A 60070-nucleotide genomic window follows, 5' to 3' on the forward strand; every position below is an offset into this window, starting at 1 on the left:
GTATAGAAAATTAAATTTTAAATTGAGTTTCTTGTTCTTTAAACTCGATCCAATATGGCGAACATGGTTAAAAAAAATCGCAAAGTTGAAAAAAACGGTTTTTCTAAAATAACTAAAAAAATATAGCACGGATTGAAAAATTTTAATTGAGAAAGTTGTAGGTTTTAAAAAGATCTATCGACTGATTTTTTGAAAGTATCGATTGCTCTGTTACTTTTCGAGATATATCGAAAAAACCGTTAAAAATCTTCTCATTTCTCTTCTTCTATAACTCGTTTACATTTACGTGCCCATATTTGCTATTTACTGCAAGCATAGCCCGCGGCAAGCTAAAAAAGTACATTTTTGAAAAATTAAAAAATATTAATTATTTTTCGAGATATATCGATTTTTAGAAAAAAAGGCGCTCTCGAAAATTGGCTAGATCTTCTCAGCGGATAGCCCTACAGTAACGATTTTCGGTTTATTTTCTTCGTAAAGAGTTATATTATCATGCTGTAAAAAAATGTTGACGATTTTATTAATTTTAAGGATAAAAAAATTACTGAAAATGTTGCACTTTTTTTGGGTATGTTTTTTCAAATAACTATTTCAATTTTTATTATTTTTTTGTACTTTATCTGGGGTAGCTAAATACGAATATTATAGCATTTTCGCCTTAGAAGCAGAATAGACCCGTAAATGTTTAGTTTTCTTTCTTTAAAAGTCATTTTCATAAAATAAAAATTGAAATAGTAATTTGAAAAAACAACCAAAAAAGTGCAACTTATTCAGGCATTTTTTGATCCTTAAAATTAATAAAATCGTCAACATTTTTTAACAGCATGATAATATAACTCTTAATATAAGAAAATATACCAAAAATCGTTACTGTAGGGCTATCCGCTGAGAAGATATAGCCAATTTTCGAGAGCGCCTTTTTTTCAAAAAATCGATATATCTCGAAAAATAATTAATATTTTTTAATTTTTCAAAAATGTACTTTTTTGGCTTGCCGCGGGCTATTCTTGCAGTAAATAGCAAATATGGGCACGTAAATGTAAACGAGTTATAGAAGAAGAGAAAAGAGAAGATTTTTAACGGTTTTTTCGATATATCCCGAAAAGTAACAAAGCAATCGATACTTTCAAAAAATCAGTCGATAGATCTTTTTAAAACCTACAACTTTCTCATTTAAAATTTTTCAATCCGTGCTATATTTTTTTAGTTATTTTAGAAAAACCGTTTTTTTCAACTTTGCGATTTTTTTTAACCATGTTCGCCATATTGGATCGAGTTTAAAGAACAAGAAACTCAATTTAAAATTTAATTTTCTATACGGTCATATTTTTTTTGTCCAGGTAATAATTTCTGTAAGCATTTCTCTATACTGCTTGGACTATTATTAGGTTGAAATCAACGAATAACCAAGGCTTTAGTTTTTATCAATAGTATATTTATAACATTAGGTATACAAAATTGTATTTATCACAATGTAGTGTGACGGATCTCTGTTGAAATAACTAATATAATACACCTTTTTTTATAAACTATATCTAAAAATCTGAGTAGAGAAATTCTTCAATAATAACTACATAGTAAATAATTTATAAAAAAGTGGATAACAATAATTTAACGTAGAGTATCCTAATTAGTGCCGGAGGAAAATAAGCTGAAAAAGGCAATATGCACCATGCAAATGATCTAGGTGAGTTAATTTCTTAAGAGTTCTTTTTTCTGCACACCTTTTATTCGAAGCACTTGTATCACTTGGATTGAGCTTATACATAAAAAAATGGATATCAACAACACCTGTTCGTTACAAAAAACGTTTTTGAATTCACTACTTTAGGCCGGAACGTTCACTTTGCTTCCCCTCCTTCTGCTCAGCTGCTTCCAGAATCTCCTGTCGAGTTGCTTGTCCTGCAACAGAAGACGACACCACAAATTCACAAAGATGTTACGGATACTACACAACAATTGATTACCTTCAATCGTCGCGGAGAGAGTTGCTTAGGCGAATACGAGGAGTGGATGCTGTCTGTTTCCGAATCCTCAGCGCTGAATACTTTTATTAAATGTCTACCTTCAGGGAACGTTTCGTATATCCTTCGCTCCGGTTTGCGCACATTGAAAAATTCAAATCTGAAACAGACACAGGACATCTTATATTCCTTTATGTTTACTAATTCTTCTATTAATTATGTTTAATAATAATAAAATATATAATATAATAAAATTGGTGCAAATGAACTGTTTTTATATAAAAATCGTGGTGCAAAACACGGACACCGTTGAAGAATTAGCTACTGCGCACGCTCGTTACTCAAAGCTCTTCGTTTGTTGAACTTAGTGCTACCAATTCGTGGGGAAAGTTCCGTGTTGTTTGGAATTTATAGATAGAATTGTGAAAATGGGGTAAAATGTCTGTCACTGTGGTGAAATTCTATATATTCTTCAATACTACAATTTTAAATCAGATGTCTTGTCTATAAAAAAAGGAAAATTTGTTCAACATGGGAATTACCACTTCACGAAGTTGGCGGCACTGGTTGTACTAAATTTGTGTTTACGTGACGAGACGAGCGGTTCGTGATTTTTTTCATGTTTGTGCCTACTATATATCTGCTATTTCTCGTTCGTTTTGTGTATAAGTTAGTGCTTTTGTGATAGATAATCAAGTGAAACGTTTATTGTAAACTGTTCATTGTTAAAGTGTTTTGACAACGGTTTTGGAGTGAAGCTGGTGCAATAAAAACCACCGACTGCAACTTGTTCAAGAAGTACGTGATTTTGTTGGTAAATTTCATTTCCGAAGCGCTGTATCAACATCGTTAGCGACCAAAAGGTATTTATGTAGCTATTATATCCTCTTTCACCCCCTGATTTACCAAGTGGTTCCTAATTAGTAATTAAAACTATTTTTGCTATTTTATTGTTCTCGACAGCCTCGTTGTAAAACTATTTGGTTTCAAATAAGAATTGTCCATAAATTTTGATCTGACAAATTACATATACATTTTTCATTATTACTGAATACATTTCAATCAACAAATTGACTCTTTTTGAGGCACCCTTTCTTAGACCTGACTGACGGAGTCGACCCCGTTGCCTCCTGTCTGGGGATGGTTAACTTTCCCTAAAACTAGGGTTATGTAAATAATTAGACTCTTGTCTTGTATATCTAGTGCTAATAAAAATAATCATAAAACATGACGTACTTAAATTTCAATGAAAAAATCACCAAGTCACTCACATTTTAACGCTTTTGGACCTCGGCACCCTCTCAATATTTACAAACTTGGCTGTCGGCTTGAACCGATTGAAGAAGAATGTGCTTTCGGCGGCGTCGTCGTCTGCGTTTTCGGCAGCCTCTATAATACGGCGATAGCTTTCCGACCGGTGAATCTTCGTCGGTGCTGGCTCCGTCGGTGTCGAAATAGTATCCGCTGGCGGAGAAGGCGTCGTCTCCGGAGCGTCGTACCCGGCGGTAGGACTTGCCGGAGGAGGAGGATCGCTCCCCGCGGGGCTTGCCGCAGCACCCGAACATGTGTCAGCAGCATCTCCAGTTCCGCTGCCCTGCCCGCAATGCAAGAAGAAGATTTATTTTTTTGGAAACAGTTTTGACTTGTCTACTCCACGAAATACAAATATTACCACCGTTTCCTTAGGCGTAGCCCAATTCTTTATACTTTTGCGCGCAAACGTACAAAAACACGTAAAAAAAACTATCCGCTGTAGCAGAGGGATATATGGCCGATCCGGTAAAAAACAAGAATGGAATAACAAAGAAAATCAGTGGCGTTGAAGAACTGACTCAAATTCAATTAAAATGTCATCTACAATCTAATCCCTCATGCTATTTTTACCTACCTGTTCTGGAGATACCGACGGTTCCGTGGGTGGGTCGATCGATGAAGAAGACGACGTTTCGGAACCCTCTTCTATGAGCGGCTCCAAGGTTCTTCTAGGCAACAGCCCCCTCATTACAGCTCCACTGATCGGGGGCGTCATCAGGAGTTCGTCCATCATTATTTCCGTGTCGTCCCCGAAATCCGAAGACAGAGATCCATCGTTTGGCTATGCGAAAGGGAAAATATTGATTTTTGACACTGTCGGGAAGCTGAGAGATGTTGATTTCGTGAAGGAAACAGAAACATGCTGCAGCAAAGTCGTGCAATCACGAATAGCCTCGGAAGAGTGAAAATAGTGAAGCAATAAAGACGTGCGACCCACTATACTTGACTAGTTTTAGCTGTACAGTTTATTCAATTGAATTAAATAAATTAGTTGTAGTATCCAATTAAATTAATAAGTAAAAGCCTCGGTAAGCTGTAAGTATGGAACAATGCTCGGAACAATGTTTTTTTTCGTCCCAACTGACTAAAGCGTATGTTTGGCTTTTAGCAAGCAGAGCTAAATTATTCGAGAAATAACATATTCGCTGACTCTAGAAAAACTATACAAATTTTCATGCAATTTAAGCGTAGTCTTTCCTAACCGACTGTTTGCCTTCATAATTCGGTGAATTAGGTGTGTCATCCAGATCCTCTCCGCTTGTGGGAGTCCCCCATATCTCCTCCCCCGACGTAGCCCCCGACGTTTCGTCCTCTTGCTGGTCTTCACCGTTGACGGCCTTGTCCGCCGACCTCAGATACCTGAACGGAGATTATTTACAAAAACACCTCGAAGACGACGCGTCCTTACCTATCAAAAAATCCTCCACTCCTATAATCTTCGCCTAACTTCTCGAAGAACGCCATTTTTTCCGCGACGAAAGTCCCCGCTCTAACAGTCCAGTGCCTGATGGCGGAAGGATTGAACGCCTCGTTGTCTACTCCTCCGCGGTAGCTCCTTTCGTACATTTCTTCCTCTTCTTCCAATTTTTCTTCGTCTTCCTCCTCATCCTCTTCGCTTTCCGATGAGATGTTGTTCTCCCAAGCGTCCTCGTGACCTTCGGAGCCGAAACGTTCCAGACTAGACACTGTCCCGAACCTTCTAAGGGTGGCTATTGAACTGCTGAGGGAGTGGTAGGGGTGTTCCTCGGTTTGGGGCGAGTCGTCTGGCGAATTGTCCACATCGTTGCAAAGATCGAAATGTTTTAACTGAAATAATACAATTAAAACAATTGAAAACTTTATGAACTCCGTTGGAATTGGTAAGTTCGTTGTGGAGCAACGAAATTATCAAGTTGGTATACAGAGTGATTCATAATGTCATGTACCACGTATTCAGACCAACAAGTAACGTCATTCAAACGTTGAGCAGAAACAGTGGATTGCTCCAGTCGTCTTGAATTTTGCAATTGGTTTCAAAATCAAAATGCACTGGATTCGAATTTTATTAATAAAGTGCCATGACCGATGAGTGAGTGATTTTTTTTAGTCGTACTGTCATTTCAAATAGGTAGGTAAGAAGATATTCTTTGAAAAGTAATAAGTCACGCAGTAAGGTATACGTACTACAAACTGGATAATTAGTTGAACATTGAGTCACCCCGCATAATAGTTTCCAAAAGGGACCAATTTTTGATAGACTCAAAACTGAATTGTAAATCTGTATAAAATATATTTAATATATATTTCTATTTAAAATGTTGTTTTATGGATGTTTAGTTCATTATAACAATCTATGTCCTTCTTACCTCTATCTTATTCCTAATGGGATTGTCGTTTCGATCTTGGTTCACGTTTTGGCACTGAAGGGGATCTTGCCTGTTCCTATTTTCGGTACTGCTGGTTTTAATGGAACTCTCTGGTGTGGCAGGTACTACGGAGATTTTAGGAAGGGGGGTCGAGAAAGGGTCCATTTTCAGCAGGCTGGTTACTGGATTGGCCATCAGTCCTAAAAGAAAATCGTCTTCTAAGATATTGTTTTTAATATACAAATAAATACAACAAGCAAGCACGCAGGGAAAGCACGGACGTCTCTGAATTGACAGATCGTATCGGTTGAAAATCTAAGAAAACGGAAGGAAATTGTGATCAAATGGAAGAAAATTTTAATATCTTTACCTTTACGTCAGCTTCAATCATTTTGGATCGCTCGGTATTTTTTCTAATACATCGAGTTCTGTTTTTATTTAAAAATACGTACCCAAAAGTACAAGAGGCTGCCATTCGTTCCCTTCACTGTCGGTTCTGTTGTCGATTTTTGGTTCGGAGGTCTTCACGTTTTCCCCGCTGTTGTTGCAGTCGCTGTATGTTTTTATGCTGCCATTGGCCGTTGCGTTGCTGCTCAGGCAGTTCTTGTGGCACTGTCGGCAAACCGGCACTGTTTCGGGCATCAGGGGGCTCGATCTGACTGTCACCTAAATGAAAACAGTTTTTTTACAATTTTTCTCTTTTTTCCCAAACGTATAGTTATAGACACGCAGTTTTCCAAAATCCGCGTTGAAAGCTCACCTGGCTCTCCGTCGTGGTACTCTTGGAGGGACTCTGATCCGCGTCGGACAACATCTCCTCGCACCTGCTCTCACTCCTCCTGACATCCATCGCTGAACACGTCACGTTACCCTGAGCGTCGATCAGCATCAGCTCCTCCGACCGTTTCCTGAGCATCTCCTCCGTCCACTCCTCGTACACGGGCTCCATCTCGGGCGTCTCACAGGCCCGGGTCTGGCCGTCCAGCTGGCCCTTCATCCACTGCTCCAGGTGGACGGCGTTGCACTTGCTATTAAAACTAGTTTTGCACAACTGTTTGCACTTATGCTCAATAAGGGCGTCTATTTGTTTTTGTATCTCTTTACTTTCGTTTTGACAGTTTTGGTTTAGGTTTTGCGGGGTCTGAAAAATTTGTATCATTAAAAGTGCACCCGACTGAATCGAGAAGCGAGTCTAAAAGGGCCCACCAACGTACACCATCTCCGCTAAGTCTTTTAAAATGTTTTTTCAATGGCACACATTGTTTATAATACAACATTCTTGAATTTGCTAAATTAAAGCTATGGTCTTAATTGGCGAGGTAGCTTATATTCTTGTTCAAATTAGACATGTCGAAAAAAATTTACAATGCTTCTAAAAAGCGGTATCCTTAAAAATGTCCTTCTATCGATGGTGGATGTTGGTGAGAGCCCGAAAAAATCTAAGGCAAAAAGGTTATTAAAAAGCGAAATGTAATAACTTAAGCTTTATTTGCAAATATATATAAATTACATTTCTTTTTAGTAACAATATAAATAATTTGAATTCTAATAAAAAATGAAAAACTATTTAACTTTAATTTAGATACTAATTCATTTACTTATTTCAATAATGTAAAGGTACTTATATGAAATAGGCAGTCGTTTTGGTACAAGTGCTTTTGCAAAGGAAAACACTGATGGCACAGTTTTGTTATTTTTAGAAAAGTGCATTCGCTGATGGGGCGCCGAGACTAAATTTAGAAAAATTTGGCACGATGAATCACGGCGCGTATGTAGAAAGTTAACATTCGTTTGGCACATTTTTCTTTTCTTGTATCGCGAATGATATACTGCAAAATTGAGACTCACAGTATTTGCAAATGTAACGTCATTTGTGTGACAAACTTATTATTTAAAAATATAGGTCCATTATTTTCTATCCAACCAAATCATTATTGTCTTTACAAATTCATATTTAAATTATATTTAGTCCAGGAAACTACATATTGGCGTAGCTGTTACTTGATGTAGTTTATAGTCCAATTAAATGGGCTTTTAAATAGCAATTTTTGTCAACTTGCCTGAATTTTTAATGTAAGTAAGTTAGTTTGAGGTTTATGTATAATAACAATAAATAACAGTAATTTTTTTCTTGAAATATCCTTTTATTTTATCTATTTTCATCCCTGGCTGGGGAAATTACTGTCACTTATTGTTATTATCACTATACCTCGAACTAACTTATACCAACAATTCAGGCAAGTTGTCAAAATTAAAATTTAAAGGCCCATTTAATTGGACTATTTAGATACTGGTAAAAATCGCTCGAAAATAATATATACAATGAAAATATAAGTTAGCGCCATGGAAAAAAGTTGTGCTATTCGTAGGAAATGTAAATATATGCAAAAATGACTTCCCATAATTTCCAATATAACTTTGTAAATATGCAGTTTAGAGAAAAAACCGTTACTAATGAAATTGTTTGTTATGAAATTTCCTACAAGAGTTGTTTTGATATCGCGCATGTCATATTTTTGTTGCTAGATCTCCAAAACAGCGTAACAAAGTAGGTAATGAAAATCGAGGTAATTTTGACAACTGACAGGTAGGAAATTGTCCAATTCTACAAATGTGGATTCAAGTACTTTTAATTATTACAAAACGAAATCCCAAACCAGATCCAAATTGGTGTGATAGTTTTGGCATGAGACAATTTGTTGTTTAATTTCAACGCGAAATGGCATCATTTTTTTTGCGTCAATGCTGGGGTTAAAGTTAGGCATTTTAATTGGAGATGATTTTTTTTTACATTTACTTGGACCCCTTAACTATCATATAGAATTGTTATAATATCAATTTTTTTATTTTTAGATTTTTGGGGCGATTTTAAAAGTTCGAAAAACTTTGACTTTATAAACAAACAATATCGTGAAGCGGTTTTGCGGGTTGGAAAATATATCTAAGTATTAAAAAAGCACTCGGAAAGACCTTTATCTTGAAAAAATATCGCCAAGACGACGATGAATTACAGAATTTGAAATCGTGCGTTATATGGCTCCGATTTTGATTATTTTTTTTTTAATCCGATATAGCAAAATGAGAGGAAATCAGTTATCAAGATTTCATTAAAATATTATAAAACCTTATCGGCCTATTAGGTACAACTACTTAAAATTTCACATATTTTATTGCTGTTATAAACTACATTCACATAAATCAGCGGCACTGTGTGGAACCCTGGGGTTCCCCATAACCTCTCTGGTGGTTCCGTGACTCAGTCAAAAAGCACATCCCATTGATTATAACGAGCGTTCAAATAAAAACGTGGTCAAGTTGGTTCTGAAAATTTGGACGTAGGGCGTAGCGTATAGCAAATGAACTTAAACGTCATCTGTCAAAGCGCTATATCGCCGCTATCAATTTGAATATTTTCGTTTTAAAAAGCGTTTAAAATGGTGTTTTCTCAAGAACAAAAAGTGTTTATCATAGAGTCCTACTTTAGAAATGGACGCAAGATTGATGGAATATGGAAGTATTCTATTGAGGAATGTTTCATAGAATTTCAAAATCAATTTCCCGGCGTTGTTGAGTACAAAATTTTTCAAAGTGCAGTTCAGCGTTGTGTTAATGTTTTTCGTGAAACGGGCAGTGTAACAAGAAAAGAAGGAAGCGGCCGACCTAAAAAGCGGACTGAAGAATTAAAAGAAAATGTCCAACAAATAATGGAAAATGCGCCAAGAACTTCTGTACGTGTTTTATCACAAATGGTGGGAGTATCAGTCGGTACCTGCCACACAGTGTTAAAAAAAGATTTGCGTTTGTTCTCCTATCGTTTAACTTGTCAGCAAGAACTTCATGAAGTTGATTTTCCGCGACGGGCTGTATTTTGTGAATGGTTTTTAAACAACTACGGTGAACTTCATAATATCACCTTTTTTTCTGATGAAGCCTGGTTTCATTTAAGTGGTTACGTAAACTCACAGAATATGAGAATGTGGTCTTCTGAAAAACCAGATAACTTTTTTGTCGAGGGCCCTCTACACGCTCAAAAAATTGGAGTTTGGTGTGCTCTCAATCGAAGGAGGATTTATGGACCTATTTTTTTTAATGGTACTCTTACTGCGCAAAGGTATAGAGAAGAAATTATCGCTCCTTTTGTTAACCAGCTGGAAGAAAACGAAATTACAAACTTTTACTTTCAACAAGATGGCGCAAGGGCACATACGGCAGGCGAGACGATGAATATGTTGAGGGAAGTTTTCCAAAATCGACTAATAAGTCTCAATGCTGAACATGAATTTCCACCGAGGTCATGTGATATTACGCCGTGTGATTTCTTTTTGTGGCCTTACCTTAAAAACACTATTTTTGAACTGCCTATTCCTGATTTAAACCATCTGCAGGCTCGACTTATAGACAAGATTCGTGAAATTAACAATACCCCGAGCATCTTAGAAAATGTCTTTAATTCTTTGAGGAACAGGTGTGAAAAGTGCTTGGAACAAGGAGGGGGACACTTTCAGCAGCTGCTTTAATTTATTGTTATAACAAGGAGGGGGACACTTTCCGCAGCTCCTTTAATTGTTTGTTATTGTTATCACGATTATTCTTTAAAATAAAGTTATCTAGTCATTAACGTAATTGAAACTGACAGCTGCTATACAGCTCGTTGAGAAATGAGGTTAAGTTGGTCGCTATAAGCTACTCCATACTACCAATGTGTCAGAGCCAACTTTGACCACGTTTTTATTTGAACGCTCGTTATTTACTCTCTTTTTTTAATTATCCCATACATATTTACTATAAACTTTTAAAAGCCTTAGTTTAATTTTTAATAACAATTAGTGGAATATTTATTTTGTTAATCGTAGTAAAAGTTTGAAGACCGCTGACGTAAATAATAATATCGATGGTAGATATACGTTCCTCACTGTTACATAATAGGTATTAGTTTTAATATTTATGTACCTAGTATATGATTTTTTTGTTTTTTTGGATGACTTGTAGGCGATATAAAATTTTAATTTTTTGCAGAGAACATTAGAATTGCAATGTCTTTGATAAGCAAATAAAAAAAAATTCTGAATGGGCCCATCGAGAACGAAATGTTTTCGAAACCAATAGAATATCTTATAAAAATTTGGCATATTACAGGAATAAATATTAATATATAATTTGAAGCGCCAGCGAGCGATTGCACTTTTCCCCACAACGCGATTTTTTCGTTTAATTCTCGCTTTTCTGCGATATCCCGTCGATATTCAGGCAGCTCAGATCGTAATCGAACTGAGTGACGTCCCAGGGCTCGTCCCCGAACGTCAGGAACTCAATGTCGTCGCTGTGTCCATCAGTGTCCGAACAGACCTCGGTACTGGGCGTGAGGATGGCGGAGGGGGAGGGCGGCCCCTCGGGGAGGGTGTTCTGCCGGGGCAGCAAGCTGCTCTCCGAGGTAAAGTGCGACGTGAAAGCCTGACTTACGCCGGATGAGGAGCGGGACGAGATGTTGGCGCTGGGTGTCTCGGGGGTGCGGTCTAGCCGGGCGACGGGATTCAGATCGGGAGCGAGACATGGCATGGAGGTGTCTAGTGTTTCGTGGCCTTGACGCACCTGACGACGCTGCAACGTGAGCGACTCTGCCGACTGCAGGGTGACCACGGAGGAGGTGATGGGGGCGTCGGGGGATTCTAATGGAGAACTAACCGAGCTGCCGTCCATGCCGGAGTTCAGGTGGAAGCTGCGTGCGCAACAACATAGCTAATGTCATCGGGGGGGTGATTGTAGTTCGTTTGTTTTGGTAGAAGCTTGGGGGGCGTGTCGTGCGACGCTTTGGGTGGGTTTTTGACTTTGGTCGGAAGAATTCTCGCAAACACATGGTTTATTTGAATAAAAAAGTTCTAACAATATCGCTTCTATATTTTCGTTTAGAAAATGGGTGTCCCACCACGAACTCCATCAATGGATATCTGGGAAACTGCTAGAAGGATTTTTTTGAAATTGTGATGGTGTGATACGGACCGTGGGGCCTATCAAGCTAAAATATTTTCAAGGTCATCGTATTGTCAGCAAAATTTAGTTTTCCCGGAAACATACGTTTATTTTTTTGTGCAAATTAGACATTTTGTAGAAGAAGACCTAATTTATCAAATTTGACGTGAAAATTTTCCAGTTTTTATACAGGGTGGTCAAAAAAAAAGTATCGAATATGAAGTTCAGAAAATTGGGAAAACTCGAAATTTTTAAATGGAAACCCCTAATTTTTTTTAACGTATTCGCATACTGCAAAATAATTAAGTGCACTTTTGTTAAAGTTTCTCCATACCTAGACCTAGCGGTTTTTATTTTATTTACGAATTTACGTTTTAAATAAATTATTGTGTTCTATTTGTGGTTAAAGTTTGATTCACTCGAACTGAAACACCCTGTATATTGATTATTACTGATATATTTTTGTTTTTAATTAAGTGGGACTCAGCATAGCCCACTAAAAACGAGGCTCAATACCTTAAATGAAATAATTAATAAAAAAAATTTTTTTTCATATTTATTTTCGATTCTAGCGTTACGGAAACAATTTTTCTACCAAGTATTCTACCAAAATAAAAACGTCAAAACCATCAAAATTTCACCGACAACGTTTGACTGCATAATCACGGTGATAAATAAATACGATGTTCGAAAAAAGGTAAATAAAAACTTTTTGGTTTTTGAGTTCAAAATTTGCAAATATAAAACTAATTTAATTAATAATTTCATAACCCATTTACGGATCACGTTAAAATTTGGCTCATTTATTCAAATCAATATACTGGGTGATAGTTTTCTCCGGTTACCTCTCTCTTTTAGCGGTCAAAATTTTTACAGTGGTCGTATTTTTGAAACGGGCAGTAACACTGGAAAGGTCGTTTTAATTTTTTAAATAAGTTTTTGATAATAATAGTCCAAATAAATCTGCCAAATTTTAACGCGATAGGTAAAAGGCTTATGAAGTTATTAATTAAATTAGTTTTATTTTTAACAACTTTGAAGGCTTGTAATTCAAAAACCTAAATTTTTTATTCAGCTTTCTTTTCGTAGATCGTAATTATTTACCGTCGTGAATATGCAGTCAAATGTTGTCGGTGAAATTTTCGGACACCCTGTTATAGAAAATGAGGTACTTTCGCAAAATTAAAAATTTTATTGTTAAATTTGTGACTACAATCACCCAATAGATTCTAAATGATATCCATAAAGACTAACTAATCTACTATTTGTGTATTACTAACCGTAACATGCATAAAAAGTAATCATCACTAGTGTCCAAAAATTTCCCTCATGTTCTCCAAATTATTAAAAAAAAATCTCAGTTTATATCGGAAAAAGTTTTACTTGTTTTTTAATTAATATACAGGGTGTTCCTAAATAAGTGTCGCAACGGAAAACTGTAAATTCCTCTTGAAAAAAGAAACATTATTTTCCTCTTCCATTTCTCTCTCCGGGCTTTCGTTTTCGAGATACACGGTGTCAAAACTTTAATTTTTTTTTAGTTTTTCGCCCATATCTTAGGAATCGTTTGAACTACAGGACTGAGCTTTTGTACACACATTACCACTATTAATAGCTACTTTTTCGCACCCTTCTCGAATTCATTGGACGTGCCAGTGGTGGAGATTTTAAGGTATCGTAAGGGTTTTTCCCCCCCTAAATTTTACGCCACTGGAAAAATTGACTTTTGACAGCAAATTCTAAAGCGCCAATGAATTTTACACAATAAGAGTTCTCTTGGTTCATTGCTCTAAAGTCAACCGTTTTCAAGAAAAATGACTTTTTATGAACAAAAGCAAACATTTTGCTAACGTTTCGAAAATCTTTTGTAATTCAAAAAATAGGTAGTAATAATTAACAATTTTAACGAAATTTAACAACAGATAGGATTTTAACTTTTTTTTATCAATTTGGCGAGTAAAATTTACAGAAACTGTTCAAAATTACGTCCGTTGGCTTGAATGCACGCATTACATCTTCTAATCATGTTTCTTTCTGCCGCTGCGGCTTCACCTCTATCGGTCAACTTTTCGATAGTATTGACATGGATTTCATAAACGATGCATTTCGTTCTCCGGATGTTCTGTTCAGTTACTTGCACTTGCAAAATGTTCAAAATGCAAAATGCAAAATGTAAAAAATTTTCGAAACGTTAGCAAAATGTTTGCTTTTGTTCATAAAAAGTCATTTTTCTTGAAAACGGTTGACTTTAGAGCAATGAACCAAGAGAACTCTTATTGTGTAAAATTCATTGGCGCTTTAGAATTTGCTGTCAAAAGTCAATTTTTCCAGTGGCGTAAAATTTAGGGGGGGAAAACCCTTACGATACCTTAAAATCTCCACCACTGGCACGTCCAATGAATTCGAGAAGGGTGCGAAAAAGTAGCTATTAATAGTGGTAATGTGTGTACAAAAGCTCAGTCCTGTAGTTCAAACGATTCCTAAGATATTGGCGAAAAACTAAAAAAAAATTAAAGTTTTGACACCGTGTATCTAGAAAACGAAAGCCCGGAGAGAAAAATGGAAGAGGAAACAAATGTTTCTTTTTTCAAGAGGAACTTACAGTTTTCCGTTGCGACACTTATTTCGGAACACCCTGTATTTTAAAAATTTTTGTATTCTTAGTGATGTATCAACTTTTATTCTAATTTTTAGGCAGCACAGGATATATTTGCTGTTGCACTTCTTTTATTTTCATATTATCTTTCTCTGACACCCTGTATATCGTTTCACGCGAACAACAAATTCTGTTATAAAAATATTTTCCAAAAACACCCTTTGCTGTCTACAGGTCAACTTATTCAATTTCACCGCTTCCACTATCTAATTCGACTATCTTTATGGATACCCTAGACCTCTATTTCAAACTAAACCTCAACAATAAACTCTTCTAGAAAAAAACGGTTAATGAAAAGTGCGTAGTGCTCATAATGCGAAATTTCAAGCCGTGACTCACATCTGTCGCTGCAGCAAGTTCTGCCACACGGCCTTCAGTTCGAGGGTGGGGGCTCTTAAGATCACAGTTTTCTTGTTGGCGTTCTTCCTAGGCGTCCTGGTCAGGTCGGGGCCACAGTGCACAGTGGGGCTCTGCGCCTTAGCCCCCTCCGGGTTGATTGTTATCCTAAATTCAGTGTCTGAAAAATTCCACACACCTGATTGCGCGTAAAGCGTTTTTATCTTTACGCGCCCCCGAATACAATACGCATTAGAGCGTAGGTAACATTTTACTCTACGCGCCAGCGCGTATTGTACATTTTATTTTACGCACCAGCGCGTATTGTACATAGTACTCTACGCACAAGCGCGTATTGTACATGCTACTCTACGCACCAGCGCGTATTGTACATTCTACACTACGCATCGGCGCGTATTGTACATTTTACTCTACGCACCAGCGCGTATTGTACATTTTACTTTGCGTACCAACGCGTGTTGTGCATTTTACTTACGCAACAGCACGTATATATTATTCTATTTTAGCTGATAGTGCTTAAGTAATTTGTTTATATTTTATTTTGCTGCGCTTACAGTTATCGACAAAGCTTGTATATAACTGTAATCTTGACGAAGAATTTGAATCAAGTAGGATTCTTTCCATCTTTCGCATTGTGTTACGTACCTTTTTTTCTCACGTTAAAAAACATATCGGTTATATGCGCCAAGGGTAGCGGTTCCTCGATGACGAACAAGACGCGGTCCCTAGAAGCCTTCGCGAAAAGTAGCAGGTCGCTGAACAGCAAGGTCCAGTACTGTCGGACGTTTCTACCCTCCACCCTGCCAAGGTCACCACCGAAAATCCACTGTCGCCCTGGTTTATTAAGTACAAAAGGCTGAAATAAAGAACAGTATTAGTTGAGCAAGGAAATTGGACTACAATTGCACAGTTTTAGTTCTTTTAAGTAATGGCATTGTGGGAAAACACTACTCTGCGGACTACAGGCCCCATCCAACATTGAATTACACCTAAAGTATCTAGTAAACTAAAATCATTCGTCGGTAGAATCTCCCCACATTGTGACTTTATCATAATTAGTTAATTGTGAAAAAGGATAACAGCAAAAAACTATAAATTAGCCGTTGCTTGTTAATATTAGGTACTTAACAAATGGGGAATATGTACTTACTTTGCATTTAGTAAAAACTAGCCTATTTTCTAAATCTTGAACAGTTAGTAGGGGTCTACCCTCCCCTACAGGCTCCATGAGTCCTGCTTCCGAAGTTATTTCTCTATAAGTTAACTGCAAAAAAAAATATTTGTTAAATATGTAAACATTGCTATTGTTATTGTCTTAATGATTCAGATAATCCGATATATTGTGTACTCATTAATTTTCTCTACTCTAGAAGAAGAAATTATGATTTAATTTAACTTATTCAGCTCAGGACATCACTGAATTAGGATGATTGCCACGTCATCGGTGGAAACGTCTTTATGTGTCATAAAGATATAGCGCTCTTTTTAGAAGAAACTGGGAAGGTACAGTGGTATTCATATTCACTCAGCCGGTGATATTCGAGGTGTATTGTTGCGGAGCTTGACTGATAACGATGATTGTATAATTTGCACTTTGGAGATTCATTAGCCCTTCGCCTATCGAAATAATCGTCAGCAAGAACTGAGAGATGCGCGACTATGAATGCGCGGGAGCATGACAACTACCAGTACTACCACCAATAATATATTTGGTTCTTATGAAACCTTAAAATGTAAATTATACAAATTTTTCAGTTATAGAATTTCCTTTTTATTCTAACATGTAATTTCTCAGCAAAAGACAAATTATTCCCCATACACTTACTTGTAAGTCGTGCACAACTTGAGTTATCACAGGAAAATCATCATGATTGGGTTTGGTATTGTTCTGCACGGTCATCAGCAACCTCAGCATGTCCCTGTAGTGTTCTAGGGGTTTGTGGATGAACGTGGTGATATCCGGCCGTCGCCTAGGTATCTGAGGCACCTGCAGGAACCTAGTAAAGTCCGAGTTGGAGTTCTTCGTCTTATTGGCCAGGATGCAGTCCGCCTTTTTGATTCCTGAGCAGTACCGCTTGTACGCCGACGTGATCTCGTGCAGTTTTAGGTGGTAGGTCCTCGTCAAGTGGTGGAGCTGGGGTTCCCCGTCTTCCTGCACCAGGTGGTCGAGGATGTCTTCCGTTATGCGGAGGATCTGAAATTTCCAAAAAAGTATAGTTTTGAAAAGTGTCATCAGAGAAAACACGACTTATTTTCTCGCTTCGGCTCTGGAAATAACGATGGAAGTATGTAAACAGACGTAAAAATGCTCGGCAATTTGCTGTTAATAAATTCGCGAGGAAAAACGTCAATAAAACTCATAATACTTATCAGAAACGCAACTCTCCCAACATTAATCTCGATAAATCCGGTGATTTATTACCTCCTCGCAGTTCTGGAATAATATCCTGTGCTCGGAGGGGGTGATGAGGTCCTTTCTCTCGGCTAGAGCGGAGACGAACCTCGCTATGGCGAATTGCAGCCCTGTCGCGTATTGTTGCTCCTTGCTGATTAATTGGTACATCGCCTTCTTGCGGTTCTCGTCAGGGTTACTTGTCGGCTTCTGAAACACGCAGAACGCAATTAATATACGACGTGACTCTCGCTATATCCTTGAAATAAAATGGAGAATGTACCGAGTACCTCAGTCCTGATACACCAAACTGAAACGAGGTAACGTATTCGGACTGGTTTGTAAAGTAAATATCTTGCCTTACGCGCTAGTGCGTAAGTAAATTGTTTATATTTCACTTTGTCCAGGCAACAGTATTCATAGCTGTCGTATTAGCTGTTATCTTGCTATCGGGACCCTCGAAATTCAGAATTATTTAGTAACGATTTAAAAATATTACATTTACTTACGCATTAGTGCGTAAGTAAATTATACATTTTACTATCTCACTATAGCAGTGCTCTCAGCTATCATGTTGGATGTCACTTTATTTAAACGACCTTCGATTTATTCAGAATTCAGAATTATTCAATTATAATTTATTATTAAATTTACTTACGCAATAGTACGTACAGCTGTTGTCTTACATATTACTTCGCTGTTACGACCTCTTAAATTGTCAAACTGCTAAATATTCTGTAATAATTTATTAAAATTAAATTTACTTACGCACTAGTGCGTATTTTACGTTTTAATTTCTCACGATGACAGTACTCTCAGCTATCGTGTTAGATGTCACCTTGTTATTACGACCTTCGATTTATTTAGAACTCAGAATTATTCAATTATAATTTATTATTAAATTTACTTACGCACTAATGCGTAAGTAGATTTTACATTTTAATTTATCACTATAACAGTACTTTCAGCCGTCGTGTTGAATGTCACCTTGCTATTGCGACCTTCAATTGATACAGAATTCAGAATTATCCGATTATATTTTATTGCTATTAAATTTACTTACGCAATAGTACGGACAGCTGTTGTTTTAGATGTTGCCTCACGTCGCGACTTCTCAAATTGTCAGATTAATTACGATTCAGTAACAATTTAAGAGAATTAAATTTATTTACGCAGTAGCGCGTACGTAAATTTTACATTTTAATTTGTTTCGGTGATAGTTTTCTCGTCCATAGTACTGGATATCATTTCACTGTCACGGTCTTTGAAATTGTCAGATTGGTAGAGAATTCATAATTATTCAATAATAGTTTAATATTAAATTTACTGTGTAATAATACGTTAGTTACTGTATTAGATATCATCCCGCCGTGATTAAGGTTACAATTAAAATTATTTACGCATTAGTGCGTAAGTAAATTGTACAATTTACTTACGCACTAGTGCGTAAGTAAAATTCACATTTTAATAAGTAGTATTACGCTATACATAGTAACATTTTCTCCTTAGCTTAACCCTATAAAATTCCATATTTCCTCTTCCAAACGAGCGTTATAAAAGGCAGTAATTTAGTATTATGTGTCTCTTGCCTCTCGTTTATTGATCTGTCATCGTTACGTGGATCACGAAGTGAAATATTAGCTCGGAAGTAGATGCCGCGAGAATCGGGGTGATATGTATAAACGACTACGCAATGTATTTCACTTTTCCACGGAAAATCGTTATCTGTATGTGTACATGTAAACTGAAATAGATTCGTGGATATTATAAATGCATGCGTAAATGTCTACACGTGTATATACCAACCACGTCAAATTGTCAGATGATCCAATTACGCACCGGGGGTTATGCGAAGGGTGCCAACAATTACCTGATACCGTTATTAATTTGAAGTGGGACTAGGTAATGAATAAGGCACGTAATTTTCCATTTATTCTTATCGATTGTGTGTTTATAAATAATTCTTTACGTAATTCCCTCGTCAGGCTTAAATTAGATTTTAATTATACGGCTATTTGGAACAAAGTCGTTATAGCTATAAAAAGCATTAACTAATACGACAGAGTATTAAAAGTAAAACGATTTTTTTCTTAAGAACTATGTGTCTATCATTTTTTGTTTTCTGGGTGTTAAGGCCAACTTATTTTAAATTAATTATGTCAATATTTCCAAAAATGTATACAGGGTGTGCCACGGTGACGAGACATTAGACATATTTCAGAGACTACTTCGATTTTAATTTTAAAAATTTGGACAATAGTGTTTTCCACCTAACGCTTCCGGTTATACCGAAAGTTGACGTCATCTTCGTTATTTAAATGGAAGACCCTGTATATTATTGCAATTTTGGATTCTACGTCAATTTTTAGGTGAACTTTCGTAAAAGTTTCCTATTCTTAAAGTCAACCGTTTTTGATATGCTTATTTAATTTAAAAAAAAAAAAAATTAAAAAAGCACTGCCTAATTCAAAAAGATGTGTATTTTACAGTAATAAAGTTAGAGCTATAAAATTTATAGGGGACATAACTAAAACTCTAAGCTTCCCTGCCATAATATCAAAATGACTTAATTTCATACAGGGTGGTAGAAATTTAATGCCGAATTTAGTCAANAAAAACAAACATTTTTTTTTTTCGTATCTCTTGTGGAAATATGTTAGTTTATCATGTTTTAAGAACACCCACAAAATATCAGATCTAAATCAACTTTTTTAGAGGTCGCTCAAGATTTTTAAAAATTTCCAAAATCGTCAAAAATTGAATTAAAAAAAAATTTTTTTCTCGTTATTTTATCATTTTCTAGGTTGACTGAAAATTTCAAATCGATATTTTAATTTCTAAAGGTCACTCATAATTATTTTAACTTTAAAAGTAGTGTACCTAAAATGTTTTCGAGCGACCACTAAAAATAAATATCAACGAACTAATCATTTTTTTTATTAAATTTGATGAACAAAAGAATAGAAATAAATCACGTGACACTTAAAAAATTTCTCGAGGTAAAATTACTACCTCACTGAGTATCAAATGTTTATAATTTTTAATTTTTTTTAAATTTAAGTGTCTTGTGATTTATTTCTATTCTTTTGTCCATCAAATTCAATAAAAAAAAATTATTAGTTCGTTGATATTTATTTTTAGAGGTCGCTCGAAAACATAGGTACACTGCTTTGAAAGTTAAAATAATTATGAGTGACCTTTAGAAATTAAAATATCGATATGAAATTTAAAGAATCGAGATTTTTTTCAACCTAGAAAATGATAAAATAACGAGAAAAAAAATTAAAACAAAATTCAATTTTTGCCGATTTTGAAAATTTTTAAAAATCTTGAGCGACCTCTAAAAATATTTTTTGAGCTGATTATTTGAGGGGGCTCTTAAAACGTGATAAACTAACATATTTTCACGAGACACGAAAAAAAAATATTGTTGTTTTTTTTGGGCCACCCTACTATCCATGAATAAATAATAATTTAAGAATGCCAGCATTTGACTTTTCCATTCTTTAACAATAAATAATACGCAAATAAGCAATCACTGTATGTGTTAAATTGACAACAATAAACTGGTGGCAGATCTATATGAAATTATGGAAGGGAAGCTTAGAGCTTTAGTTATGTCCCCTATACATTTTCTCGCTAACTTTATTGTTGTAAAATACACATCTTTTTGAGATTAGGCAGTGCTTTATTAACTTTTGATGAAAAAAATTAAATATATCAAAAACGGTTAACTTTAAGAATAGGAAACATTTATGAACGTTCACCTAAAAATTGACGTAGAATGTAAAATTAATATACAGGGTGTTCCATTTAAAATAACGAAGATGACGCCAACTTCCGGTATAACAGGAAGCGTTAGGTGGACGCCATTATTTTAGTTGAGAAGGGCACTCCAGAAAACACTATTGCCCATTTTTTAAATTAAAATCGAAGTAGTCTCGGAAATATGTCTAATGTCTCGTCATCCTGGGACACCCTGTATAAATCTTATCTAATGTCGTTTTGTATATTTGCCTACACTGATTGAATAATAAAAAATTATTTATGAAGTAAAAAAAAAGATTTATCCATTCTAGCCCCACAGCTCCGACCTGTAGATTTGACTCTCATCTTACTTTAAAGTGGGTTTTTCATAATCCCTTTGTACAACTGAAAGAAATAAGGCAGTATAATAGATCTTGCTCCTTACGGATAGGCAATTTTAAATACATCTATACACTTTTCTAGTGAATATAATCGATTTACCGACTAAAATTTGTAAACAGTTTTGTTGCATATTTTTTATTTCACAGCTACAATATAAAATTGTATCAATAATACCTTCTGGATAAAGCGGGGTAGGGGGGATGTGGCAAAAAATAAATAAACTAAAAAAAAACATGTATTTATGCACAACGTAAATCACATTTAACAAAAATGACAAAAAGAAATTATAAATTACAATAATTAATAGAGAAACAAAATGAGAAATTATAATTCCTCAAAAAAAAGGTAATAAAAATAATAAATAAATAAAAAACAACACGTAAATTAAAGACAGTAAACAAAGCTAAACACAATAATGAACATGAGAACCTAAACTTAAAGGGTTTTACTTACAGGTTACAGATATACTGGCCATAATAAAATAAATAATGAATACATACAAAAATGTACAAAATAAAGAATTAAGAAACAAAATCATTCATTCAATTTTTTGCAATGAATATTAAAACACCATATCAACCTGCTAAACATTTCAAAAGTGAAATAAAAATGGCACTGGAAGTCGAGCAATGCAACTAATTATTCCTCGAGTTTGTACCACAAATCGATTATTGAAAAAAAACAAGGTGGTGTCGAAACCGTCGAAGAAAGACGCTCTAAACGATTACCCCGCTACCAACCTCGGCGCTGAAGGTGACCTGGGGCAGATGCAGCTTCCTCCTGCTGTAATCCACGGAAGTCGTGTTGGTGGAGCACACCGTCGACGGCCTGCGTTGCACCAGGTTCGAGGAGGACGTGACGGAGGTCACGGGAAGGATGGAGCTGCTGCCTAGCGTTCCCGAGGTGGCTAGGGGCGTGGACACCCTCTTCACGCTGGGCACGGACCCGTTCCTAGACGGGTTGCGTCTGAATATCTCCAGGGTTAATTGACTTCCGTAAGATCTGCAAGAAAGAAGTCAATTACCGGACTGGATTTCCCCACAAAATATATATCTGCAACTTACCTAATTAAATTCAAAATATCAATCTCCGGCATCATGACCACGTTGTGCTTGTCCACGAAGATGATGTAGTCCCCGGGGAGGATCCCCGCCCTCTCGGCGGGCAACCCCTTCTCCACCCTCTCTATCCTAGGGGGGTGAGTCCACACCACCGAGAACCCGAAGCCGGACTTGGGCGGCCTTATCAGCCTCTTGGTGCACGTGAACGGTGTCCTGCCGTTCCTGTTCCCGGTGGCCTTCCTCTGGGTGGCGGCGGACGTGGCGTCCGGACCTTCCGTGGGGTCGAGCTCCAGGTACCTCAGGAAGAGGTTCTCGTCGGCGTACTTCTGCTGCTCGCTGAGCACGGACTTGCACGTGGACTTCTTCAGGTCGTTCTCCAGGTCCTCCAGGCTCATGAGCTCGTCCACGCTGGACTGGCTCTCGCACATCTTGGCGTCGGTCTGTACGTCTGTCGTCGCGGCGTCCTGTGTTATCGGCACGTGCGTGCACCGGCCAGTCGATTGAGGTAGCAGTCTGTAAGAGCCGCTAAATCCCTGAAAAAAGAAAGGTTTTGAAAATTTGCTTTAACTACAAGGCGAGGTAAAAGTCCTCAAAACTAGTTTCCATCTACTCGAAATTACTTTCTATGGTCAAAAATAACGAGCGTTCAAATAAAAACGTGGTCAAGTTGGTTCTGAAAATTTGGACGTAGGGCGTAGCGTATAGCAAATGAACTTAAACGTCATCTGTCAAAGCGCTATATCGCCGCTATCAATTTGAATATTTTCGTTTTAAAAGGCGTTTAAAATGGTGTTTTCTCAAGAACAAAAAGTGTTTATCATAGAGTCCTACTTTGGAAATGGACGCAAGATTGATGAAATATGAAAGTATTCTATTGAGGAATGTTTCATAGAATTTCAAAATCAATTTCCCGGCGTTGTCGAGTTCAAAATTTTTCAAAGTGCAGTTCAGCGTTGTGTTAATGTTTTTCGTGAAACGGGCAGTGTAACAAGAAAAGAAGGAAGCGGCCGACCTAAAAAGTGGACTGAAGAATTAAAAGAAAATGTCCAACAAATAATGGAAAATGCGCCAAGAACTTCTGTACGTGTTTTATCACAAATGGTGGGAGTATCAGTCGGTACCTGCCACACTGTGTTAAAAAAAGATTTACGTTTGTTCTCCTATCGTTTATCTTGTCAGCAAGAACTTCATGAAGTTGATTTTCCGCGACGGGCTGTATTTTGTGAATGGTTTTTAAACAACTACGGTGAACTTTATAATATCACCTTTTTTTCTGATGAAGCCTGGTTTCATTTAAGTGGTTGCGTAAACTTACAGAATATGAGAATGTGGTCTTCTGAAAAAACAGATAACTTTTTTGTCGAGGGCCCTCTACACGCTCAAAAAATTGAGGTTTGATGTGCTCTCAATCGAAGGAGGATTTATGGACCTATTTTTTTTAATGGTACTCTTACTGCGCAAAGGTATAGAGAAGAAATTATCGCTCCTTTTGTTAACCAGCTGGAAGAAAACGAAATTACAAACTTTTACTTTCAACAAGATGGCGCAAGGGCACATACGGCACGCGAGACGATGAATATGTTGAGGGAAGTTTTCCAAAATCGACTAATAAGTCTCAATGCTGAACATGAATTTCCACCGAGGTCATGTGATATTACGCCGTGTGATTTCTTTTTGTGGCCTTACCTTAAAAACACTATTTTTGAACTGCCTATTCCTGATTCAAACTATCTGCAGGCTCGACTTATAGACAAGATTCGTGAAATTAACAATACCCCGAGCATCTTAGAAAATGTCTTTAATTATTTGAGGAACAGGTGTGAAAAGTGCTTGGAACAAGGAGGGGGACACTTTCAGCAGCTGCTTTAATTTGTTGTTATAACAAGGAGGGGGACACTTTCCGCAGCTCCTTTAATTGTTTGTTATTGTTATCACGATTATTCTTTAAAATAAAGTTATATAGTCATTAACGTTATTGAAACTGACAGCTGCTATACAGCTCGTTGAGAAATGAGGTTAAGTTGGTCGCTATAAGCTACTCCCTACGTCCAATGTGTCAGAGCCAACTTCGACCACGTTTTTATTTGAACGCTCGTTATTATTTTGAAGGATCTCTTTGTGGGCAGCCATAGCCAACACAGTATAATGTGTCTTCTTAAAAAATAACGACTTTATTCAAAACGAAACATTAGCAAAACTCTTACTGTACTTTAGTATACCACTCTGTATAAATATTGATCCTGGCGGACATATGCAATTATTTATTGGTTTATTATCTCGGAAAGGCTTCCGAATTAAAGTTTACAGTGATCAATATCGAACTGACCTATCTAGAATGAAACGGAAGATATTCCTGTATGTGTTGGTTTCCTATGTTGGCAATAATGTCACATTATAGTGGTCATTACGACGATTTAGTAAACTTGGAACCCGGCAATGTAAAGTTGTAAATATTACAATGCGGTCTTCACTATTTTAAAATGAATATAAGATGTAATGGTACAAATAGAACAGGTGGTGTACCTCATTTTTTAAATGAAGGCCACTTGAAAAAGCAACCCTTGAAATGCAGAAATATTTAATTAATGTATCGTGGCTGAATTTCGTTTTGATTTTTATACATACAAAATAAAGGTGTAGCTACTGAAAAGAAGCGTAAGAAGTATTTTTTACGGTTTAGTATTATTTGGATATATTATTTTTTTATTGTTGATAATTATTCACTACTTTTTCTGTGAAATTATTCTTTTAACATATCTAAATATTTGGCAAGAAAGTCACGACCAGAGCGACTATCTTATTGTGAATAACAATTAGACTTTTTTATGAAAAAAATCAACGGATTTATATTGAAAGTGATTTGTAACACAAATATACCAATTGTTACATTGTCAGCAGATTATGATGTGTTTCACTTTGACATAATTAAGGACTTCAAGTATCCAAAACATATTTTTCAAACAATTTTTGAAAGTTTTTGGCACAATTTTTACAGGCTCTTAAAAAAAACTTAAAAAAAGTTTTCGAAATCTGTTTTTTGTTTCATTTCAGCCTTGTTTGAGGTGATATTGAAAAAAGAAGAACACTTTCCCATAGCAACTTTTTGCCCTCTATCGAATGGCATATACAATTTTTATATCTAACGTTTCGTCTTTCCACAGCCATCAACTTAATTTTTTTAAATACTTCTGTGGAAATTTATTACATTATTTGCAAGCTTTCGTGACCGCCAATACTGTATTACCTCAGCCCGAACCAAATTCAGACGTTTTGTCTCGAAAAATTCATCTTCAATGTATTGGTCCAAATTTTTCTAAATTTTTTATTTAGGTTTCTATGTTTATTGAATTATTAAGTGTCGTTAGGCTCTGTGAAATCCACCTAGTTATTTAAACTATTACCATCATTCGTTACAATAAAACATTTTAATCCCGTGCTCATAGTTATTTCTAGGTTTCTCGAGTGCTCAAAATTCAATTTCACAGGGTCTAACGACACTTAGAGTGTACGATAATTCAATAAACATAGAAATCTAAATAAAAATTTTAGATTTTGGAAGGAGTACGTTGAAGATGAATTTTTCGAGACAAAACGTGTGAATTTGGTTCGGACTGAGGCAGTACAGTATTGGGGATCGTATTTAAAAAAATTAAGTTGATGATGGTACTGGGAAAACTAAACGTTACATATAAAAACTGATTATGCCATTCAATAGAGGGCAAAAAGTGGCCATTAGAAAGTGTTCTTCTTTTTTCAATATCACCTCAAACAAGGATTGAAATTAAACAAAAACGGATTGCCAAAATTTCGGTTTATTTCAAAAATTTCGAAAACAAATCATGTTGATTTTTTTAGAAGCATAATGTTGGTACCGTGATTACGCAACTTTGCCCTCATTTAATTGTAACAGCCTGTATATTTCGCGGTTGTTATTTGAGTTGCACTTGTATGATTTGTTACAAGGTCATCTAAACATTTTATTAAATGTCTGTTCTGTTTGACATCTTTTGATTTTTTGAAAAAAATGGATGTTTTTAAATTAATTTCATACCTTTGAAATAAAGCATTTTCTTAGATTCAGCTTTCAGCAAAAAATTAAACTGCAAATATAATTTAGCAGCAGCTAAAAATCTTTTATTTCAACTGACATCTTTTTTATTTAATGGAAATTTTTAGAATTAATTTGAATTAGCTTCATATATTTAAACTAACGTAAAAATATCTGTATATTTTTTAAATTTGAACATATTTTAATTTATAAAATATGAAAAGCGCCTTATGATTTTATGCTATGTCAAAAATTAAACAGAAAGGTTATTATTATCCTATAACACCCGTGATGCCTTTACCGTTGAATTTACTGCCAGTGTGTGTTATTTAATTCGATTTTTTATTGCACATAACTGGTACCTATGATATTTTTGACATTTAATCTGGTATTGATATTAACAAATCTTATTTTTTATTTTTATTATTGAACTAATATATTTTAAATTTGCCCTAGAGTATTTTATTTATCTTAAGATAGAATGATTATTGCAGACTAACTGTCTAATAGGACGATAGTTTACTATAAAATTATTGTAGGTTCTGCCAAACGTATTTTTTTTAACTAATATAAATCGACGAATAGTTCAGAAATTGTTAATTAAACTGCATAAAGTAAGAAATGTTTTTATTCGAATTAGATTCTCTACGCCTAACAATCGCAATAATCTCATATTTTAAGTAAATTCGCCTCGAAATTTATACCCTCGGTATGTAGATGGTTATAAAGTAGTTACATGTAACTTGAGTGTCTGCTTTTGTAATTACGAACTACTCACCGTATCAATAGCATCTCTAACGTCGAACGACGTGCATCCGAGAAATTCACTGGTTCTGAAACAAGAGAAATAAAAACAGTTACCAATTACCTCTCGAGCATATTGAAATGCGTATTGAATATATCGACAATTCGGGCATAGGGGCACAACAAAAAAATCAAAACCGTCAAGGGCTCTCGGTGACGACAATGCAGGGTATTAATTTGATATGCTAACCCCTAAGAGCGCTCCGTCATTAAGCCACCCCAGAGGACCATTATGTGCGACGGTGGGGGAGAGAAGGGCGGTAATTGACTAAATGGAATTTTTGACATTCCTATTTTAATACGCGAAGTAAAAATTCCTCTCGAAGGGATGAATTTTATGAAAAATGTCAATACGTTTCATTAAAAGTCAAAGATTTTCATTTAGAGTACAAATGCGTTGACAGTTATAAGAAACAGCGTTTATACTTTATATAAAAAAGTTCATGTATAGTACGTTTCATTATATTTTGCACGCCGTAGCTGTTACCTTTTGAAATAGGAAAAAACACAATTAGACTTACGTCTGTCTCTTAAGGAGGTATATCGGGGTCCGAGGGAAGTTAGGAGCGCAGGGGGGTCCTATGCTTTTCTTATGGGACTAAAACTCGCTACCGACTTGAAAAAATTAAATTCTATTGAAATTATTTGCAATAAACATTATCTATATAGCAAAGAAATCTACTGATATGCACATAGCATACATATTGACTAATTAACAACATAAAAATATCAAATTTAAGTAGTTTTAAATTATATTTAATGAACGCATAAAGACCATGTAGATGTGGCAACAGCGCTAATAATTGACTAGCAGTTGTGCAAACTGCGAACCTACAGACCTCGGACATCGAAGATATTGCGCGTCAAATGTTAAAAACTGTATTGTGTGTAAACTATGTACAATATAATTATTATATATAGCAAATATATCATATTATCCTCGCGAAGATGTGTATCCTTTATTTAAAATCCGTATATCATGTGAACTGGTAAACAACGAGAATTATGTTAATTTAGTTATAAAAAAATGAAATGACACTCGCGCCCATCTCTCGTCCAAGTCAAAGAAAATATTGGATGCAATTTTGAAGGTTCTGTGATAGAAATTACATTATTACTCACTGTTCGTGTTTTTCATCTCTATTTTAGTAATGTTACAAAAGTTTTGCAACTATACAAATTTTTTAGATATAAAATTTGCTGAGAAATATTTATGTTCCTTTGTATTCCGTACAAATGCTTTTATCTCAAGTATTACTAATTATATTAATCAAGTAAAGAAAACTTTATGTAACCCTAAATATTTCTGAATACTGTGTACTATCTATGGAAAAGTTTTGTTTCACAATTTCTACATTTTTTTCTCAGTTATGGGCAAAAAAAGAGCCGCACCGTCCCTCTTCGCCATATAAACTTATGTTAAAATGAACAACTTTCAACAACAATATCTCAAAATCTAGATTCAAAAAAAATTTCAAAAAAATATGACGCACAGAGGGAGCACTGGGTAATGCGCTATATAAATTTCTAGTACATCTGTGCATTTGCGTAAACCCGATATACTTCCTTAAGTTTTTCCACACGCCCATTTTTTTTTTGTAAATTTTGAACTTCTGCTACAACTTCGGTTATGGAAGAAGTTCTAGTAACAATAATAAATAATATATCAGTAATAATGTATAGTTACTTTATTATTTACAAAATTTAAAGAAAAAAATAAAGATATTTCCATAACCATCAAGAATCTTTATGTACTTTCTCATTAATAAGGTTGTTATGATTTTTAGTTCAGAATTTGCGTTAAAAAACCATTAATACACATGCCTAAACTTTCCCCACCTCACCTACTACAGACAATGCACCTTTGTAGCTAGCAATCCATCGACCACCCGCATTTCCACAGAAAAACATATGTTTCTATGTCTGTGTAGGTGACAATAGGCCGCAATCGAAACGGATGGAAGCTGATAGACACGTCAATCGGTATCAATGCCACTATTTACCACGAACCCTTACAGATCACGTCCATTAGCAAACATTATAGTGTTTGTTTGGTTGTTATTTTTCGTCTGCCCCGGGGCAAATATTGCGGGAATAAACTTAAACGATGAGGGTCGTTATATTGAGGCTCAAAACATTAAACTTGCTGTTATTTTCTGAAATAGTAAATAGTTGGATGCTTTTATGTACTGTTGTTTGATATAAGTCAATTCTTCTTATGCATGTATCAGAATTATCGCCACAATATCTAGTATGTGCTTTTCTACTTGAGCGGGATTTTGTTTTCGTTTAGGCGAGGAATAACACTACCATTATCTAGAGCACGTTGGAACACCACAACAAATGATAAACGTTTCTCTGACTGAAATTGTTACTTCTTATGGAGTACCTCAGGGTTCAGTTGTTGGTCTGCCATTATTCAGTATGTTTATTAATGATATTTATGACAATCTTCTAACTAATATGCTTTTATTTGCAGTGACTTTACACTGTTCACTTCTCCTACGTCTGTTGAAATTTGTATTGTACTCCAAAAACATCTGTCAAAAGTGAACGACTGGTGTTAGAACACTAAATTGTCATGGAACACATCAAAATGTTGTATTATAAAATACATAAGGAAAGTGGCTATTGTGAATGTACTTTGGGAAACAATAAAAACAACAAGATTAATCACAACAGAATTTCAGTTATGGAATCGACTCTGTTGATATTACATCTTCAAAATCTGCTGTGACCAACCAATTCGGTGAAGCAACGCTGCATCAGGAATTAATTTCCTCCTCGATCTCCCCGATTTCGACGGTTGGTAATCCGATTTCTCACAAACGAGGGCGTTGAATGTCATTAACTGGGTAACTGGTCTGTCTGCGTTCAGTTAACGAAATAACAAGCGAATCGGACATTATTTCTCTTTTATCTTCGAGTTTTCCGACCCCGATTTTATTTAATTTTCGTGAATCGAATTAACCCGCCCGCCAATGGTTGGTTGTTTGATTAAAATCGAAACGCAGCAGGTCCGCATGAAATGAGAAAATGAATCTCGATTTTTTCCTCAACGCTACAGCCGATAAATAACAATATACTCTTAGTGTTACGTCACATATTTAGGCAACCCCCAACAAATTGTCATAGTTGAAATTTAAAGAAATAACAGCCTTTGTACCAAAACCGTGCATTAAAAAAAAGCTACAACAGTTTCGATCAATTATTAAACAGCTTTTTTGCAGCGCATTTAAAACAGAGCAATCTTATATTTTTAACAGTGGTCCTCAAACTTTTTTTATTTGCAATATTCGCATATTAATTATACCTAATTGCCACTGAATTTGGTGCTGTAACTGCGCTTTTCTTTTTCAAATTCAGCATTTCTCTTAGCTTACAGTCATGATACCCAGGTAGATATAAAAATCCACCGATGTTTTAGGAAAAATCGGCAGAATCTGTTTCCGTTTCTTAAAATATATCAGTATCGTGTATTGGAAGTTCAGAATAAGAGGGGATGAAATTCGTGTTAAGGAAAGAGAGATACAAAGGTCCTTCGTTCAGCCATAAATTCCCGATAATCTATTTATCGGCAATCACTGGTGAAACGGAAGATTTACTCCCCCCATTTTTACGGACGGGTTAATTTCCCCGGTGGAACTTCTAAAAATATACATTGCTGCGTAATACCAGACATGCACCCCCTCGTAAATCAATTTCTTTGGATTTACGATCCCGTTCGAGCTTTTAGTTGCGAATCCATAATTAAAAGCTGCGAATTCTGGGTAATTTGCGGTATTTGTTCACGTTGAATGAATTTAAATAGTTACAAAGTGTGCTATGATTATTCTAAAATATAGTTTGTTTGAAACAATCTCTTAAGCGATGCAAATCTTTGGGAACCACTGAATTAACATTTGTAAAAAAATGTCGTTTGTCGGAAGCCGCATGTATATAAAAATTGAAATCTAGGTCGTAATATATATCGCGCCAACAGCGGTAATAAAATTTGACAAACTCATCCCTCCAGCCCATTTATTTTATAACCACAGTTTGGATCTCAATATAGGTCAGCTTTCCTCTGTATTTTATAACTATTACATAGATTTAGACTGCTGCCTTGTTTGCCTGTGGGTAATTGAAAACGAAAAGTTTGGGAACCGCCTATTTAATTTCAGAAATATTACCGATTTAAGTGAATAAAAGAATAGAACATTATTTAGCGTAAAATGACTTTAAAAAGCAATTTTTCATCAGAATTTAAATTATTCTCTGAAAATATACCCACAAATGGTCGCTATAAAATTCCTTGGCAAATTATATCGAAGCCATAAACGCTCTACGCGACTTCTTTCCGCAGCTATAATACGTATTACATTGACAGAGATTTCTTTAACTAGACGCTATCATAGTTGCCTGTGCTTTAAGGAGATATATCGAGTTTACTCAAATGCACAGATGTACTTGAAATTTATATAGCGTATTAGCCAGTGCTCCCTCTGTGCGTCATATTTTTTTTTAAATTTTTTTTTAATCTAGATTTTGAGATATTGTTGAAAGTTGTTCATTTTAACATAGGTTTATATGGCGAAGATGGACGGTGCGGCTCTTTTTTGCCCATAACTGAGAAAAAAATGTAGACATTGTGAAACAAAACTTTTCCATAGATAGTACACAGTATTATCTTACTTTTGATGTAAAACTAATGTAAGTTTTAAACATAGTACAGCTGTATTAATTAGAAACGGAAACCAATAATTGCATTTCTATCTGACTTGAGGATTAATGTGGTGAGATTAAAAACACGGACAGTGAGTAATAATGTAATTTCTATCACAGAACCTTCAAAATTGCATCCAACATTTTCTTTGACTTGGACGAGAGATGGGCGCAGGTGTCATTTCATTTCTTTAGAACTACATTAACATAATGCTCGTTGTTTTACCAGTTACATGATTTACGGATTTTAAATAAAGGATACAAATCTTTGCGAGGATAATACGATATATTTGCTTTATATAATAATTATATTGTACATAGTTTACACACAATACGTTTTTGAACGCGTACGCATCTTTACCCGAATTTGACGCGCAATATCTCCGATGTCCGAGGTCTGTAGGTTTGCAGTGTGTACAACTGCTAGTCAATTATTAGCGCTGTTGCCACATCTACATAGTATTTATGCGTTCATTAAATATAATTTAAAACTACTTAAATATATTTTTATGTTGTTAATTAGTCAATATGTATGCTATGTGCATATGAGTAGATTTCTTTGCTATATAGATAATGTTTATCGCAAATAATTTCAATAGAATTTAATTTTTTCAAATTGGCAGCGGGTTTTAGACCCATAAGAAAAGCATAGGACCCCCCCTGCGCTCCTCACTTCCCTCGGACCCCGATATACCTCCTTAATAATAAAAGTTTGGGAACCGCTGTGATCAGCGATTAAGTGATCTTTGTTTGCAAAAATAGTACTGAGCGCTGTAAAAAAGACAAAGAGCTGGATTTATTACACAAAATAGTGGGTCTTGAAGCCTTTGGCTATGCTAATGTATATTCACTTTGTAAAATATACGTTCAAATAGTGCCAATAAAAACTTCCTTGGCGCATTTTATTCCGAGGTTCTCAAATAGGTAGTTTCCTTCATCCCTATAGCCTTCCTGATATCAGCAAGGAATAATGGTATTATGGGATATCCTCTACGATGGATACTTCACAACAAAGTTTAATACGAGATGATTATTTCTCTGCCCTACTCCTGCCCGCTGTGTTAACATATATTTAATAATAAAAACAAATTTATTTGGATTCTTAATTTTAACCATGTTTTATTTTGCTGAAAGACAGTGTGTGTGTTAATAGGTGTGTTCCAGAAAATAATCAAGGATTATTATGCGAAACTTAGTCCGACTCTGCGTCGCCCTAGATAATCAACTCATCAACTGTTTCCAATGCAGTGACTACTGCATCTGACTTGCTTTCGTCGACTGTAGGTTGATCTACGTCTGAATCAACTTATGAATTGGCGAATATAGTATTAATGTACGGGGAGTGTGAATATGATATGTATGTATATAATATATATAACTTCTCGTTTGTTCGTGAATTACTTCCAAAAACAACAACGGAACCCCAGACCAGTGCAAAACGCTGTTCAAATACTGCAGGGCATCGGTTGATTGATCCCAACCTTGAAGATCACCTTGTCGAGGAAAACCTGAACCGCAGTACCCGCGATATTGCACGTGAAATGGGTGTTTCAAACACTACTCTGTGAAGGCTTTGACTGCAGATGATTTTTAGCCGCGTCTAGGATTTTGTAGGTGTCAGCAAGGGGTACTACAACCAAACTATACACAATACTCTTCACAGATGAAGCTGCTTTACAACACACGAAATGCTTAATTTTTTCAAGTTGTACAAAATTCACGTTTCCAGTGAATTTTCAGTGAACGTGTGGCTTCAGTGACAATAAAGAAATGCTAAAACAGTGCTAGAAGCGATTATTGAAGAAAAACGTTGTCTTTCTTCACGATTGTGGCAATATATTGTGTGTTAAATCACTCGCTGGCGATTTTCGTGACGTTATTAAGATCATATCTTTACCGCTTTCGAATAAAGCAAGAAATTAAATAAATACTGCGCCAAAAGTGTTGGTCGGGGAACGTGAAATAAGTTAAAATTATATTCTACTTTTACCAAGCACGAAATCTATTATTTTTAAATTTAAAAATCAAGCCCGATATTTTGAAGTCGAATCATTGAAATCAAAACGCAAAAAACATCGTTTTTAATAATTCTGATTATTCTTCCTTTCATAGAATACAATTAAAACTCAACGACTTTTCGATCGTAACGAAAAACACCTATTCACCATTTAGTTTTTTTTTAACAGTTGCAAGTCCTTAAGGGGTTAGTCGAGTATCTTAGACCACAAAAACCTATTTAAATTACGGACTGATTTAATGAGGGAGTTTGGGGAGGTAGTTTTATCTCCTTCACCATAGGCGCAGCTAATGGAACTATAGGGCATTAATAAAATATGACTTTATTCGACAAATCATCAAATATTATAATAGAAATGAAACAGTCAAATTATAATCAATACACAATAGATTTTATTGACATTTAACATTGACTTTAGTTAAGAACTTTGTGAACTTTCGAATTGATTTTCTAAATTAATATGCATCAAAAAAGTGTTGTACATTTTTTCAACTATAGAAATTATTACAAAAAAGTACATAGCCCCGAGTTGACAAATAAAGCTTTAGTTTTAATTTTACAACAACTAAAATGTCCGCTCAAGGAACCTCTGTAGAGTATGTATTTAACAACAAGCTACGCCCATGGAGAGGACCCTTTTTGCTGGGCTGAGGATGACCCTTGGAAACGTGCTCGAGGGTTACCCTTAGTGAGTAAAAAAGACCAGGTCTAGGTATGTTTTATTGTTGGGGATGTTTTTATAAAAACTGTTTTACTTGTCCTGTTTGAAATATAGGGTTAAATGTAACAACTTTTATGCGATATTAAATGTTTAATCATGATTTCGGAGAACGCTGATAAAAATGGTGGGAATTTACTTGAATTTTTACATACTTTGCTATACACAAAAAATGTACCTAAATGGAATGAACGTACGTTGTGTCGAATTATTTATTATAAGTATATATCTACTTACATTTTGGATTACATTGTCGACAGATTTCACCAAATTAGCATTCCCGCAACTTTAGATTATACAGCTGTTAAATAGTCCACTATATTAATTACCCCCGCACACACCACGCCCTTTGACCTATATTTATATTATAAATCACTACACTAATTAACGTAGTTGGCCACCGGTGAGTACAAGCTGTTGGCATTTGTTTAACAGATGAAGGGTCGAAAATACAAGTATTTAATTGTTTGTTTAGTATTTAATAGATAGTTTGTTTAAAATTAAATCAAACTGACTTAAGTTTGTTTTTTTGAACCTTTCGATTTTCGTTTCGTTGGGAACAATATTGTAACACAATTACAAGACCATTATAAAATTTTTCATCGATTGACGGTCTATAAAGGCAACAAAAAGTTGTTTTGAAAGTCCTAACAGTGATAAATGGTTTTGGTATATGTGATTATTGTCTCTTTTCAATGGCTTGAAAAGTGTCTTTGTCCGATTTGAGTGGCTTGGTAGTTTATTACTGTCTAGGTCTAGGTGATTTTACAGAAACAGGCTTGGGATATAGGTAGGTACTGTGGATGGTAGCTGATGAATTTTTAAAAAATCTCCACTCTCCTAGACTGGCTTGACACTTTTTATGTACTTATAGGGTCTAAATACCCGCGTATAATACAATAACAATGTCATAGTATATTTTAATCCATTTCAATTATTTTATTTGTTTAATTTTTCCTGATTGAATGTCGACAAAAAGCAACTAAAAAAAATTGTTGGTGGCTTAAGATTTGCGTTTTAAAGGAAATTATATTCGTTAAATATGCGCATTTTTAATATAAAATGTTTGAACTTCATTTGTTTTGTAAATGTACGAGGTCAATTGCAGAATCCAGTGGCGTAGTAAGATTTGAAATAAAAAAAAATCAATTGATAATTGAAAATAAATTAAAATTTCATATGACGTAAGACAGTTCTTGAAGATCTGTCTTAAAAGTAAACGAATTAAAAATAATACATCTTTTACAAAGGTACCTTTGTCATAGTCAAATTGAACCACAAATCTTATACTAACCGTCTGTTTTCTCCAGTGTACTGGAAAGTTAAATTAAAAAAATAATAATAACGCCATCTGTTGAGCAAAACGAAAAGACAATTATTAGAATTAGGATACAAAATATACATATTTCGCTGGTTTGGATATGCATTAGATATTTATATTTATCAAATATGATATGTTTAATTTTTGAGAGTTTCCTTGTGTAGATATTTTTTTATAAAAACCTAAAATTTTGAAATATTGCTGTACAAAAAACATTGACAACTTCATCTTTTAAACGCTACCTACTTTGAAGTTGAAAATATTTTTTTAGCTTCCTTGTATATTTTTCTATACAGGGTGTTATTTAAGTACGTGACCAAACTTCAAGGGATGATTCTTTGAGTGATTCTAAGACAAAAAGTTTATATATACACACATGCCCGGTAATGCCTCGTTTTCAAGTTACAGGGTGACAAAAAAAATGTTTTTTCGTAAAAATCTTTAGCCGATTTTGTTGAAATTTGGCAGTGTTATTTACGGTAGAAAGGGGCTAATTTAGCCCTAAATGGATTAAAATTATTAAGTCCAGTGGCGTCCCGGGGGCACCTTAATCAATTTTTTTGACAAAAAAAATGTGCGCCGCTGACTTTTTCAAAACTTTTAAAATTTTTTCGTATAAAGCAACTAAAAATACAACTTTTTGTTCCTTGAATTTTTTTCGTATCTTGCTTCCTTTTTGGAGAAAAAAATAAAAATCACTTTATTGCATGTATTTCTGCGCTAGAACAAGATTTTTTTGGAACTATATCTAGATTTTACAATAGTTGCAATTCTAAGTGAAAAACGAGGGTGTTACAGCGTTTGACTGTTCATCAACAAGTGCAGCCCTTGCCATTGACACTGACCCACGACGCGTCTCCCCCACGTACCCAACTCCAGTCTATATGCCCCCTAGAATCGCAAATCGCACCCCCATCCAGTCGGCTATGCAAACATATTGTTTATAAACAAATGCCAACGACTGATCCCCGGTCACGTAGGCCGCGCACCGCCACTTACCCGACAAAATCGCAAGTCCGACCGGCCTAGGGCAAAACCACGAAAATGCCACGCATTATCGCCTCATTTTCACAAGTCACGGCACTCCCGATGGTTCGGCCGCGGCAGGGCAAGGCTCGCAGCGCTCGGCGGTCTAGTAATAGTAGGCTCCGGCTGCGAAAGGGCAACGGGACATCCCGGTTGGCTGTGGCGCTACGTTGGCTCGGCGCGCCTTGTTCGACGGCGGTGTGGCGACGCGCCCAACGCAGCCCACTGTGGAGATTCGGGGGAACTCTCGGGAAAATCGGCGGCCGGCATCGATCGCCGCGCTAGGGGGATTTTGCGCAACGTGACGGTGCGATGCCTTGCGCAAAAAAAACCGTGGGTTATGTTTTGCTGGAGAGTTATATGAGGTTACGGGCAAGATGCTGGGCCTACGGCGCCCTAATTTGGGTCGCGGTGGGCCTAGGCGATGGGCCTTTCGGAGTTTTTTCGGTCTGGGGCGGCTGTGGCCTACTAATGGCGCGAAGTAAGGTTAACGCTGTTGGAGAGACAAGGCCCGTCTGCAATTGGAAACGTAAATGATGTTTATTACCATTACCATCTAGCATCTAGCTAGAGAGTAAGAGAGACTCGGTTGTAAAAATTCAATTCGTATGTTTTTAGCCACGAAAATTGAAGAATTCCAAATATTTCGAATTTTCACCACCAGTAACGGCGGTGACAACGTATTCAATAGGAAGGCGATGTTTCGCATTGTATTAGCTATGTCCTGTCCAAATTTGGTTAGTGCAACTCTCTCGGTTTCGATAATACAATACCTATGTATGTTTTCAGCCATGAAAATCGAATAATTCCAAATATTTCGAATTTTCACCCCCAAGAACGGCTGTGACAACATTTTCTGTCCAAATTTGGTTAGTGCATCTCTTCCGGTTTCATTCGATTTTTCTACAACCATGAACCATCATTCTTTTACTAACCGTGAATATGCCGATATGCATTTTATGTATGGTTTCTGTAATGGAAATAGTCTGGAGTATCGGCAACGTTTTCCTGACAGAAGGCAACCTTCTGCAAGATTGTTTCGGAAAATTCCTGTAAGAGCGATGGAATCAGGAGCTCTAACCCCAAGATATCGTGAATGTGGTCGTCCAAGGAGGCGTAGGTAGATTTTGATGAAGTAATTTTAAGATTTTTTGAACGTAATCTTACTGCGATTGTAAGTAAGAAGAGCGTCTGCTCGCTTTAAAACAAACAATACTTATGTATGGTATTGGTTAGGGAAAATGGATTATACCCTTATCATTTTCAAAGGGTTCATGGTATAGATAATTACATTTCTGTATCAAATATTTTCCAAATCCCCATGTCACTGTTGAAACTCGTCATCAACGGGGATGTTCGGTGGTTCGTAGGACGATTCTTTTCACCGAATCTATTGGTGTTGAATATCTATGCTTTTTGGAAAATAATCTTCCAGACCTGCTAGACGATATTCCTCTTGAAGTACAAGCAAATATGATTTCTTTGCAACATGAAGCTCCTCCACATTATGCTTATCAAGTGCGGGATTTTTACCATGACCACCTCGTTCGCCGGATTTAAAGGCGGACGATTTTTATTTATGGGGCGATGTAAAAAGAATGGTATATGCTACGCATGTGACTACCACTGAATAGTTGCGGCAACGTATTGGTGAAGCTTTCGATGCCATACGAATTCAAATTGAAAATGTTCAGCGTGTTCGATTCAACTTCCTAAGAAGATTACGTGCCTGTATTTCGGTTCAGTGTGGACAATTTGAGTCATCGCTTCGCACTCGGAATTAAGATTTTTTGTTTTTTATGCATTTTATGTCTCAAAGTTATTACTTAAAATTCCAAATAAAAATTTATTTAAAAAATACAAATCTACATTATTTAAACAAAATTATATCTGACTAAACTACGCAGAATTCGAAAAAAAAGTAGACATTTTTCTTAAAAAGTCTACATAATAAATAATATTTGCTTGATAGTTCAAAGGAATAAAAAAAATTCGAATAATTTCTGTTAAGAGTAGTTACAAAACTATCGTTATTTATAACCGATTTTGATGAAACTTATGGTAGTTAAAGACCCTTATGGTATGATTATTACCTACAATTTTCATTCCGTTACATTAGTCAGAAAGTTATTTTAAAAAATTTTCAAATGATAAGACCCCTTTGGAGGGCCATATCTCGGTAACGGTGCTCTGGAGGACCAGTATTTATAGGGACTTTTTTTGCTATTTTTGGATCTACTTTCACCCCTTAATTTTGTACCAACATTTCCAAACGCCCTGTATATTACTACTAATAAATCGTTAAATATATGGATTTATTCTTTAGTAACCCATACGACCTTCAAACTCTAATATTTCAATAACCGTTGGGAATCCGGGAAACGTGAATAGAATCCTAGAATCCTAGAAGTATCTCGGATACCTCGGCGACCACCCTGTATAATACTAGTCGTTATCTTGTTGAAAGAAACATATGCTATGTTTCAGACAATAAAGATTGTCAAGTAAAAGTACTATTTATTTAAGTTTTATTGTATATAAAAAAATTACAGTGCTCATTCCTCCCGACGAGGTTCTACTGTATGTTAAGAAATGTTAGTGACGTTAGTAATTGAGCATTATTTACGGAACCGAGAGGAACAAAAAAACGAAAAATTTCTTTTAAATCATTATCACCATTATTTTTAATTTTATTGAATTCGTGGTGGCACACGTAAAACTAAGTCAAAACAATTTTTTACCTGGTCGTCCTGTCCCTGTGCCACACCTCCACGTGTATCCTCTTCTGGACGTCGCCGCCGCCGGCGGCCGCCGGTATCCTGAAGGTGTGATTGAAGTGCGGTCTGGCCGAGTCTCCCTGCACGGCCGTTCGCTGCAGGACGGCGTGCCTCTTCCTCCTGCTGTCCCCCAATCGATCACTCAGGGCGACCTACAACCGAACAAGAATCATAGTAAGCGCTGCTGCCGACTCGCTCCCGGATTAATCATCCCCCGGAAGACCATCGCGGCTATCGACAGATTTTTTTCAGTGGGAAGGAAACGGAATGAGTTTGGAGGGACGTTTTTTGGGCTAGCGTCTTGCTGCAGTCGCATTTCGGTTGGTTTTATATCGCTAAATGTTTGCCCAATTTGCTTTAGTTGAGTGGTTGTCCCAATAACTTTGTAAAAAGCGCAAAGTTCGACTGATCCAACTAATAGTCCAGTTGGTAGAGGTTCGGCCTGTGTCAAACCTTGATAACCCGAAAATAACTACACAGGCCTACTTTAAATGATGTGTACAATAACAGGCTAATTTGCTGACAAAGTATTTTATCAGGAAAAAAAGTTATTAATTTAATCGTGAAAAAATTTTGTTTAGTAGTTTAGTTTAAACTCAGCGGAATGACTGTACGAAAAAATGCTTAGAACATGATTTGGTTCGTAATAAAAATAGCGGTGGTCCGATTACGAAATTTGCAATAACAAAGCCGTGAGATTGAAAAAACGGTATAAAACGTAAACTACTAAAAAAATTTTTTTTCACGATTAAATTGTCAATAACTGTTTTTCCTGATAAAATACTTTGTCAGCAAATTAGCCTGTTATTGTACTCATAATTTAAAGTATTCCTGTGTAGATATTTCCGAGTTATCAAGAAAATGGCACCAACAGTAACTTTTCGGCCTCTGTCGACTGGACTATAAGCTCTACTCGCGATGATCCCACATAGTTCTCTTAAGGAAGGAATTATTTTTGAATTATTTTTCCCTCTAAAATAGCACATAGGAGGAAAGTTTGAGGCTCCCCATTTCGAGCAAACTTTGTTTCATGGATTTTCATCAGGAATCGAAAGATTAGTCACACATTTAGTGTAGCGCTGCTGTGAAATACGTATTTTTCTGGCTGATTTGCATAAGAAACCTCATTTTATGTAAATCCTTAAATAACTCCTAAATAACGTACTATATGAAAAAATCAATAGAAACTTTTTTTATAGAAGATTTTGGTCCTGTGTATGTTTGTGAAATTCTCAATACTTTTCAAGTTATTCACGGAATAAGTTTTTTGCAGTTTTCCGGCCATTTCTCGAATTTTCCCGGTCCGTACCTACTAATAACCCACCTTGTATATTAAATAAATTTATCGTCATCATCAAATATTAAAAAAATTATATTACAAGCTGTTTAAAACATCATTACGAATTTTGTTTATTGGGAAATATATTTTCTGCAGTATTTCAATACCAAAAAATGAAAATAATAGGTAGCTAATTAACGAAATTATGATTAAAAACTTAATTGTAACATCGCTGCAGAATATCATATGAAACTACATAGATATTCGTTGATTCTTTAAAAACATTTTTATCAATACCTACATCATACATTTAAGTACCTAAATACAGTAACGCAAAAAACAGATATTGATAAAAAAGTGCACAAAAGAAATCCGTAAGTACGCCTGGCAACATTACCAAAGTCTTGTTTATATGTTGCTAGGATACGCGTAGGTACGCGGGCCGCTGCATTTGATTCTTCCTAAAATTCTGCTGGTGGTGTACTCTACCGGCAATTCGGAAATTTAAAACTGCTGGCCTATTCCAGTAGCGGTCTATTTTGTCTGTGGTACATATAATATGTAATATTAATTAATATTTTTTTAATTTACGGTTATAGATCTCCATAATAAGAAATGGCATGGAAATTTATTCCTATTTATTATTTGAGAGCGGATTAATAAAATAACCAAATAGTTGCGTATTATTTTTTTCTTTCTCTATAATATTGTAAATGCAACTAAAAATTTCCAGATGCATTTNTTTAATTTACGGTTATAGATCTCCATAATAAGAAATGGCATGGAAATTTATTCCTATTTATTATTTGAGAGCGGATTAATAAAATAACCAAATAGTTGCGTATTATTTTTTCCTTCCCCAAAAAAAATAAAAACAAAAAAAAAAATCCACAGACGCATAGACGCGTGACACCGAAAAAATAAAAAAATTTGGCGCCCCCGCGCTTTTTTCTTTCTTACCTACCTAGTAAAAAAGCCACGGGCCTCACCTGTCCACAACATCACGAGCCGTCACTACGCCATCCTTAGAGCAAATTTTATATTCATTTTGAGACTGAGTATTTCTTTTAGAGACCCGCTGTATAAATTATTCCAGGAAACCGAGCCCGTTTATTTAAAACGTTGCTCTCATAGCTAGAAACGCAATCTTCCCTTATTCCTCGGGAGAATTTTCCGTACGGAATCGCGAGAGAAAACAATGCCCGCCCCCTCTCGCCTCGCTCCCGTGCCGGGAAACGGGAAAATAGGAGATGTTTATTTTATCATCCCCCCTCGCTGTTCTAGCCTAGTTCAGGAGGGCACGAGGCGCGCGGATCGATCGGGGGGGTGGTTGCGTCACTATCGGAGGCCGACGACGTCACTGGCTACTTAGAGGTGCTCGGATTCACCAGGAAGCTTTTAGATTTATTGTCTTCATCGTCATATTTATCGGGCCGGGGAACGCTGAGTCAGCGACAGACGCTTTGTTGTTCGTCGTCGGTTTGAAAGCTCGGAAAGCGTCCTAATCTACTTAAGATTAGTGGAGTAGGTATCGGCTTTGTCCTCGCGTGTCGAAAGCAAAAGAAAAGCGAAGGAGTCCCCCCCCCCCAAGACAACTTAAAGTCTCTTAATCGTCCGTTCGAGAACGGCAAAGTGAAGGTTAACTTCAAAATTGTGAAGTACAAGAGCGTTAAGGTCGAGTTTTTATTCTTTTCTGATATGTCAGCAAAAGCTTGTAATTTATGCAGGATATTCATGCGAGCGAGATATAACCTATATCACAATGATAGTTGATTCCGTTACTTCGTCAATACCTAGCGACTTCGGCACATACTGGCAAAGAGCGACCTACTAATCCATATGTACTATGAAAGTTTGACTAAGTGTCGCACTAGAGCAAATAAACTTTTCAACTAATCGACCGCTTTGAGCAAACTCTTGGATCTTGCCGGTGTTACTCAAAAACGGTATGGAAGAGAGTTCTAGTGTGTTTAGAAAATTACAATAGGGTGGCTCTGGTCTCTGGTCTGGGTCATTCAGGTCTACATAAAATTCTTAGGTTTATTTTCTAAATTAAATATTCGCGACAGCGAACAGCCAACGGATCATGTAGAGTAGAATAACATCAGCCATTACTGTGCACAAGGTGAGATGTGAATGTGCATTATTATGGATGAAATGGATAATTTATTATCCAAGTGAGGTTTGGAATGTGTTACTCAGAACTTACTCAGAAGGAATCTTTATTTCACGAATATAAATAAACGACCTAATTGCATGGGACTACAAATTTTAAGCTTTAGGAACGACTTACGGATTATGAGATTTGAACACGTTTTGATTTCATTCTAAAAAAGTAGTCACAAAGATCTTTTCTTTCTGGGCTAGGCACTCCTGCCCTCCCCCCAAGCTACGCCCATGCCTAATTGGCTATTTGTCTAAATTAAATCTCTTCCGTACGGCATGTTTAACTTCTAATACAGACTTCCTTTAGTTTCAAAACCTCATTACTTATAATTGTAATTAATTGTAGTAATTAGTAATTAGCAAAAAAATTAAGGTATTGCACGAAAAATACTGTTGTAATAATAAATAATTATTAAAATGACCATAAAAGTAAAAAAATGTAAATTAAATAAAAATTAAATGTTTCCGGGACTATTTTGCTTCTAAGGCGAAAATGACTATGATTTTCGTGTTTATGTCGTCAAGCTACCCCAGAGTAAGTACAAAACAGTTGAAAAAATGTCAGCAATTTCTTTCTATAAAGGTCGTTGTGATAAAGTAAAAATTGAGTTATTTGAAAAAAACATACCCAAAAAAAGGGCAATTTTTTAGTCATTTTCTTTACTTAAATTAATAAAATCATTAAAAATTTTTAAATAGCATGGTAACACAACTCTACGAAGAAAATAAACTAAAAATCGTTACTGTAACTTCCTTAATTTTAAAGCTATTAAGACGATCCAAAAACGATTTTACGGAAAATTTCGACAGCTAAAAGTACTACTGTAAAATTGAATATTTTTGAACTCGTTATTTTTGAGATTTTTGAGGTAAAAGGGTTTGAAAAACATGACCTTCGCCCTCAACTGCAAACTTCTATCAGCGACATTTCTGTTAATTTTTATCCAGCACAAATAAAAAAAACAAATATTCTGTGAAAAAAAATCTAAACTTTTGTACTCCTGAATATTGTCCGTATCTTTTTTATTTTTAAAGTTATTTTCAAAATATGATAATTTTTTGGAATTAAAAAATTTTTTTTTCAATCAAAACAATATTTTCAAAAATATGCATTCTAAACCGCTTAAACTTGTATAATATATTGTTAGCGCATAAAAAATGTGAATTGTGGAAGGATTACCTTTAATTTTAAATCTCGTGAAAAATTCATCAGTTTTTGTACTGATTTTTTTTTCCGAAAAAGCGAATTAACAATTTAAAATAATCTATATTTTAAGAAAAATCAGTGGCGTATCATTTTTTTCTTTAAAAATATCCAAAGACGTGCCTGTGCGCACGCCACTGATGAAATTAAAAACAATATTTTTATCGTAAAACATGTATTGTTGTCAAAGCTTGTAAAATTTCATTAAAATATTCTGAGCGGTTTCCGCAATACTTGTATTTATAAATTTGCATTTTTTTTATTAAAACTTTATCACCCTGTAGATCATAAACTAAGCGTCTTACCAAACACCCTGTATATTTATGGTCCGTCCATTTTCCTTATTTACTAAAGAAATTCTCAAATTTCCACCTAACTAACGAGACTGTTTTGATCAAATCGTCGTAGGTGTAGGTGCTATCAGACCCAGTCAAGTGAGATTAATTTTAAACGTTGACTGGTAGACATCGGGCGTCCCATTTGCTTATTTATACATGTCTTAATAATAAACCCGTTGCCGACACGGTATCTGGGCCGGAAAAAATCCTGACAGCGCGATGCGCCGGGCCTCCATGTGGCGAAAAGCGTCTTTCAGCCGGTAATTGCCTCCGACTGACTATCAGTAACTGTCATCCTTTCGGAGGAGGACGCTCCAACGATCCCGAGAAACGTATGCGCGACTCTCGGTGAAGCCGGCTTAATTCGAAACATGTGCCGGGGCACCGATACGTTTCACGGGGAGATGATGCACGTCAGATTTTGGGAGATTGAGATCGTCTGGGAGCGGGAACGGATTTTTTTCGGCGGCGCTACCGCGGTAGTTCCACGAATCGAACGGTTCTGAAAGCCAGTACTTCAGAAATCCATAATTCAATCAGTTCTTCAAATACAGGGTTTCTTACGGTGACGGACCATTAGAATATTTCAGATACTACTTAGCTGTAACATTTCTTACTTATCTTATCTTATCTTTATCTTGTCGATAATACAATACTATATAGGGTGTTCCTTTTAAAATGACAAAGTTGACAGCTATTCAGCTCACATAAAATTCTTGTTTATGATAATTTGTTATGTTACCAAACTTGAACCACCCCGTATAACATTAAAACTTTTAAATAAATGCCAATACGAAAGTTCTATTCACGGTTCTACCATCTCATCGCACCACAGGAGTAGAGGGGGATGAAAATCAATTTGGGAAAGTAGGCCAACAAATGATTAAGGAGGGTTGGAATTAATGTGACTAGGAATGGTGATAATTATTACTTTTATAATTGAAATTCGTCCCCAACTGAGATCGTCCGACCCAAACTACTATTGTAGCAATCAAGACGACGCCATATGTCGAGCGATCGGAACTAGGATTATCGAGCTTAAGGGCAATTTTAGAACTGACTGCGAGAAATAATTTTAGACGATTTAATTTCAAATTACATACCTTGACGTAGGCGTTTATTTTTTCCCCATTGGGCCTGTAGAGGTCCTTGCATCTTATAACTGAAATAAAAGAGAAACAGTTGAAAATACTTCTTACATATAACAATTTGTTGAAAATTAATTGGTAGTGTAAATAAGCATTTGGTACTCACCATTGATAAATATCACATCATCTTCAGAATTTATTTTAAGATCTATGGATCCCCTCACGTCGATTATCCCACTTCTGGTGGTCGACGTACTCTCCGACAGACTTGTGGAATCGTTCGTTTTTGGAGAGTCGAACAAAAGACACCTCCTTATACCCCTGAATTCCTCCATAGGCGTCTCCATAACCAACGTATCCGCGCCGATTTCTTTATTCTCTAAATAGCAGTTTCTAAGAGGTGTGCTCTCGAAATCCATGATCTTCGACGAGCTATACGAACTGTTCCCTATTTCACAAAACACGCTATTTTTTCCCGCGCTGTAACACTTCATTTTCCTCATCTCATCAGTCCTACGCCGCCGGATACACTTCTGTCTCTTAAGAGTGAAGTTTGTGGTTTCTCCCAGAGACTTATCCAAAAACACCCTTTTAGAGTTCGTTTCACAGTCCAGAACTGTAGAAGAAGGCCTCTTTCTACTGCTTAAATCTTCATCGACACACCTTTCATTGAAGGTTTCGTCGATTGGAATAAGGGTTTTGTCAATGGGGATGTTACTATCGATTATTTTTTCCCTGTTGTTGTTGTTGCATTTGCAGATGAAGTTAATATCCAGCTGGTGTCGATTTTCGGTGGTGGAGCTTCTGAACCCAGAATCTGAAGAGTTTTCTGAAACATTTTCAACGCCAAACGTCTTTTGTTCGTGTTCTCGAGTTTCATTTAAGTCGTTCTCGTTTACGTTTACTATAAGACTAGTGTTAAGAGCTCTTCTAACTGTCGGCCTGATGCTGTCGTCCGTGGTATCAAGTATAGCGTCTACTATTTTGTCCAAAGACATGTCGTTGATGAGGGAGGAATCATTGGAGTTGGTTTCTAGCCTACTATCTACACTGACTTTGTTGAACTTTAAATCTAGGAATTTCTTGACTAGAGGAGATACTTTTAATTCTTTCGGGAATATCTTGGTGGTGGAGTTCAGTATGAGACCGGGAAATTGTAAGTTGCTAGTCTCCGGTGAGGAAACGTGAGTGATTTGTTGTAAGAAATCGTTGATGTGGTCTATTTTCGGTTTTTTATTGGGGGGGATGCTTTCTTCCTCTAATGCTTTCGCCAAGGGTTGTAGGCTTGCCCCGTTTCTGCAAAGAGGCGTTCTTAGAGGACAAGGGGTGTAGATCATCGGTAAGGTAGGGGCGTAGATATCAGGAACTCTTTTAATGCAAGAACCAGAGGTTCTTTTACAGTTGCAAGCCTCGTCATTCAAGATGCCTTCAATGTGGGAGTCCACAGTTTCAAAGGGTTTGAAGTAGTTGCTGCACTGACTGTTAGCGTCGATACCATGCGAGTTCCTGCACCGCTTCTTCTTCTTGTGCTGCAGTCTAGGACTCGTGGCCGGTGCGGCATGTTTCCTGTCGCTCTTACACTTCTTAGCGGAGGGTATCCTCCTCTTATCCGTAGGCGTCAGGTTGCTGACGTCCCGCAGCGCTTCCAACTGCAGGAAGTTGTCCGAAGACTTGATGGGCGTCGAGGTGAACTGATTCTCCTTGTCGGCTTCCAGGGCGTCGAGACTGCTGCGTTTGTGAAGGCTTGAGCGCCGCGCCGTGCTCGAGCGCCGCCTCTTCGATTTGCTTTTCGGCGTAGTCAGCTTGGCGTCGGTCCGGCAGGTGGGCGATAGAGGGCGCGAGGCGTCGGGTTTTTCGGCGTCGCGGCGTGGTATTACAGTCCACTTCAGCATGTTGGCGGGGACCTGGAAAAGAGGGCAGCTGGTAGCAATTCTGTCCAAAGGAGAGGATGAATTTATAAAACTTGTTTGTATGTTTGTATGTTTCTTGCGAGGGAAAAAATTGGAAAATTAAAAAAAAATTGAAGGATTCGAAATAAAAGAAAATTTATACAGGGTATTTCTAAATAAGCGCGAAATATTTTAGGGGGTTACAGCCCCCTGAAGTCCACCCCTAAGAATATTTTTTTTTTATATCTCAGAACCCTGTTGTACGAGAATCACTAAATTTGGTACACAGGGGTTTTATGACATGTGGAATCTGATGGTGCTACGTTTTTTGGCGGGGAACCCCCTTAAGACAATTTTTCGTGGGCCCCCTTGTCTTTGGAGCCAAAAAAATTTGGTCTCGCCAAAAAGTGTAGTACTCACACGTGTCATAAAACGCCTGTGTACCAAATTTAGTGATTGTCGTACAACATGGTTTTGAGATATAAAAACGGCTTCTTAGGGGTAGTTTTCAGGGGGCTGTAACTCCGAAAGAGGGGGTCAGTTGGTAAAAACAAAAAATACGGTTTCTCTATATTTGTCTTAAGAATCTATGACCAAATTTTGTTGCATGAATTTCGGGACACCCTGTATAGTTGAATAAATCGGAAATAACTGCAAATTTATTCGCTTCACAAAAATAATTATAGTTATTTTTTATTAGAAATATAATTTTAAATGTAATGGCAACCATAGAAGCTAAAAAAATCGTAGGTATAAATAATTTTAAAATTTTTAAGACAGATAGAGCCTAACCCCAGAACAACAGAGGCAAGTCAAAGATTTCTAGCTAAGGCTAAAGTCAAGCCAACAACAAAAAGCCGCGGTACATTTTAAATTTAAAAAAATACTCAAAAAAAATTCGATTTTCTTTCAAACATTTTCACCCTGTATAAGATATTAATGGACTTTTAACAGCTTTATGTTAACGCCCCTGCCAACAGGTGCAACACCAGCGTTAATTGAGACATTAAATATAATTTGTAGGGTATAATAAAGACCTTTCACGTGATTGTTTACTGTTTATAAAAACAACGCATAAAATGATGTAGAACACCCTTCCACCTGTCATTATTTTCAATAGGTCTCGTTCATCACCATTGGAGATAATAAAAAACAATACTTAATAAGATCATACTTTCAAATAAATCGGAAGTAGTATTTTAGCAGGTGTTCCTGACAAAAATTCACGGAACCAGCTGCGCTAATATCGAGACACCCCCCATCATTAATTCTATTAAAAAGTTTCTAGAGTTAGTAAATTGATAGTTTTTAGTCGTTTGTATAAAAAAAAATAAATTAGTTTGTGATAGATACGTGAGATAGTGACGCAAATTGTTACAAGAGAAATATATTAAAACGAACGAATTTGTAGATATATAAAATTAAATAACTCAACGACTGTCACATACGGAACAAGAGTTATTGTTCTGCAAAATATGAACTTTTATTTCTGTCTTTTTTCCCTATAAATACCTAAGTACTGGTATCATTCACAACACACACACACATTCACATTAAATGGGCCTTTAATCGCAATTTGGTCAACTTGCCTGAATTTTTTATATAAGTTACTTTGAGATACATAAGTGACAGTATTTTTTTTTCAACCCTCAGCCAGGGGGTATTAATAACCACTCGAGCACTCACATGTCCATTTCGGTATCCCCTCTCGAAACTGACAATTACTGTACGTTACATTTACGACCAAGCCTCGCATTGTCTCTCCCTAAATTCGCTCATTAGTAATTACAGTTAGGGCATTAGCATATAGCCTGTGTGTTTATTTACATATTATCGTACACAGTTAAAAAATCAGCGACAAAATTGTCACGGTAAGGTGGCCAGAGTTGCGGGACATATGGCTCGCTACAACCCTCCCGTGGAGGGATGATTGACATATGCTAAACACTTAGAAATCAAATCGCATTGTCCACTAATTTGTCAGGGAGGTGTGTGTGCGTTGCCTGGAGCATTGCAGTGTGCTGGAATCAAACTAAACAAAATGTTTTAGTATAGTGTGTTGCATTATTTTTAAAAATTGTTGCAGTAGTAGGTCACAAAAAATTTTATACTTAAATATGATTCTAAAAGTCTGTAGTGTTTAAAGATTAAAAACTTAAAAAACCCACGTTTGGGAAGTTAGTGTATTTTTTAAGGAGTTGGTGTTTCTTTTGGAGAGTTAGTGTTTTTTTTCGGAGTTTTTTTTATGTAGCCTGTGTAATTATTTTATAATAAATTCTAATAAGTCAAAATATGTTTTATCAGTGCTCTTTCAACAACAAAAAATATATATTCCTCACTAGCAATACTTTGGGGAGTTAGTGTACTTTTGTGGAAGTTAGTGTACTTTTGTGGAAGTTAGTGTACTTTTGGGAGTGTTAGTGTTCTTTTTGGGGAGTTAGTGCATTTTTAGGAGTTGGTATTCTTTCTGGAGAGTTAGTGTATTTTTGAGGAACTAGTATATTTTTACGAAGAATATTTCTTTTCAGTGTTCTTTCAACAAACTATATACTTCACTATATATAGTTTAGGAAGTTAGTATACGTTCGAAGGACTTGGCTGGTGTATTTTTGAGGGAGTTAGTGTACTTTTAGACACTTAAGTGTTCTTTTTGGGAAGTTACTGTATTCTCAGAACTTATTATTATCCTTTCTGGAGAGTTAGTGTTTTCTGAGGTATTAGTGTATTTTTACATGCATTTCTTCTTGAAAATAATTTCCTACAGTTTTTATAATAAATTCTGATTCGACGAAATATGTTTTATCACTGCTCTTTTTTAACAACAAAAAAATATATATTCTTCACTACCAATACTTTGGGGAGTTAGTGTACTTTTGTGGAAGTTAGTGTACATTTGGTGGAACTAGTGTACTTTTTGGGGAGTTAGTGTTCTTTTTGGGGAGTTAGTGTATTTTCAGAAGTTGATATTCTTTCTGGAGAGTTAGTGGTTTTTTGAGGAACTAGTGTATTTTTACGAAGAATATTTCTTATCAGTGTTCTTTCAACAAACTATATACTTCACTATCTATAGTTTGGGAAGTTAGCTTACGTTCGAACGACTTGGTTGGTGTATTTTTGAGGGAGTTAGAGTACTTTTAGAGAGTTAGTGTTCTGTTTCGAGAGTTACTGTATTCACAGAAGTTATTATCCTTTCTGGAAAGTTAGTGTTTTTTGAGGTATTAGTGTATTTTTACATGCATTTCTTCGATGAAAATAATTTCTTACAGTTTTTATAATAAATTCTGATTCGACGAAATGTGTTTTAACAACAAAAAAATATATATTCTTCACTACCAATCCTTTGGGGAGTTAGTGTACTTTTGTGGAAGTTAGTGTACTTTTGTGGAAGTTAGTGTACTTTTGGTTGAACTACTGTACTTCTCGGGGAGTTATTGTTCTTTTTGAGGAGTTAGTGTATTTTCAGAAGTTGATATTCTTTCTAGAGAGTTAGTGTTTTTTTGAGGAATTAGTATATTTTTATGAAGTTAGTGCATTTCTTCTGTGAAAATAGTTTCTTACAGTTTTTATTATAACAGAAATGAATATTTCTTATCAGTGTTCTTTCAACAAACACTCTAGCTATACTTTTAGAAGTTAATATACGTTCATAGGAGTTGGTGTATTTTTGGTGGAATTAGTGTACCTTTGGTGGAATTAGTATACTTTTGGGAGAGTTAGTGTAACTTTAGAAGAGAGGTAATATTCCTTTTGGAGAGTTAGTGTATTTTCAGAAGTTGGTATTCTATCTGGAGAGGTAGTGTATTTTTACGAAGTTAGTGCATTCTATGAAAATAATTTCTTATAGTTTTTATAATAAATTTTAAAACTGAATGTTTCTTATCAGTGTTCTTTCAACAACAAACAATATAATATACTTCACTATCTATACTTTGGGAAGTTAGTGTACTTTTGGAAGAGTTAGTGCACTTTTATGGGAGTTAGTGTATTTTTGTGGGAATTAGTGTACTTTTGTGGGAGCGAATGTACTTATAGGGTAGTTAGTGTACTTTTAGAGAGTTAGTGCACTTTTTAGGGAATTAGTGTATTTTCAGGAGTTGATAGCCTCTTCGGAGAAATAGTTAGTCTCTTAGAGGAATTAGACGGTAGTAGACATTATTGTGGAAACAATTGTAAGGCTTTCTGCAAAATGAAAATACGACACCGGAACTTACCCCCCCCCACTGCAACATTTTATATTTCGCATTTCACTATTATTATCGACGTGTTCATTTGATAATTCCTTTATGATAATTCACGCTCGCTACACTGTGGCGCTTTAGGAAAAATCTGATTGGATCGCGTTAAATTAAAATCGTATTGTTCGCAGTCGAGGGTGCTTTGTATTATGTCATTATTTGACACAACTGACACTCCTTTCAAGTCGATTTAGCCTGTACAATGTGTGCACGCTATACGTGGATGCGAAAGAGTGTATTGCAACTGTTAAGCTCGTGTCTATTGTTCTTGTTAAAAAGGGTATGTTTAAGGACGTATTTGTCAGGATCTGGTTTCTAGATTGTATGTGGAAAATGCGCGATTTTTGAAATGCGAAGGTCACGATGACTTCGAAAAAACATTTGGAATTGCTTAAAAATGTATCCACATTTTCCAGTTTTAAATATTTTGAAAATTAATTACTGCTATTATCAGATAATGAAGTAATTTAGTTAATTTTTACCAAAAACTTTTTAAACGAACAATTATTGCCATGTCTACAAAGTCTACTATATACCATTCCTAGTACAAAGCTACCTTCCGACTCAATTCTCGAAAGTTACCTACAAAAATAATTACATTGTATTCAAATTACTTTGTTCCCAAAGGAACAAACCTTCTGATCCCTAGAGAAATTAATTTGCTCGACTTTTTCATTAGCAACGTTGTGTCTTGATTTACATACTTTTATGTCTCACAAAAAGCTTTGAGAACCGTATAAGCTAAAGTTGTACCCTGTTGGCAAGCCCAGGTAGAAATATATAATCGTGGAAGAACAATAATCTTGAAACAATTGTATAAGAATGTTAAATTGTTAACTTTTCAAAGTTTTGTTAGGAAAATTTAATAATTTTCATGAGCCTTAACAAACGATGGGTCTTACACCGATTTTCAAGATACCGGATGTTGAGATTTAAAACATATTTATATCTCTGCAGATGTCTCCTGTAGATAGACGAAACTTGGGCTGATAAGCAGCTTAATTAAAGGCAAATGGTTACTGACTAGAATAAAACGGGATGACCGGTGCTCAACGGAAATTCCCGTTCGGCAACAAAGCGACTGCACTTTTTGCAACAGTCTTTTTTCTTCATGAGCCTCGCGGTGCAGCCTCCCGAGATGCTGCAGTCCTTTGTGCGCGCCGTCACTTCCGTAAGATGCGAGTAAGGGGGGGCCGCCGCCAGGTGATACCACGACCTGAACCTAACCTAACCTTTCGCAGGGGTCGGCGCACAATGCGTGATCTAATTCTAAACGGCACAATGCCGAGCGAAAGGTATATGAATATTTTTTGAGAAACCGATAGAGGGTTTTCTCACGAATTGTAACGTGGGGCTTTGTGTCGTGTAGGATTCGGGAATGTCTGGGGTTTGTTCGCGTATCGATTTTATAGAAATTGTGTTTCGATTTTGAACCTGGTCAGGTAACTTCTATTATGTCGGGGAAATCTCGAGTAGGATCTCGATAATTAAAAACCGACACTACAAACGTTGAAATTCGTTGAGTTTCAAAATAGAGCACTGAAAAAGACATTTTTTATACATTAATTCAAACATTCTACCTATTTTATCACAATCAAACAACTCCACGAACTGATTCGCAAAGAAAGAAGTTGGTGAAAATATTGCATGTATATTACCAAGTCCAATTTTCTAAATACTAGCGCCAATTTTGACTTCCTATAACTGGTAATTTACTGTATCTCGCAATTGTTTGAAAGCGGTTTAAATTTTATAAGAAGCACTTTTAACGTTCCTCGCGTTATTTTCTAGTACTTGAAGCGACTGTAACATTTATTTAAAGTTTATCTCTCTGAAGATATATATATTTTTTCAATAGTGTCAGTATCAAGTGGGGATGATCTATTTTAGCTTTGTACCCCACAGTGGCGGCTCGTGACATTGTGAATAGGTGAGGTCCGTGGCTTTTTTACTGGGTGGGCAAGAAAAAATAAGCGCCGCAGGCAACTCTTTAAATTTTTAAGGTCAAACAATTAAGTGCATCTGAAAATTTTTAGTTGCATTTACAATATTATAGAAAAACTGATGTTCACGAACAGGATTTTCATTCAGATTTTATTAAAAATAATAGGCAACTATTTGGATATTTTGTTAATCCGCTCCCAAATAATAAATAGAATAAATTTCCACGTCATTTTTTATTATGGAGATCTTTGCCAATAGCCGTACTATAACAGTAAATTAGAAAAATGTATTATCAATAATAATATCAGAACTTTAAAAATTGTTTGTATTTACAATAAAATTAAGTAACAGAAAAAAACAAAGTGATATATTTACCTAATAATTAACAAAATTGTGCCTGCTTGGTTTATGAATATTAAAAAATATGCAAAAATATAAAAACAAATTTTCATAAGGTTGGCTACCTTATCTATTTACATATTTCAGCTTTTCGTTTGCCTCCACTTTTAACAAAATATTTTAAAAACATAGTGAATGTTTTTATAAAAGGTTTATTCGTCCGTCTTTTAAATTTGCAAATTTACTTATAATGTCTTTATAAAATTGAGGATCGGCACTAAGACTTTGCAATAGTTCTTTTTCTATCGTCATCACTGATAAGTTGTTTAAGGACTCTTTTATCATAGTAGGTCTTAATGCGCTTAAGACACAAAGAGTTTCTTTCTACCGAGACACTTGTTGCAGGAATTGTTAAAACTGGGCAAAACAATTTGTATGTTTCCGAAAATACCATTTTAAATTCCTTGTATAATATTTCTATCATTTTTTGAACTTCTAAATTACGAAATTGTTCGTCTCTGTGTACAAAATATTAAGTTCGTTTTTCAACCTATCTAATTCAAAAACGTTTGGATACATTTGTAATAAATATTCAAACGATTCTTCGGGAAATTTGTTTGCATATTCGGGAAATTTTGAGGTATCTATTAAAGCAAAAAAATTTAAATCATGTAAATCCCCAAAACGAGTAGGTACTTAATTAAGGGGAAATATATTTCGAAAGTATTTCTAATTCGTCGCAATTTCTGCCCCGTTTACTTGGTAGTCCAGTAATATTTTTCACATAATTAAAAATATTTTTAAATTTTTCTTCGTTTCTGTATTCAGAAATTCATTGTAGACTAGTGATTTTAATTTGTTTAGAGCAATAGTTCACGTCATTACGTCTTGAAAAGGGTGTTTCTAGAGATAAAACAATATTGTGATAGATTCATTCAATTAGCTACGTGTATAGTAGGCTATTAATTATATCCAAAAAAACTGGGTTAAAAGGAAGTATGACGTTCAAGCAATTTTATTGCATAAATCGTTCAAAGGGTTATTTTAGATGAAAAATCCGGGGAATGATATTAAATGAGAGGGTGGAAATTGGAGATAGGGGTGAAAATGCACCCCTTTCAGTTTTTTTATTGTAGCTCGAAAACGAAGCAAAATTTCGCTATAGTTTATAGGGAAAATTATTTAGAGAATTGAATTTCCCATCGAATTGGCTTATTTAAAAAATTTAAAAGAAAAACTTTAAGCAAAAAATCGTTAATAAACTTTTTGAAAAAAAAAATGAGTTATTTTTTTTTTCACTTTTTTGTCTAGTTTTTTTTGAGTAAATATAGGTATAAGCATTGCTTCATAAAAAAGGTAGATACAATTTCCTTCAAAATAAGAGGTTGTAAAGTATTTTTGGATGAAAATTGACTGAAACGCCGCTCAAACGTTTACACGGATTTTCATCACATGAATTGTTCGAAGGGTCCTTAAAAATGAAAAAACCGCGGGGTGCTATTAAATTAGAGGGTTGAAATTGAAGGTGGAGGTGAAAATGCACTTTTGCAGTTTTTTGGCTTATTTAAAAAATTTGATGTAAGTAATCGTTAATAATCAATTCTAAAAAAGCAAAAAATAAATTTTTTTTATTTTTTTATTTTTTTGTGAAAATCTATTATTAACAAATAAAACTTTTGAAATAATTTTTTATTAAGTAAAGAACCAATTTGTTGTAAAAATAATAAGAATTATAATCATTATTATGTTAAAAATGACGAAACTCTAAAAATTATTTAAGTTTGACCGATTATAACTCAGTCAATATTAGTCCAAAAACTTTTGAAAACGCATCATTTTGAAGGAAATCTCATATAGTTTTTTTGCCTACTTCTACTAAAAAAAATTAGAGTAAAAAAAGTATAAGAAATCAAAAAATCTTATTTTTTACTTTTTTAAAACTATTTATATTTTTTTGCATAAAATATTTCTTTTAAATTTTTTAAATAAGCATTTCGATTTGAAATTCAATTCTCTACATAATTTTTCCTATGAACTATAGTGATATTTTGCTTCGATTTCGAGCTACAATTAAAAAATTAAAAAAAAAAATTTCAACCTTATTTTCAATTTCAACCCTCTAATCTAAGTGACCATTTGAACGATCATTTAATAAAATATCTTGAACGTCATAGTTCCGTTTAAAATCCTATAATTAATAGCCCATAGGTATTTGATACTTATTACAGTATCTATTAAATTACGTTAAATTTAGTCTTACTTTGTTTTGTTGTAAGGAAGTTGTTTTTTATTCACTTTAACAAAAGTTTTGGGGGTATTCTTCAAGGGGCAACTTTAAGTGTATGTAAATTTTCGTCGGGCTATCGGTCCTTGAACATGTGGGAGACGTTAGGCACGTGTCGTTACCAGTAAAACAGTTTACAGTTTATTAGAGTGTGTAATTTATTATAGCGTCTTGCAACTTTATTAGACTTGCTGGGCGTAATTCAGTTGCCGTCTAAATATACTATAACGTTGCTCGTTGATATGGGTCGGAATTGCAATAAATGCATAAAAAATAGTAATTCAAGACATATTTGCGTACATACTATTTCCTTTTTTGATTACAATAATCTTAATAACAATGACTAGCTGCTTATATATATTTTTTTCATTTTGGTTCGATTCCAGAACGATTCTTCCATTTAGTCTGTCTAATTTTCTTCAATCAGACTAATTTCAATGAGATTATAAAGACATATTACAAAAGATTGAATGATAATAATCAGCAACTACATATAAATTTTTTTTTCAAATGGGCCTCCAATCCGAACCCTGCGGTATACATGCCGTTATCACTGGTCATATAAGCTGCGCTGTTTTAACTATAGTCAAAGCTATCATATAACGAAGTGTTTACATCAAAAACTTAAAAATCGCCAAAGGGTTGCGATGCAAGGGGTGACTTTTGACTTTAGTCAATGAAATCCGTGGCGATATGGGAGGGTGGTCACAGGCATTTACATAACACCCCTATTTATGTCTGTTATCCTCCACAAATCCTTTTCTATCTTACCCAGTTACACGGACTAGGAATTATTAGGCAGTAAATAAGGCTTAAGTCTGTCGTAAAACGTGGAATTTGTGATTAAAATTCGTTGTACGCCCTATTTTTAACAGCGGGATATTGGGGTTGCTGGCGGGAATTGTTGGAATTACAGTACATACTGAAAAAGGCAAATATATTTCAGGATATTCAGTTTTATTTCAGTTGGCGCAATTTGATTCAGAAAACAGGAATTATATTTCATAAAATAACATTTGCAATATTTTTAATTACATTAATTCAAGAAGAAACTCGTTTTTAATTCGATGTATCAAAAAGCGAAATAACGTTCAGACGTCTCTATCTCAGTAGGCGCTGATTTTCTAAATGTAAGTTGATTCAAATCGTAAGAAGAGTTTAATAACATCGCAAATTTAGCAATAGAGTGGAATTTAGTATTGGAAAATTTTTCATTTTCTCTAGAACTATACATTATATCGCGATGCAAGATTTATACTGTTTTCAAAGTAAATAAAGCGACGTTTTATGAAAAACCTGCGTATTTTTTTTTAATTCCTACCGATAAAAACAAGATAATAGAAAACGAAAGTATTTTACGGACATTCTTAGCGACATCTACGTTTTAGGTAAAAAACGAACCTACGTTCATCTTCGGCTAAATGAAAAACCACCATCAAATTTCATTGAAATGGTTGAAAACTGAAGAAGTTTCCTTAAAAAATTGAATAATACTTTTCATACGACAAATGTTATTCGCAGTATTTTTGCCTCCTCATCACTAATCCGGTGTCAGAATTGAGCATCACATCACAGGAATTTCATAACCGCAAAAAACAGGTCAAAAATAGCAAAAATTCACGAAAAAGTACTAGGAAAAATACAAAAATTTTTTTTTCTATATTCAAATGTTCATTTATATGGTTAAGACCCCACCGATCGTCAGAATTGATGGTTCTTTTTCTAACCTCAAAAAAAAAGAGCCACTATTTTGTGTAATAAATCCAATCCAAATCAATATAATGTGCCAAGGAATTTTATAGCGACCATTTGAGGGTATATTTTCAGAGAATAATTTAAATTCTGATGAAATATGGTTTTTTAAAGTCATTTTACGCTAAATATGTTTTTTTCTTTAAAAAAAATTTTTTTTGTATTTTTCCTAGCACTTTTTCCAAAATTTTTGCTATTTTCTGCCTGCTTTTTTGAGGTTATTTCCTATGATGTGATAACTCAATTCTGACACCCTATTCGTGATCTAGAGACAAAAATACTTCGGATTATGTCGCATGAAAAGTACAGACAATTTTTTTGTGTGGCTGTGCTATCACTTAAAAAAAACGTAGCTGGCTTTGGATATCCATCTTAAAAGCGATAGTAGTGTTAAGAAAAGCAAAAGAAGTCCAGTCATTTATATCGAGGAACAAAGTTTTATGGATTTGCACACAAATAAGTTTTTTTTGTGACAAATCAAGGAGAAAGTTCTTTTCTAACTCCATAAATTATTATCCCCTAATCCTAATGTCCTATATACATCACCTTTTACCCTGATTTCCTATTATTTACTATACTGTCGCTATTCAGCAAACCAAAACACCCTGCAATAAAAATGAAACCGAATAGAATTTCGGGCACCCGGAACTGTCGTGACCCCGTTATTGCCGTTAAATCGTAGGGGCGAGGGGCATTAAATTTGGCTGTAATTCCTGCCGACAGTTTTATTTTATTTTAATATTTATCAGCCGATCTACGGTAATTTGCATACAAACGGCACCCGTAGCAGCCCGTGAATGCCAGGTTAAGCTATGCTGATCGCGGAGATATTTCTGCGGTGCATTATTGTCTGTTTGTTTGTACCCGGAAAGAAATCGAACGGGCGAGATGTGTGCTGTAAGAATTGTAGCCCGAAAATTGCAAAAAAAAACTAAATTGCAAATTGATAAATGTAATCAAATTGTTTAAAAATAAAAAAAAGTGTTAACTTTAAAAATGTACTGTGGCTGTCCTAATCAACCGATTTCAATTTTTCAGAAACCATTTGAAAGGTTGAGCGGACTTTTCTATGTGAAAAAATTTTCCAAGTATCTAGATGCTTTATTTGAGGCTGTGCAACCTTTTGAAAATTCGAAAAAAATTTTTTTAAATTTTCTTCAAAAAAATATTTTGCGAAAACTATGGAACCGATTTTAATGAAATTTGGTGTGTTGTTTTATTATACTCTAAAGTTTTTTTTACCAAAATTAGAATGCCCTCGGAGCAATTAAAATATTTTTAAAAAATAACCTAAAAACTTAATTATTTTGCCTTTTTTTCATCAATTAATGCTATTTTGCAACATCGGTAATAAATTTAAACATTTTTAACTTTCACTATATTGTGCAAAATTCAATTCTAAAACTTTTTTTCCTCTTCAATATTCTTCCAAAATGCATAGGTTTCAAGATATAAGTAAAAAACTCAGATAAAATAGGTATTTATAAAAAAATTTTAAACATTTTTGCAATTTTGAAAATGTTCCGGACCTCGCCACAGAATAAAACAATCAGAATTATAAGTTGGCGTGGAGGGGGTATTCGCGCAGATCGGTGCACGCACCCCCCACTTTTGGTATACGAACAAAGTGGCGTAGTTACAAAAGCATTTTAGCCATTTTATGAGCCTGTTTGTCGTTTGTTATCCCGAGCGTTGAGCATTGGCGTCGTTTTACGTGATTTATTTTGTTGTGTAAATAAATGATTGTTTGAGTGTATATATAATTATTCTATAAGGTACTGTAAAATTAAGGACAAATGAAGTGTTAGAAAATAAAAGACAATATAAAAACTAGGAATTGTGGTGTTGAAAAGAAATATGGCGTTTCCTGATTTTGATTTACTTTTTTAAATGTTAGTTTACAACAATCTGAAAATAAATTAAATTTTTTTA

General features: G+C 35.3%; 1 protein-coding gene across 1 annotated transcript; it reads right to left on the minus strand.

Moving 5' to 3' along the window:
* Window positions 1–1659: 1659 nt before the first annotated feature.
* LOC108917757 lies at window positions 1660–47587 on the minus strand. The gene is made up of 21 exons (XM_018724506.1): window positions 45862–47587; window positions 45711–45769; window positions 39585–39772; window positions 27032–27086; window positions 22209–22738; window positions 21885–22146; window positions 17026–17205; window positions 16429–16797; window positions 15754–15867; window positions 15249–15459; window positions 14586–14763; window positions 11213–11339; window positions 6384–6764; window positions 6076–6289; window positions 5669–5823; window positions 4687–5084; window positions 4481–4637; window positions 3853–4059; window positions 3236–3558; window positions 1968–2124; window positions 1660–1902 (listed from the first exon to the last, which is right to left on the minus strand). Exons 1-21 carry the CDS (start codon window positions 47585–47587, stop codon window positions 1828–1830), a joined length of 6066 nt encoding a protein of 2021 aa, XP_018580022.1. The 3' UTR covers window positions 1660–1827.
* Window positions 47588–60070: the final 12483 nt, after the last annotated feature.

Source organism: Anoplophora glabripennis, unplaced genomic scaffold (assembly GCF_000390285.2).
Source record: "Anoplophora glabripennis isolate ALB-LARVAE unplaced genomic scaffold, Agla_2.0 scaffold17, whole genome shotgun sequence".
Taxonomy (NCBI): domain Eukaryota; kingdom Metazoa; phylum Arthropoda; class Insecta; order Coleoptera; family Cerambycidae; genus Anoplophora; species Anoplophora glabripennis.

Excerpts from the sequence above, each read along its gene's own strand:
- LOC108917757 (XM_018724506.1), bottom strand. The coding sequence starts at position 47,587 with ATGCTGAAGTGGACTGTAATACCACGCCGCGACGCCGAAAAACCCGAC. Across the intron at positions 39,773-45,710 it reads AAATAAACGCCTACGTCAAG|GTCGCCCTGAGTGATCGATT; the intron begins GTATGTAATTTG and ends GTTCGGTTGTAG. Across the intron at positions 22,147-22,208 it reads GATATTTTGAATTTAATTAG|ATCTTACGGAAGTCAATTAA; the intron begins GTAAGTTGCAGA and ends TCTTTCTTGCAG.